Below are 70,539 nucleotides of genomic sequence, written 5' to 3'. Positions count from 1 at the left end.
CGTGTTTGACGCAGGACTTAGTTGCTATGCTCCAGGCACTGTGCACTGGCCTTTGCACGTCTTCTCAGTTAACTCTCCCAACAATCCCTCTGAGACAGGGCCAAACCCCGACGGAAGGAAGCTGCTGATCAGAGAAGGGATCCCTTGGCCAAGGTCACAGAGCAAGAAAGTAGGAGGGCTGGGGGACATGAACCCGTGGCACGCCTGCTCTAGTGCCCAGGTGCTCTCAATAAAGAAAATTATTTCCTTTTTTTTTTTTTTTTTTTCACAAAGAAGGAAACTGACTCAGAAAGTAAGATGACTTGGTCAAAGTCACCAGCTGAGAAGAGGCAGGAGCAGTTTTCCTTCCTCCACTTGGGCTGCTAAACCATGACAGGGGGGTGACAAGCTAACAGAAAACCGAGGACCCCCCAGAAACCAAGCTGCTCAGAAAAGTGCAGCCATTTATTCCCAGGATCACAGTTCAGGACTAGCACAGGTCTGACTCACAAACCCAGTAAGACACTTGCACCAGGCTCCAGGCCTGGAAACCAAAGAAACAAGCAAAACTCCCTGCTGAGCCAACCACACTGGGAAATCCTAAAGATACCACAGCAAAATAATGAGCTGCTTTGCAGGGTGAGCCAAGGAAGCCTCTCCACAGCCCCTCCTGGGCCTCAATTTCCTCATCCCCTAAATGAGAGGTAACTGTATAGCTCATATTTTGCTAGTTTAAGTCCTGAGGACTCAGAGAAAAGGCAGAACCGGAGCCTGCCATCCAGTAGGTGCGTAATAAACAAGATGTTCATGGTCCTTGGTGATGGTAATGGGGCAGGGGGATGTCAGATTGGATGCAGCCGTATTCCCAGCCTTACTGTAAAGGCAGTCTCTGCAAAACAAACTTCTGGGACGTCAGATCAGTTAGTAGGGCACAGCCAAATCGGCGCTTGGCTTCGGGAGCCGCGGCCAGGATTTTTCCCCTCTGCGAGCTTTCACCGCGGCATACCCGGCAGTCCGCCAAGGCCCCGGAGCTCCCGCGCCCCCAGTCCAAATCGGGGGTGCAGGTGGGGGGGAGGGACGGGGTCGACCTTCGTGGGCCAGCCCCAAGTACTCCCATCACCGAGCGGGGGCACTGGAGCCGGTACACATCCTACCTAGAAACGGTTCCTCCAGCCCCAGCCTAGAGGAAGGGATCTGCGGAAGGGGGCGGGGAGGAGGAGTGGTCCGGCCGCTGCGCCGGGATTTGCCTGGACTTGAACACTCCCTAGACGAGGGCCCAAACCCAAGATAACCTCGAGAAGGCTCCCCTCTCTTTGGCCGGGAGTCTGAGGGAGCCGCGGAGGGCTCTACAATCCCTACCCCACCCCCGCCCCCAGCTCCGGGGAGTGGGGAGGAGGCGGAGGCAGAGGGGGCCGAGGCTGCCAGTTGATGCAACCCCACTCCGGGTTACGCGCTCCATTCCCCCTCCTCCAGCCGAGGGGGCGGCTCAGACTCAGCTCGCAACAACCCGAACCTTGGACGCGGCTCTGGGTTCGAGGGAAGAGTGGCGTCGGCCGCTGCTTACCTCTCCGGCCCCGGGCAGGTAGCCCTTCAGCTCCGCGCGGCACTCGGAGTCCGCAACGATCATGGTGTGCGCCAGGACCCAGACGCGGCTCGGCGACCGCCCGTGCACCCGAGGGGCTTTCAGATAGACGCGCGCAGGAAGCCGGGACTGGGGGCCGCTAGGGGAGCTTCTAGAGCCCGCGGGGGTGTCTCTCTGGGTTCCAGAACGCTCCGAAAGCCCAGGATCCGGGAACGGCCGCCGCTGCGCTGGACTATCCGCTTGTCTGGCTTCTGGAGGGGTGAATGACCTCGGGATTGGCCGCGGCGCAGGGATTTTCACGGTCCGGAGCTCCTCGGAAGTCCGCAGTGGCCAGCGCTGCTAGCGAACCCAGCGCTCCTCAGCATCTCCGCCTCGGAACTGCCAGCGCTTGCCGGGCTCTGACACCAGCAGAACCTCTCTGCCCGCTGCGGTCCCTGGGGAAGGGCGGGGACACAAAAGCCCCCGCACCGCAGCCAATCAGATGCCTGTTTCCCGGGGAGGCGGGGGAACACCGCCCTCAGGAGCCTGGGGCTCAGCCAATCGGCACCGGAAAGCGCCCGGGGAATTCTGGGAGCTGTAGTCAGCCTCCGGCGAATGCTGCAAACTTTTGCAAGAGGCTTTAGTTAGAATGTTGGCAATACCAGATGAGAGTGACAGCCCCGCAGAGTCACTAAAGCTGCATGATGAAACGGGACTTCACCGGGCTGGGCCAGAGACACATGGGTGTGAAATCCCTCCCAAGTATGTTCTTCAGCTTTTCGGTTCCTGGAGGGACTGGTTCGGGTTAGGAGAGGTAGTGCTAATTACAGAGCTGACCGCCCGATCTTTGGAGATTGGAGCACACAGCCCTGTTCTTCTGGCCTCCGGGAAGGTTCCACCTTAGAATGTACCAGACACAGCTTATTTGTGGAGTCTCTGGAGAAGCCTTCATTCATTGGAATCTCCTTGGCAACTTCATGTCTAACCTCAAACTCTGTTGCTGCAGTTTCCCCTCTTCTGCTCCCTTGGGGCCTCCCACCTTGCCTTCTATCCCCCCCACCCTTCTAAAAACTTTGTGATAAGGTATTCTACTGTTCCCCCCCCTCCCTTCTCTCTCTGGCCACTCCTTCTCTGACTCTTCTTTCTCCTCCCACCTCCCGGAACATGGGTGTTCCCCTAGTTTCTGTTTTCATCTTTCCTCTCCCTAGGCACACTCTCCCTCCCCATCTCATCCATTTCCTGGCCTTCCACTCTCCATTTGGGAGAAGTCGCTTCTACCAGCACCTCAAAGCTGACTTTATCTTCTTCTATTTACTTCCCACAGCAGCAGCCTCTTGACAGTTTTTCTTCAGAGCTCCACTTTTTGTTTCAAAGTTAATGTTTACTAGGGATAGAGAATCCCAGCAGGAGCTCAAGTGGACTGGATGACCTCCAACAGCCCCTCTGGGGCTTCCCAAGTCTGACTTGGTCTCCAGACTCTTGGGAGAGGTAAATTAACCTCATTCTCAGCCAAGCTCAGACCCTTGGGCTGGGGCTCTGTTATCACACTTATTACAGTCTACCTTGTGTTGTACTTTTCTGTGGACATGAGTTTTGATTATAAGCTCCTTGAGGACAGGGCCTACATCTTGACATCTTTGTCTTCTGTCCTGTGCCACCTAACAAAATATCCTGCCAATAACATGCCCTTGTTGACTAAATCTTCCTTACTGAATTCCCCTCTAAGTCACCCTCCTCAAATATGTCAGGTTCAGCTTTTACTTTTAAAATATACTCTGTAATGTCAAATGTTTAGATCAACTTTACTAGTATTTCATCAGGCACAGAATGAAGGTCAAACCCCTACACTGCCATTCAATATCTGCCAAGATCTGCCTCAATATATCTTTTCTAGCCTAATCACCTACCACCTTCATGTTCCTTGTTTGATCTTCAAGCCTTTCTCTCTGCAAATCTCTGGCCACTGAACTCTAGCCCAGCAATTAATGCCTTTATTAGTAACTGTGGTCTGAATGAAAGCTTAAAAATGCCACTTCCTACAGAAAGTATTGCTTTTTTCAACTGAGCTGTAAATAAGCTCTACCACTGTTTAACTCCTCAACACATTGTTTCTACATTTTTGTACCATTGGTCTTCAAATCTGATGCAGTCTTGTTATCATATTTGCATGTCTTACCCCTTCTCTCCAACTAACAATAGAATGTTACTGACCACGTTTGCAAAGTGAGGAAACCCAAACTCAGAAAAGTAAAGCTTTGTGTCAGGGTCATATAATGTCTTCTTTTGACTGCACCAGACTGTGTCAGAACTCCCTGAAGGCAGGAACTGTGTCTTATTGTCTCTCTGTCTCCCACTAGCATGTAGTGAGTCCTCAGTTCAGTTCAGTTGCTCAGTCGTGTCTGACTCTTTGCAACCCCATGGATTGCACCATGCCAGGCTTCCCTGTCCGTCACCAACTCCTGGAGCCTGCTCAAACTCATGTCCATTGAGTCGGTGATGCCATCCAACCATCTTGTCCTCAGTTGTCCCCTTCTCCTCCTGCCTTCAATGTTTCCCAGCATCAGGGTCTTTTCTCATGAGTCAATTCTTCGCCTCTGGTGGCCAAAGTATTGGAGCTGCAGCATCAGTGAGTCCTTGGGAACTACTTTTATATTAATGAATATGAGTTGCCCTCCTCTGTAGCATAATGACTCTTTAGAACCTTCAAGGAAGCAACTAAATCATTCCCAAGGCTTCACTTACAAAGTCAGTAAATTTGTGAAAAGCAAGAGATACTGATATTCTCAATTGAATGAGATTTTGTGACCCAATCTCCTTTGAAGGAAAGCTTGGAAGGGACACAGATACTACTACTTACTGAGCTCCAAGGATAATCCAGGATTCATCTGTTATCTCATGTAATTCTCACCACAATATCATGAAGTAGGCATTATGCCCCTATCTGACAGATGAGGATACTGAGGCTCGAGAGGTGTGTTGGCAAAAGTCAGACAGCTTAGTAATATATTGAGTAAGAATTCAAATGTAGACAAGAATGACTCCAAAGCAGAAACTCCACTGCATCACTGATGAAAGACCTGAATATGTAAGAAGCAGGCTGGCACAAGGAACTGATGCGTAAAGCAGAATTCCAATATATTAATTGGGAGTGAGAAACGTAATTGTTAAGTGGCCCATGATTGATAGGCCAGAACCTCTTTATACCGTGAAAAGCCAAATTATCATCAGAAAGTACTTAGGGTAGTTGGAATCTGAGCAAAAGGAGCCAGTGAAAAGATGAATCACTAAACCACCTCCACAGCGAATGTGCTGGTTGGGGCTCAGGCTTCTTCCCTCACTCTTTCATTCACTAAACATTTATTGACCATCTAGTGTGTATCAGGCACTGTGCCGGACTGGAAATCCAGCACTGAAGCTTCCAGCCCAGGTGATACTGCCAAATTTGTTCCTCCCCTCCCCCATGCCTCATATTTTTGGTTCAGGAAAGATCCACCTCCTGTTGCCCTTCTCTCTACTCTTGCATCAGCTCTGTTGAGGCCACTGATTGGTCAATGCTTTCTTTTATTCCTCAGTCACATTCCAGTCCTGAAGGTACATCTAGATGCTATTTGAAATGTTTCTGAGGCTCCTTTCGCTTCAGACCCTCTCACAGATTTTAACCCTAATGGAATTCTCATCTGTTCTGAATTCATTCTTCATAAATTAATTTTTTAATCCCAAATGCAATATGATAGAATATTTTTATACCCTGACCAGATCTGGGGCTATGATTTATCAACTCAGATGTAATTTTCTGAGCTCTTATTGTTTGCCACACCCTCCCCTTCCATTTTAGAATATCATTTCTGCCTTGAGGGAATTTCAGGAAAGAAATCCAACTCCAGGTGACTTATTTGATAAAACCAAAGCAGACTCAATCTCTGTGGCTCATTCACACATTCATTCATTTAATTACTCATTCAGCAGGCATTCTGCTAGGTGCTGAGGGAGGGCCTTCTGGCTGACAGGTCCTGAGCTGTCAAGTTATACAATCAAAATTGACATTGTCCCCAGGAATTGTGCATTAGGGGGCAGAACAGCCACAGACTCTTGAAAGCAGAACCAACCCTCTCCAAAGAGCCCTGCCCAGGAATCAGACAACTAGGGTTCTAGTTTTTAGCTATGTGATCCAAAGTGATTTTTTTTTAAATCTCTTAGGATCTGTTTCTGCATCTGGAAAACAAAGGAATTGAAAATAGCTCTAACTCTCCAGAGGAAGTGTGAGAAGAACTGGTGTTCTTCTCACATATATATATGTTCTCATACATATAATTCAGGTAACTTGATTGCATCCTGAGGACAGAAATTTTCAGATTTCAAAAAGTTAACCCCTCTTGGATTTCCCTGGCAGTCCAGTGGTTAACACTCTGCTGCTTCCACTGGAGGGGGTGCGAGATGATCCTTGGCGGGGGAAGTTCAGCGAGATGCGGCCCAAAAACCCCAATAAATTAAAAACAAAATTCACCCCTCTTAAAAAATAAAACACAAAACCTGAGCTCCAGTTTGGTTCAGTAGGCTGTGAGCCCTCAGCGCACCCTGCAGGCAGGACTCTGTTATAGCTCAGAACCGGCTGGGGAAAAAGGTAGATTTTTGAGTTCCCAGAATTGTCAGATCCTTAAAAGAAGCCAGGCAACATCTAAGACTATGAGGATTTCCTTGCTGCCAGCAGGAACCAGACTTCCTGAAGACCACCCCGCTTTCCTCTGCCCCTTGCCCAAATGCACTTCATGTTATCTTGACTTACTCTCTCACCTTATAGGCAGGAATCCTGAAGTCCAGAGAGAAGGCATTTGCCAAAGGTCTCCCAAGAAGCTGATCAGAGAGCAGAATTTAGAAAACTTGGGATCCAGGCCCCCAGTCTAGGGCCACCTGCAGACTGCCCCAAGAGCCTCCCGTTTAGAGAGAGAAGTGTCTTCGCACTGCAGTTTTGCTCACCCTCTCTCCCCCTGTCCTCCAGGCCCCGAGGCTGCATATATTCCATTCACAGACAATTATCCTGAGGCCTATCACTGGAGCAGTGCCCCAGAGCCTTGCCACCATCCCTTTCCACCTCTTCCTACCCTCAGAAGTCTTCCCTGCCCCCAGTTGTACTTGGAAGCAGGATGTCAGAATTGAAGGGTCTAGTTCCAACTCTTTAGAGCTGTGGGAACATGGGCAAGTCACTTCACCTCTCTGAACTTGTTTCCTATTTTGTAAAATGGGCTATAACGTTTACCTTCAGGGGTTATTGCGTGGATGAGAGTTAATGCATATGAGTCTCTTAACCAGGCTTGATGAAGATTAGGTGCTCAATAAACAGTAATGATCATTTAAATGGTATGAACTGTGGTGTTGGAGAAGACGTATGTATGAGAGTCCCTTGGATTGCAAGGAGATCAAACCAGTCAATCCTAAAGGAAGTCAGTCCTGAATATTCACTGGAAGGACTGATGCTGAAGCTGAAGCTTCAATACCTTGGCCACCAGGTGCAAAGAACTGACTCACTGGAAAAGACCTGATGCTGGGAAAGACTGACGGCAGGAAGAGAAGGAGACTACAGAGGATGAGATAGTTAGATGGCATCACCAACTCCATGGACATGAGTTTGAGTAGGCTTCGGGGAGTTGGTGATGGACAGGAAAGCCTGGCGTGCTGCAGTCCATGGGGTCGCAAAGAGTCGGACACGACTGAGCGACTGAACTAAACTGTTCTTGTTTTAAAGTACCTAGCTCAGTGACTGGTAGATAGTTGGGTGTTCAAGAAAGTGGTCATGACAATTAAATTTAAAACTTTGGAGCACGAAGCCTGGCATTTAGCAGGGACTGAATAAAAGAAGGTTAGTCATGTTGCTTTTCTGACCCAAGGGCGCCCAGTACCTTTGCGCTCTAAAAGTCTCTCCCGAGCAAAAGCTGCGGCGCCTACTTCTTTTTGCTCAGCAACAGGCTCTCCTTACGAAAACCGTGGCTGCCAATGAGCAGGAAGATGGGCGGGGCTATCTGGCAGCCAGAAGCAGCTCACAGCGGCACTCCGGATAGGCCCAGGCTGGTTTCCAGGCCGCTTAGGGAAGCATAACCCCGAGGCTGATTGCTGGGCGTGGAGTGTCTACAAATTCTCCTCGCTAATCAACCATCCTCTGATTGGTGCGAACTGCGGCGGCCCGCCCCTCCCTCCGTCGATCCCACCCCCAGGGGAGGGGGCGGGGACTACGCCGTTAGCTTTCCATTTCTTTTTTTCGCACTTGTTTCCTTTTCTTCTGTTAATCAACTTTTGGTTTTAGTTCATGTTTTTCCTCTCCAAATTATGTAACATATATTATTGCAGAATACTGGAAAGTACAGAAAAGGATAAAGCTACAAAAGAAATAACCCGAAATGATATCCCCTCCCCCCTTTAAAAAAAGGTTTTTCATGCTTTCTACTCTAAACCGGTATTACTCCTGTTCATTGTTCTATTGCTGTAAAAGTGTAAACCTAGAAACAACCAAAATGTTCATCAAAGAGGACTGGTTAAAGTAATAAACAGATTGGTCTACACAAGGAAACATAATGCCGCACAGAAGCAGAAGGAGATAGCTATTCGTGCTGTATTGCAGGTGCTCTACGTGAAATGAAAAGATGTGCTGAATTTAATGTTAGGTTAAAACAAAGAAACAAAAAACAAATGCACGGTGATACATTCAGAATGATGTAGATATGTTGGTGATTACACAGACGCAACAAAAGTCTGGAAATATATGCAGTTTGCAACAAACTGTTAGGATCCAGTTACCTCTGAGATAAAGGGATAATAGAGAAATTATAAGACTTTATACACTACATTTATTTAATAATCGCTTAAAAGCCAAGATGTAGTACATTTGTAACTTAAAAAAAAGATACTTTCAAAGAACTGAAGAGGGGAAAGAAGGGGGTAGAGGGAAACCCTTTGAAATTCTAATCCTACTACCAAGAGAGATTCAATGTTAACATATTGGCTTTTATTTTTGCCTATATTTATTATATATAAATATAATGTTACTATTATATACTAATTCTTTAACCTATGCTTATATTTACAGTATATAAATTATGTGGACTTCCCAGGTGGTTCAGTGGTAAAGAATCTGCCTACCAATGCAGGAGACCCAAGAGCCTTGGGTTGGATCCCTGTGTCAGGAGGATCCCCTGGAGAAGGAAATGGCAACCCACTCCAGTATTCTTACCTGAGAAATCCTGTGGACAGAGAAGCCTGGCAGGCTACAGTCCACGGGTTGCAAAGAATCTGACACGATTGAGTGACTAAACAGCATATAAATTGTGTATGGGTGTGGAGCCTGCTTTTTCTACTTACTATAATTCATGATGATTTTCAAAAATTAAATATTCTTTAAACTTAATTTGTTTAAAGTTCATAATAATGTGATTTTACTGATAGGTTTTTTTTTTAAGTAATTCTTCTTCTTTTTTAATGAAGCTCTTGATGTCTTCATGAAGGTTCTTGATGTCTTGTGGCAGAAAGAGTTGAGCTTTAGCCACTGAACCACCAGGGAATTCCCCTACAACAATTTTTAATGGTTGTAGAATGTTCACGTGTCACATTCATTAATATCTATTGCTAGACATTTTTCAATATTTTATGTCAAAGTGAGATGAAACTCTTACATACAAAATATTGCATTATATTCCTGATTAGTCTCCTAGGTTACGTTTCTAGGAGCAAATTCATGAGTCAAAGACTGTGAACAAGTGTATTTCTCTTGATGCTAACTGTAAAGACTTTTCAAAGTTTATTTCTGTGAATATTTTTGATGCCTATCTTAGGTCAGGCTGCCATAAAAAATATCGTAGACTGGGTAAGTTTGAAAAAAACAGAAATTTGTTTTGTCAGAGTCTGGAGTCTGGAAGTCCAAGATAAGGTGCCAGCATGTTGGGTTCTGAGGAGAGCTCTCGTCCTGGCTTGCAAATGGCTGCCTTCTCGTTGTCCACAGATGGCAGAGAGTGAGTAAGCAAGCTGACTGATGTCTCTTCTTAGAAGGGCACTAATCTCATCGTGAGGGTCCCACTGTCATGACCTCATCTAAAATCACAGAGTGGGAGAAAATTTTGCAAATTATATAGCTAATTAAGGTCTGAAAGTGAAAGTGAAGTTGCTCAGTTGTGTCCAACTCTTTGTGACCCCATGGACTGTAGCCTACCAGGCTTCTCCGTCCATGGGATTTTCCAGGCAAGAATACTAGAGTGGGTTACCATTTCCTTCTCCAGGAGATCTTTCCGACCCAGGGATTGCACCCAGGTCTCCCACATTGTAGGCAGACGCTTTACCGTCTGAGCCACCAGTGAAGTCCAGTTAAGGTCTAGTAGCCATCATATATAAAGAATTCTGGGGGCTTCCTTGGTGGTCCGGTGGCTAAGACTCCAAGCTCCCAAAGCAGGGAGCCTGGATTCCATCCTTGGTCAGGGAGCCACATCCCACATTCCACAACTAAGAGTATGCATGCCACAACTAAAGATCCTGTGTGCTGAAGCTAAGACCTGGCGCAGTCAAATGAATTAATTAATTTAAAAAATTCTGGAAACTTAATGACAAGAAGACAAATAATCGCATTCAAAATAGGCACAGGACTCGAAGGGATGTTTACTCAAAGAAGACAGACAAATGGCCAATAAGCACACAAAAAGATGCTCAATATTATTGATCATCAGAGAAATGCAAATCAAAACCATGACGAGCTACCATTTTACCCACATTAGGATAGCTAGAATCAAAAAATCATGTGTAACAAATGTCAGTGAGGGTGTGTGTTGGGGGCCAGAGTGAGGTACTCCGCCCATGGCAAAGGTCATGAGGAAGGAGGCTCCACGTACGCAAAGGCGGGATCGAGCCTCAGGAGTCCCCCTGGAAATCCTCGAGCATCTACCCCCATAACCAGAGCCTGCATACTTTACTACTTTGTGCTCATTTAAATAGTCGCCTAAGCCGTCTCCCCTTCGAATACCCTGGATCAGCCGGGGCTGGACCCCGGCAGGTGTGAAGAAACTGGATCTCTGTACATTGTTGGTGGGAATGCAAAATGCTGCTGTGTAAAAACAGATTGGCAGTTCCTCAATAGGTTAAATATAGAATTTCTCTATGATCCAGCAGTTTCACGCTTAGGTATTTATCCAAAAGAACTGAAAACAGGTGTCCAAATAAATACTTGTAGAGGAATGTTTTTAGCAGCACTATTCACAACAGCCAAAAGGTGGAAGCAAGCTGAATGTCCATCAGTTGATGAATGGATAGTCAAAAGTGTGATATAGCCACACAATGGAATATTATTTTGCTATTAAACAATGGAATGGAGGTGTGGGATGGGGAGGGAGGTGGCAGGGAGGTTCAAGAGGGAGGGGACATATGTAAACCTATGGATGATTCATGTTGATGTTTGGCAGAAACCAACACAATACTATAAAGCAATTATCCTTCAATTAAAAATAAATAATTTTAAAAAATGGAATGGGACTTCCCTGGTGGTCTAGTGGTTAAGAATACACTTGCCAATGTAGGTGACATAGGTTCCATTCCTGGTTTGGGAAGATTCCATGTGCTGCAGGGCAACTAAGCCCATGTACCCTAGAGCCATGAGAAGCCATCGCAATGAGAAACCCAAGCACTGCAACTAGAGAGAAGCCCCTGCTCATCGCAGTTTGAGAAAGCCCACGTGCAGCCACGAAGACCCAGTGCAGTCAAAAATAAATACAAAAAGTTTAAACCATGTTACACAGATGGACCTTGAAAACCTTACTCTAAGTGAAAGAAGCTAGACACAAAATGTTACATACTGTATGATTCCATTTGCATGTTGATTCAGAATAGGCAAGTCTATGGAGACAGAAAGCAGGCTAGCAGTTGCCAGGGGCTGGGTCGAGGGGGAAATGGAGAGTGACAGCTTAATGGGTGCGGAATTTCCTTCTGGGGTGATGAAAATGTCTCGAACTAAATAGAGGCAATGTTTGCACAACATTGTGAATATACTAAATGCCCTGAATTTTACACTTTAAATGGTTAATGATTAATTTTATGTCATGTGAATTTTATCTCAAGTTAATAAAAAGGATGATGAGCAAGGGGGAACCTGTGGCATCTGCTAATTGCAAGATTGTGTTGGGTAGCCCAGCGTGTGAAGCGTTGGCATAAGTCTCCTTGTACTTCTTTGTTCCTTTGCCTGTTCCCAAGCTTTTTGTTCCTTTCTGATGTTTGAAGTTGAAGACTCCTCAAGGGTAAAAGTGGTTTAGGTGTTTTCTGCTCTAGTAAAGGACTGTGCTTAAAAAGAAGAGGGAAAGGAGCAAAGGAGGGGGAGAGGATGGAAAGAAGAAAGGAAGGACTGAGGAGTGGGACACGGTGACTGAGTCAGCTTACAGGCAGCCGCTCAGCCCTGGGCAGAGTCACAGAACTTCCTATACTCCCTCCTCCCCAGCCCTGCAGCGATCCCTCCGTGCAGCAGATAGAAAGGCTGAACTATTGTCGACTCCCCAGGAGCCAAGGACCTCTCCCAGTGCCAGAGGCTGTCACTCGGTCTTGAATGCCAGTCTCTCCTGTTTATCTGGCTGCCGTTTTGTCTCTCCCAGGTCTGCACTGAGTGCCTATCCCACGACCTCCCCCAACATTCTAAATTCACCCCATTAAAACGACATTGTTGTTTAACCACTTGACTTTGCCAATAGGCTGTGGGTTCAATAAGGACAGGAGTGGGAATTATTTTGTAGTTGAATTCCCAGTGTTTACCAAGTGTCCAGCATGTAGTAGATACTAAATAACATTTTTATATTGAAAATTAAATGAATACATTTTAGAAGTATGAAACTGGAATCCATAGAATATGCAGCAGTGCATATTTGAAAATAGTGGGATAACCCTGGGTCATCCCCAATGGTCCTGGCAAGACCCACCACCCCCAACCTGTTCCACGTTGAGGAGGGAGCTAACAGGTAGCTGAACCACCGCAACTCAAGACTGTGGGAACAGGAGTTCTGAAGTAAAGTCCTTGCTCAGCACAAACCTGCTTGTGTGACCTTGAGAAAGTTATTCCCAATTCCCTGCTTTTGTTTACCTTGGTTATAAAATTAAGCTTATGGTGTATGAACCTATTTACCAGAAATATCATGAGATTTAATGAGTAAATAATTATAAAGTGCTCCATAAATATAAATTTTCATGCAATTATTAAATAATTGTTAATCTCGTGTAAAATTCCATACAAATTCTTTTTTTTAAAAAAATGTTTCTGACACAGGTGGTTAGAAAGCTTAGACAGATCTCCTGCACTTTTCAGGGCTTCTCTGGCCCCTGCCTTTCCTGAGTTTTGTTTGTTCAGGTCTTGAGATTCTGTGAGCCAATAGCCTGTTCCTCCAGTAAATTACTGTTTTTCTCCTCCATAAGCCAGCCAGTGCTGGTTTCTGTTACTTGTAAACAAAAAGATTTTTACTAATGCAATAAACCACTGTAGCATTTTCCAAATTGTATTCTGTGGAATGCAATGTTCGAAAATGCTAATATGTTTTGTATAGAATAATTCTTAATAATTTTTTAAAAAGTCCTAAAATAGCATTCATATTAAGAACTATATTAGAGACTTTCCTGGTGCTCCAGTGGCTGAGACTTTGTGCCCCAATGCAGGGGGCCCAGGTTCTATCCCTGGTCAGGGAACTAGACTGCATGCTGCAACTAAGACCTCGCACAACCGAATAGATATAGTATTTAAAAACTATATTATATAGTTATCTTCATTGTACTTAATAATCTGCCTATGTTGACAAATATGTTGCCTATGTCTGACGATTATTAAAAGTGCCCTGTGCTCAAGAATGTCAGCAAATTTCATTAGAATTTAGAATGGGCCTCAAACTTCAGGGCACATCAGAATCACCTGGAGGAGCTTGTTTAATGACATTGCTGGGTTCCACCCTCAGTTTCAGCGGGTCTGGGCTGTGGCCTGGTAATCTGCGTTTCTAACAAGCTCCCAGGTGCTGTTGCTGCCGCTGCCTTGCGGCTTCTTTAAGAATCCCTTGCTGTAGTATTTCCCAAATTCTAAGAACCACCTGAGGGTGCTTCTGGGTCTTTGGTTAATCTCATGACCTGTGCTGTGTCTGTGGTAACTGGTTCCTATCACATAAATTATCTCAGGATTTTAACATATATTTGTTTTAAAAATTTAAAGTATTTTAAAACAGTTATATCTTTCCATTACTATAGCATGATAGGAAAACTAACCACAGGTATGTCCTAACAAAAAGACCATGAGTTACCATTTTCATAAAGCTCAGGTAGTTTTAAATTAGGCAGCTCCAAAAACTTTTTTTAAAGAGTTGAAACTCAGTTTTAACCACTGGACTTCCACTGCAGGGGTTTCAGGTTGATCCCTGATGGGGAAGTTCCACATGTTGCCAGGTGAGGCAAAAAAAATAAAATTTGAACTCATGATTCCTTGTCTTCATTTTAAAGTTTCAACTCTTTGATTCAATCATCATTAGACTGATTTTTATTTAAAACATAGGACAAGACCAGATGATACACTGCTGTTGAGGAATCAACTTAGGAACATCATTCCCAATAAGCAAAGTATTGATTATAAGAAGTCACAAAACACTATAATCTTCAATTTTTTTCTTTGCCTGTTTGGCCTCGGGGCATGTGGGATCTTATTTCCAGGAATCGAACTCCAAGCCCATGGCAGTGAAAGCAGAGTCCTAACCACTGGACCACCAGAGAATTCCCAAGATTTTGTGTGCCTTTTTTTTTTTTTTTTGTCACAAAGTCCAAAATGGAAGATGTTACTTGTTCCTCAACCAGTTTTTAAATGTTTCAAATTTTGCAGTGTTTCAAAATTTTAAAAAGGTATGTGAGTTAGTTTGACGATTTCTTATACCTCATCTTTAAGGTCATTTTGTTGCTGGCCACTAGAATCTCAGCACTCATACCTCAAGAGTATCTAGAAATAAACTTTCCATCAGCAGCACTATGGGTAAGTTTTAGAAACAGCCATCAAGTGTCTGGTCTGCAAGGATAGGGTCAATGACTTGTCCAAGATGTTATCACTCAATGGTCCTAAAACCTTTTGTGTAAACAAAAAGTCATCTGTCTTAAAACAAATGACATCACAATTCTGGGGCAAATGATCTACCACTGAACTGGTGAACTGAAAATATCTTGCCAATGCCCATGTCACTTGAAGTTGTTTTTTGCATTTTTGTCTAAAAGAGTTACACAAATAGTTTGTATAATAATCAAGGCCTTAAAGTCTAAAGCAAGAGGATGCTCGGCAAAGCAAAATGTAACTTCAGTGATAATTCTAATTCTGTGCTGTTAACAGATTAGGAGTCTAATCACCTGGATGCCAAGGTGACACATGATTTCTAATTCCAGCCTTCTCAACCTGCATGAGGATAATTAGAACAAGGGTAATTAGTTCACATGGAGTTGTCTAATCCATTTTATAGATGCAAAATGGTATTATTACTGATGGTGCCTTGAATTAAAACTTTTAAAGTCCATCCTAAAGGGGATCAGTCCTGGGTGTTCATTGGAAGGACTGATGTTGAAGCTGAAACTCCAATACTTTGGCGAAGAGCTGACTCATTTGAAAAGACCCTGATGCTGGGAAAGATTAAGAGCAGGAGGAGAAGGGGACGAAGAAGAGGATGAGATGGCTGGATGGCATCACCGACTCAATCGACATGAGTTTGGGTAAACTCCGGAAGTTGATGGACAGGGAGGCCTGGCGTGCTGCGGTTCATGGGCTCACAAAGAGTCAGACATGACTGAATGACTGAACTGAACTGAAGCAACCACTCCTGTTTTCCAGGCTGCTCTTGACCTTATACACTGACATTTATCCCTTAGGAAGCTCTCTCCGACGCCTCTTGACCAGTGTCTGACGGGGAAAAGGGGCTTTCTGTTCCCTGTGTCATGCCGTTTCCTGCCTCTGTTGCACAGCACTCCTCACACTGTGCTTTGTCTCCAAGTTCCCTACTGCGGGTACCCTGTCTTCTGATTCATTTTAGTGGCCCAGTAGTGCGTCCCCTTACCCCTCTTCAGACAGACGCATTAGACACAGCTCACTAATGACAATTTATTATAATTTGTTGGAAGCACACAGGTTGATTTTGGTTAAACCAGAATTATGTCTACATAGAAGTGGGCGATAATAGGTAGCCATTCTGTGAAGAACTTGTGCACTTAGTCGTCATCCTCACTCTGTTTTAGTTTCTTGATCGACTGCTTATGCCGCTCAATTTCTTTCTGCAGGCGCTCAATCTCCTTTGCATGATGAGAGATCTCATTTTCATGGTGTTTTTTCAAGGCGGCCAGCTGTTCTTTAGCACGAGCTCTACAAGGACAGAGTGGCTCTTGGTTTAATACCAGTTCTTCATCCCAAAGAAATCTCTAAGCACCTGAAATACCTAAGGCAAAGAACAGGCATCCCAACCCCACAGGAGTCTGGCTCGCCATCCTCTTCTACCCTCTTCAAGCCCCTATGAACGACGACTCCATCCTAAGATACAACATTTACAGGAGATGGCCAAAAATGATTCCATTGTCCTGGTGCTGCTGCTGCTGCTGCTGCTAAGTCGCTTCAGTCGTGTCCGACTCTGTGCGACCCCATAGACGGCAGCCCACCAGGCTCCCCCATCCCTAGGATTCTTCAGGCAAGAACACTGGAGTGGGTTGCCATTTCCTTCTCCAATGCATGAATGTGAAAAGTGAAAGAGAAGTCGCTCAGTCGTGTCCGACTCTTTGCGACCCCATGGACTGCAGCCTACCAGGCCGCTCCATCTTGTCCTGGTGCTAGTGCCTGAAATTCCTCCGCTAATGAAGGAGTCCTTTCAGATTCAGTAGAAAACTCCAGAGAGGTTTAACTTAAGTCCCTACCTGAAGGACTTATTAGAGAAACAACCCAGAGAACAGAATCCCTTTCTGGGGGGGAAAGAGCAAAAGGAAGTGGGGAGATATAAAGGTGCATAAAGGACAAATATATGTGTCTTACCACAGTTTATCTAGGGCTGTCTTTGCCTGAGGACTGCAAGGCCCTCTGTAAAGGCCAAAATGAAAGGGAGGAAAAATAAAAAGTGGTCTCTTGAGTCCAATTTAGGTCTCAAGAACGGATGATTCAAATGTTGGTTTAGCCACACATAGGCTTCTGTTTTCCATAAATGTAAAATGTGGGAGGCCAATTAGATGGTCTCTAAGGGCTGCACCTTGTCTCTCTGGTATGACAGGTGCCATGGTGATAATCCTTAATAGTGAGCAAGAGAGGGCAGAAGAGAAAAGATAGGCCAAGGACAGCAGAAAATAGATTAGTTCCACGCTGCTCCCCACGGTGGATACAAGTCAGTATAAGATAACTCGAGGTTGGTAAACAGGGTAGACAGGCCCAGCCCAATCCATGCTCCTAAAGGCTGGGCTGGGCTGGGCGGAGCCGGCCAAGTCTCCAAGAAAAGGGGGGATGGGTGTCCCAACCACGTGCAGCTGCCACATGCTCCTATGACCCCACTCGCTGAGGCGAGTTGCAGAGGCAGAAGCGTCTAGAAATGGCTGAGGGTCTGAAGAATCAGGGAATCCATCCTTGCGGGGCTGGCAATCTACGGCCTGGGATGAAGGCTGAGAGAGTCAGGCTCAGTGAGTCTGCAGATAGTGGAACCGTCGGATCTAGACGCTCTGGGAGGAATCTGGGGGGCGTTCTGCATGATGCGGGTAGAATTCCATGGGTGGAGACGGCAGATGACTCAGGAAGACATGAGTCGAGGTCTGCAGACCCGCAGGTGGAAATGACTTGGATATGGGGGCCGTGGGATTCAGCAGGGCACCGGAAGCCCACAGGTGGCGACAGTCGGGCCCTCAAGCCTTGAGTGTTAACAGGTTCAGGGGCCTGTTGGGTCTGCCTGGCGGGGTGAGGTGGGGTGGGGTCGGGTGTGGATGGGACGCCGCAGGACGCTAGGGAGGGATGCGTGGGGGCAACTGACAATTGAAGAGGGACTGGAAGGCCGTGAGGGATCTAGGGCTGGGGTCCCCAGGGCCTCACCGGAAGTATCGCTCCTCTTCGGCCTGCTCTCTTTTTCCGAAGGCCCCACCGGCGTCCCGGACCGCGCCCGCACTGGACCTAACATTATCTCCCTGCGGAGAGAGAGGGGGGCATTGGTACAGACGCCGACGGGGTGGGGGGAGAGGAGGAATCCGCGCTCAGGGCTGGGGCAGCAGACCCTGCCGCTGGCGTACCGATTCCGAGCCAAAGCCTCGGCCTTGCATTGCCCAGACGCTCCAGACGGCCTGCCGGGTACGCGCCGCCAACGCCGTGGCTGCCATTGATGTCACTGAAGCACCCCTCCAGTGACCTGAAGAGCAGCTTCTCCTTAGGCGCAGCTTCTCCGCAGGCGCTAACGGCCCTGCTGGTCAGGCAGCCAATCGTTTCGCTGGAGAGGCGGGATGAAGCCAGGAGTAGCGAATCATACGAGGGAGAGGCGGGGTTCCTGTAGTTTGTGGCGAATCCTGGCAGAGGGGCGGGCCCATTCTTAGCCAACCCCTAGCAAGGGCTCCAGGGTCAAAGGCCTGGAGAAAAATAATGGAGGAGATTGGGGAAAAGCTGGAACAAAGAGGCAGTAGCCAGGGTTTCGGCTCTTGGATCTATCAGAACTAGGCGTGGCGTCCAGCCCCACCTCACCATTCCTTCTCTCATGTTATTGTTAAACACCCAAAGGAAGCTTTCATTTTTCTGGACTACTAGCATCAATAAGATGGGTAATAAGGGGGCGGGGGGCGGAGTGGGCCGCTCTGTCCATGATGCTGATGGCCAGGGTGCCCTTAGTCATTTAGAGTTGTGGGATTTTTTTTTTTTTTTTTGATGTATGAATCTATGGTTTTTTTGTTGTTGTTGCACTGACATTTCACTCTCAAGTCTAATAATAGTAGACTTGAGCTTAAGTAAAACTTCAGCTCAGAGAAAACTTCTCTGCCCTCCTTCGTCATTCTATCAATAGCTCACTGTTTTGTTCTTTTTGTTTTTGCGCCTTCGAGTTTATGAAGTTGTCAAGTCATTACTGAATTAATATTTGTGAGATGCATTGATGTGTTATCAAATGGACTTGATAACAGGACTTTTGGCAGTGTGGTGCAAAGAAGTTGAAAAGAGCATAGGTAGGCATCTAGGGAAGACATTACCTTGGTCTTCCGTTAGCCATCTAACAAACGTCGTCGAGATAATAGTAGTTCATAGCCTTTGCCTATGTCATTTTCTCCCTCTGGGTCCAGTTTTTTTCTCTTTTAGTTGAGAGAGTTGGGCCAGATTAAGTGTTTTTAGTGATCACCTTTTCGCTGGAAAAATACCAGCCCTGGTTTGTATGACTTATATGGGAGGAAATGGCTGCGGGGCACATTTTCAAATGTTCATTTCACAAAACTTGAAAAAGCATGAAAGCAGAAGGCTAGAAATAATAATCACGATAAGCCCACTACTTAGTGATAATAATTGTGTGTGTCTCTAGATACTTCAGTGCCATTCCTGTTTCAGGGGGCTTCCCTGGTGTCTCAGATGGTAAAGAGTCGGATGAGACTAAGTGACTAAGCACACAGCACAGCATCTGTTTCAGAAACTCTGCTTCTGGTTCTCAGATAATACTGTTTTTTGATTATCTCCTGGGTGGGCATCCAGTGGAAGGTCTTGCTGAGTTTGTGCAAAAGATCCATAGAGGCATTAGGGTGGCTGCAATTTAAAAAAATGGAAAACAACAGGCATTGGTGAGGATGTGGATAAATTTTAACCCTCCTACATTGCTATGGGATTGTAAAATGGTTCAGCCACTTCGAAAAACAGCTTGGCAGTTGCTCCAAAGGTTAAGTATAGAATTACCATATGACTCAGCAATTTCATTTCTAGGCACATACCTCCCCCCAGTAGAAAACTGGTACTCACACCTTCATAGCAGCACCATTTTACAATAGCCAAAAGATAGAAACAACCCAAATGTCCATCAACTGATAAATGAATAAACAAATTGTGGTATACATGTATGATGGAATACTGCTGCTGCTAAGTTGCTTCAGTCGTGTCCGACTCTGTGTGACCCCATAGACCGCAGCCCACCAGGCTCTGCCATCCCTGGGATTCTCCAGGCAAGAACACTGGAGTGGGTTGCCATTTCCTTCTCCATTGCGTGAAAGTGAAAAGTGAAAGTGAAGTCGCTCAGTCGTGTCTGACTCTTAGAGACCCCATGGACTGCAGCCTACCAGGCTCCTCCATCCATGGGATTCTCTAGGCAAGAGTACTGGAGTGGCTTGCCATTGCCTTCTCCGGATGAAATACTATTCAGCCATAAAAAGTGATGAAGTAATGATGTGTGCTATATTTTGAAATAACCAGGAAAACATTATGCTAAGTGAAAGAAGCCAGACACAAAAGGTCCCATGTTGTATGACTGCATTTACGTGAAACATCCAGCATAAGTAAGTCCATAGAGACACTGGCAAGTATGGGAAGAAACTGCTTATTAGGTACTAAGTGTCCTTTTGGGGTGATGCAACTGTTTTGAAACTAGACAGAGGTGGTGATTACACAGTACTGAGAATACACTAAAGACCATTGAATTGTTCACTTTAAAATGGTTAACTGTATGGCATCTGTGCATACGTGCTAAATCACTTCAGTCTCCGACTCTTGGCGACCGTATGGGCTGTAGCCTCAATCGTGTTCTACTCTTTGCAACTGTAGCCCGCCAGGCTCCTCTGTCCATGGGATTCTCCAGGCAAGCATGCTGGAGTGGGTTGCCAGGCCTTCTTCCAGAGGATCTTCCCAACTCAGGGATCGAACCCCTGTCTCATTATGTCTCCTGCATTGCTGGTGGGTTCTTTACCACTATCGCCACCTCAGTTCAGTTCAGTCGCTCAGTTGTGTCCGACTCTTTGCAACCCCATGAATCGCAGCACGCCAGGCCTCCCTGTCCATCACCAACTCCCGGAGTTCACCCAAAGTCATGTCCATCGAGTCGGTGATGCCATCCAGCCACCTGCTGCTGCTGCTGCTGCTAAGTCACTTAAGTCGTGTCCGACTCTGTGTGACCCCATAGACGGCAGCCCACCAGGCTCCCCTATCCCTGGGATTCTCCAGGCAGGAACACTGGAGTGGGTTGCCATTTCCTTCTCCAATGCATGAAAGTGAAAAGTGAAAGTGAAGTCGCTCAGTCGTGTCCGACCCTCAGCGACCCCATGGACTCCAGCCTTCCCGGCTCCTCCATCCATGGGATTTTCCAGGCAAGAGTACTGGAGTCGGGTGCCATTGCCTTCTCCTCCAGCCACCTGGGGAACCCCAATTTAAAAGTTTCTTTAAAGGTATCTGGCTGGGCTGCGACCCCTTTAAGAGACGCAAGGAAGGGGCCGGGGCTGGAGAGGCGGGCCTGTAAGAATCACGTGAGGAGGCGCCTGCGCAGAAGAGTCACGTGGTCGCTGGGCCGGGGAAATGGCGGCTCCAGGAGAGAGCGGGGCTTCGGGTGGAGGAGGCAGCACGGAGGAAGCATTTATGACCTTCTACAGTGAGGTAAACACGGAGTGAGGAATGGCGGCACTGGGGCGACTCCGCCCGGGGCTATCCTCCCAGTGGGAGAAGGCAGTGATCCTCCTGGCCTGGACCGTTGGGCGGCCCCTCCTGTCTGGCCTTTTCGGCGGTGGGGGACTTAGGGTGTGTGTGTGTGTCTCCTCCTGATACTGCAGGGGGGATCCCCTGGAAAACTAAAAAGGGGCGGGGGTCTGACGTTTGTGAGGAGGCGTCGAGTTTGGCCAACGAAGTGCTTGGGCGCGCGCAGAGTTCCCCAAGTTCGCGTAGTCGGGTGCTTTCTGCAGCTGGGAGATTGGGTCTACCTGGGGGCGAGTTAAACGGCTTGGTCCCCGTTTGTATTCAAAACGGAAGCACTCTCTACTCTTAGTCCTCTGTAGTGAGTTTTAGTAGTAGTTATTTCTGCCATTCGAGAATGCTAGGTATTGTGCATCATGCCATGTAGGCACTGTCTCCATTTTACAGATGACATACCTGGAGGTTTAGGGAGGTGAAATAATTTGTTCAGGGTCTTAGAGCAGATAATAGTTTGGTATCATGTTAGGACGGGAGTAAGTTTGGTTTGAGACTTATTTACTGTCGGTATCTCCATCGGGCCCTGCGTAGTAGTTACTCAGTATTTGTTGAGTGAATGAATGAATGAGTGGATGAATGAATAAATGAAAGAAAAGGATGGTTCTTGGAGTCATAGGACCTCGGATTGGATTTTTGGATGGCTGTTAACATGACTGTGACTGAATTCTTTCAAGCCATTGATTTTGCTAATCAATTTTCACGTTTGTAGAACGAGGTTTATTATTGAAACAAGAGTTTTAATGAGGGTTAAAAGAAAGCTTCATAAAATATAAAGAAGAAGCTACTTTGCAAAAGTTAAAAACAAGGCTGAATGTGAACTTCTTTAGCTTGGCGTGGATTTGAGAAATGGAGTTGCTCTCTACCTGGCTGTGATGTATTCAGAGTTAAGCACCGTGTTAAATTCACCTTTTATCTCTGGTATTTGTAACAGTGCTCGCTACATAGTTGGGCTTCCCTAATGGCTCAGACGGTAAAGAGTCTTAACTGCAGTGCGGGAGACCAGGGTTCCATCCCTGAGTCGGGAAGATCCCTTGGAAAAGGAAGTGGCAACCCACTCCAGTATTCTTGATCCGAAAATTCCATGGATGGAGGAGGCTGCCAGGCTACCGTCCGTGGAGTCGAAAAGAGTCGACACGACTGAACGACTTCACTTTTGTTACATAGTAGTTTCTCCGAAATAATACATTGTAAAACAACGTAGTACATCCACTTATAGTCTACTTTCAAAATGCCTAATTCACTTTGAAGTGTTAATTTGCTGGTAGCAGTGTTTTCTGGTGGCTCAGATGGTAAAGAATTTGCCCAGCATCTGCTGGTTATACAGAAGACCCAGGTTTGAACCCTGGGTGGGGAAGGTCCCCTGGCAAAAAAGAATGGCTACTCTCCAATATTCTTGCCTGAAGAATTCCATAGACAGAGGAGCCTGGCGGGCTACAGTCCATGGGATCGCAAAGAGTGGGACACGACTGAGCAACTAACAATAATGAGTACTGAACAATTATAGGGGAACTTGTTTTAATTTCTTAATTTTTTTTTAAAGCAATCCTGGTTTGTTTAAATTTTAATGTCAGTTTCATCTGTGAGCTGTATTGCACAGATGACTGTTTTTTTTTTTTTTTTTTTTTTTTTGTGGGACGGAATATTTTCTCCTGGGGGCAGTGACTTATGAGTGTTTTGCTGTAGTTTGCTCTCATCTTAGCTACCCAGCAATTATGAACAGAAGGGTTTTCATGAAATGAGTTATATGCTCATGGGCTATGGGTTTCATATTAGGTACTGTACAAACATCATGGGTGCCTGATTTTCCCTTTTGTGGCCCCATTGAAATGAGCCGTATCTCTTACGAAACTCCAGCAGTGCTAGAGCTTGCCCTTCAGACACTTTTTTTTTTTTTTTTATCTACACATTCACTGGCATGGTTTGTTTAATGAGAGAAAATGCCTAAAGGAGGACCATTTAATCATCATTCAACTAATGTTTGTTGAGCACCTGGTATGCACTTCTCCCTGTATTGTTTAGCTCCTTGGAGAAATGGTAGTTGACAGCAGAAAGAAGAATCCTGTCTTCATAGGGCTTTCATCTTATAGAGAAGGCTAAATAATGAACAGATGTACAATATAGTGTTAGGTAGTGGTAAGTGCCATGAGGAAAAATGAGACTGGGGAAAAGAGAGTATGGTGGAAGGTGGGGAGTGGCGTGCTGTTTTACAAGAGTTAAGAGGGAAGGTGCTGAGAAGGATTAGCTTTTCCTGTTATTGAAATCCTTTCCAACTCTGTTTTGGCCATAGAAATAAAGATAGTATATATAATATGCCAGAGGTTCATTCCAACTAAAATTTCAGTTCTGACAGTGGCACCAAGGATGTTTTTCTGGGGCTAGCCTGGTGCTTGTTCTCCTTGGTATCATGTTCAGGTCAGGGATTTTCCTATTAGAGTTAGAAAGATAGAGTTATTTGCTCCCTCCCATGTATTTTTTAGGTGTACTTTTTTTAGTGTCTATTTCAGTGTAATTGTATTTTTCCTTTCTTAAAAAGTTGTGAATTAAGTTTGAACATTCACAAGTACATCTTCCATCGTTAGAGTAGAAACTCTTTGAAGGTAATAGCTGTGACATATTTATTTTTGAATCTTCTTGCTCCCTGCTCTGGAGTCGAACTGTTGGGGTTAAAATTCTGGTTTATAACTTGAGTGATTGGGCAAAAATCTGAGTGGTTACAAAAAAGTTGAGTGGTTACAAAAAAGTTGAGTGGTTACAAGTCAGTTGACCAAACTCTTAGATTTGTTATCTGAAAAATGTGGATAATGGTGGTACCTACCATAAGGGATTGTTGAGAAGAATGAACACCTGTAAAGGTTTTGTAATTTCACATTATATTAAAAGTCAGTAATTTGTAGCTGTTGTAATTATTCCTAAAGTGTTTAGCAAAGTACCTTGAACATGTAGACACGCAAATAAATGTTTGCTGACCATGTCAGTGAGTTATTATTGAGATGACAATTTACAGTTCATTACTGAGCTTTACTAATGAGGTTTTTATTCCCTTTATTTTAGGTGAAACAAATAGAGAAGAGAGATTCAGTTCTAACGTCCAAAAATCAGATTGAAAGATTGACTCGTCCTGGTTCCTCCTACTTCAATTTGAACCCGTTTGAGGTGAGCCGTCTGATGTTAATGTGGCCTGTAGTAAGGAATTTTACCTAGCTGTGGGCAGACTTACTTCAAACACACACCTAATTGGTACTGTGCATAGTTGGAATTGAACTTGGGTGGCTTTATTGTGAGCAGAGCTTGCTGTCATCTTTTAGTAACCCAGATATATACAGATTTATTTTCAGGTGTGATGGAATAGCTAGCCTTGGTAAATTTAGGGTCTTTGATTTAATTTATTTGTTAAAACTTTCCTGTTTCACCACGATAAAATAACTCAACAAGCAAAAAATGATCATATGATTATAGACAGGCATGTAAACTTTTGAATTTCCTTAGTTTTATAACTTCAGACATTTCCTGATGATAAAAGTAAATCATGTTGTTATAAAAATTAGAAATATACAAATAGCAAGAATAGTCATGTATAATTCCATCTAAGAAAACAGCTGTTTATTTAAAAAAAATTTTTTTTATTTGAAGTGTAGATTTTTTTTTTAAAGTATTATTTATTTATTTGGTTGCACTGGGTCTTCATTGCTGCGAGGGGTCTTTCTCTAGTTGTGGTGAGTGGGGACTACTCAATGAAGTGTGCAGACTTCTTGTCATAGCGGCTTCTCGTTAGATTCAGTTTATGCAGTGTTGACAAGAAGAGCACAGAAGTGACACTGCATTGTCTCTGTCACCTGTAAAGTGGAACATGATTTTGATTTAGCCTATTACTAGTGATGTTAAGTTGATCTCTTAAAGAAGTGCCTGCTAGGTTTGCTTATGAAATTAGCTTTTTCCCCCTTTCTAGGAACACTTTGAGAATGTGTGAATATACTGTCCTTGTCGAGGTTTCAGTTTATTCATTTGTCAGTGTAGACTTGGGGTTTCCTATTTTATTCAGTGGGTTATGATTCAATATTATTTATTCTGATGCTCAGATATCCCAGATTTGACCAGCAGGTTACTTTTAAGCCCGTGCTTGCCTTTTCTTTTTATTTAATCATTCTTTGATTCATAGGCACTCTTGTACTTCTCTGAACCCAGCCTTGAATTAACCATTTCTTTGAGGATCTCTTGAACTCCTTTTAATGAAGAAGGATATTTAGAAGTCAAGATTTGGGTGCTGAGCATACCCATTGCCATTGTCATTACTCCCAGGCCCTGTTGGTAGATAGGGCTAAGGCGTGTGTGTGTCTGTGTGTACACACACATACATGTATTACATAAAAGTTCAACCCAACACCACAGGGTTTATTCTAGGCCGTTTTTCTTCCAGTGTTCATAGTTCCCTTCTCTGATAGCAGTCTGGCTCCTGTTATCTCAAAGTACTGGTATTTTATTTATGCATTTGGCTGCCTCGGGTCTTTGCTGTGGCACACAGGATCTTCACTGCGTTGTATGGAATCTTTGGTTGCGTTGCATGGGCTCTCTAGCTGTGCCACGCAAGCTTGGTAGTTGTGGCACTCAGGCTTAGTCGCTCCTTGGCCTGTGGGAACTTAGTTCCCTGATCAGGGATCAAACCCTTGCTCCCTGCATTGCAAGGCAAATTCTTAACCAAGGCCCTCCCACTGTCTCTAATATATATGTTTACTTAATTGATCCCCGTGTATGAATCTGATCTCCCATCCCTTCCCTCGTGTGAATGCCCTCCTCTCCCTGCTTCACTCTCATACCAACCCCAGGTTGCCTCACTATGCAGAAACCCTTCTCCCCACCTCTGAACTCTCAACTCCACTGCCAGGTCACCTTCGCTGTGGGTGTGGGTCTCACCTGGCTCTGCCCTCCGTGCCTGCCCTCCAGCTGCTGGGAACTGTCTTCATCCTTCCTGGGTCCGGCATCCTCCCCACCAGGCAGGCATCCTTCCTGTCCTGCTCTGGCTTTGACACCCCGTGTTAGGCTACCTTCCTCTGGGAACACCCTCGTCACCTTTCTTGGGTTCTGACTTCATACTCCAGATCACTCCCTGCGTGGAGGTCCTCTTCACTCTGCTCATGTTCCAGCTCTCTGTGCCAGTAATACCTGGGCTCCTGGTCCCAGTTGGGCTGCTCTGTTACTTTGATGCCCTCTTCCATGGACACCCACCTCACTGTGCCTCGGCTTGCACACCCCATGCTAGGCTTGGGTTTCACAGAGATGTCCTTGTTGGGCTCCTGCACTCTGTGCCCATCTATATTGGCAGTCTCACCCTGCTTAGGTTCTGACACCAGGGGGCAGGCTGCCTGTCCATAGAGATGCCCTCTTCAACCCACTTTGGCACTTCCTGTCGAGTTAGCCTTCTGTGGATGCTCTTCTCACCCAGCTTGGGTTCCAGCACCACGTGACTGGCTGACACTCCTCCTGGGGTTCCTGTCTTCTTTGTCCCAGGTAGACTCTGACGCTCTGCTTTGGCCATCTTGACTTCCTACCCAAAGTAGATGTCTACTTTGCTTGGTCCCACTTAACATATTTGAAAGAGAAGAAGAAAATGAAAAAGCTGAAACTTAATCATAACTAATCATTAATTAAGCATAACTTAACTGATCATTAATCATTTAGTTATGATTTTGGGGAGGACAGAGGGGAAGATGATATATTTGAAACGTGATAAAAGAATCTGACGGTATATCCATTCTGTTGTATTTTAAATTGAGATAGTATATACTGTGAAAAAAGTGAAAGAGGAGAGTGAAAAAGTTGGCTTAAAGCTCAACATTCAGAAAACGAAGATCATGGCATCTGGTCCCACCACTTCATGGGAAATAGATGGGGAAACAGTGAAAACAGTGTCAAACTTTATTTTTGGGGGCTCCAAAATCACCGCAGATGGTGATTGCAGCCATGAAATTAAAAGATGCGTACTGCTTGGAAGGAAAGTTATGATCAACCTAGATAGCATATTGAAAAGCAGAGACATTACTTTGCCAACAAAGGTCCGTCTAGTCAAGGCTATGGTTTTTCCTGTGGTCATGTATGGATGTGAGAGTTGGACTATGAAGAAAGCTGAGTGCCGAAGAATTGATGCTTTTGAACTGTGGTGTTGGAGAAGACTCTTTGAGAGTCCCTTGGACTGCAAGGAGATCCAACCAGTCCATTCTAAAGGAGATCAGTCCTGGGTGTTCTTTGGAAGGAATGATGCTGAAGCTGAAACTCCAGTACTTTGGCCACCTCATGCGAAGAGTTGACTCATTGGAAAAGACTGATGCTGGGAGGGATTGGGGGCAGGAGGAAAAGGGGACGACAGAGGATGAGATGGCTGGATGGCATCACCGACTCCATGGATGTGAGTTTGAGTGAACTCCGGGAGTTTGTGATGGACAGGGAGGCCTGGTGTGCTTCGATTCATAGGGTTGCAAAGAGTCGGACACGACTGAGCGACTGAACTGAACTGATACTGTGAAAGGGAATCACTTGATTGTATAGCTTACCCCTTTATTCATTAAGCTAATTCCTGTTTTCTGTGGAGATCTGATTGCTGAGGAGTAACATTGTTGGGACTAGGGTGAATGCTAGGATTTTGCTCTCCTGCCAGTTAATGTGGTTCTGGAGGTGGAACTTACTGCTCCATAGCTCCTGACCTGGTTGTAGGAAGTGTGTGTGAATGTGTAAAGAATACGGTAAGGTTGACACACTTGAGGAGGTGCAAGGTGGTGTTTAAGTTTGTAGGACTCCATGACTGTCCATTAGAACTTTTGTCTTTTCTATTTTTTTACAAATACGCTGGCCACTTTGTAGTACGATGTCATCGTCGTCTTTTTAAATTGAAGTGTAGGTGATGTTCAGTGTTGTGCTAGTTTCAGGTGTATAGCAAGGTGAGTCACTCGTGCATATATGTGTGTGTGTGTGAATATATATTCTTTTTCAGATTCTTTTCCATTATAGCTTATTACAAGGTACTGAATATAGCTCCCTGTGCTGTATAGTAGTAGGTCCTTGTTGTTTATCTGTTTTATATATAAAAGTGTGTATCTGTTAATCCCAAATTCCTAATTCATCCACCCTCCACCCTCATTGTCTTCTTGTAAAGTTGATTTTTGGCCCTAAGTCAGGATTAGGTATTCCTAGAAATTTAGGAAATCTTTCTGTTGAGGGGAAAAAAAAATCTTGTTTAGAAAAAAATCTTCAATTTAGGGAAATACTTCTGTTTCTTCATGCAACAACTCGAGACATCTAAATGAAGCAGACTTTTCTCCAGAAGTAAGCAGACTGGTCTTTCCTAGTAAGAAGTGATGTCATAATAGCTGTCCTGTTGGCTGTAAATTGAAATGTGAGTAGTCGTCCAATGTACCATTTTACTGAGCAGCAGGTAGAAGAGGGATGCTGAGGGGTCTTATTACAGGAATTCTAATCCACAGGGCATTCCCTGCCCCCGCCTCCTGCCATTAGTGCAGCTCCCTATTTGGACATATTTCTAACCTTCAGCTATTATCCGAGCATCTGTCTCTTATGCATCCTAAGAATGTCTCCTCCCCCACTTCTTTCATAAGCTTAGATGAATCTGTGCTCCTGTTCAGTCCTGCCTTCCTCATGTTCCTTTTTTCTGTTTAACTTTAAATCCCCAGGAGGCAGCACCACAGACTTGTGTTTTCTGTTTATCTTGTTTGGCACTTTGGAAAGAAAGATATTTGTCTCACAGGACTCTGGAACTTGCGCATTATTCACAGGTCAGAGAGTTCAGATATGACCTAAGACTGGATTTCTCTTTCAAGCAGAAGATCCTAAAGGTGACAGTTGCACTTTATTTGAGTTCAGGAACTTATATTGATGTAAATGCCACAGTCAAGCGTTTTCATTTCTGTGTGATGATTTATTCACTCGCTGAGGTCCAAGACTGTGGATTTTTCTTTGCAGCATCTCCAAAGCCTGAGACATAGTAGGAGCTCAGAAAAATCTTCCAAGAGTCTGAACAGACCTGTGTGCTTCCTTAGAGTCATACTGATTGACATAGTATTTATCATTTTGGTAAGAATTACTTGTGACTTGTCTGTTCCTTCCTTTGTGGACCTTAAATTCCAAGAGAACAGTAGTGAGCACAGTATCTAGCAATCCCAGTTGCTTATACATTTGTATTGAATGTATAAACTGGCTTCAAAGAGGTTTGGGCTGGTATAGGCCCGTTGTCTTTACTGTTTCATGGCTACATATGGCACCTGCAATGCTTAAAGATAGGAAAGGAGCTGGATTAGCTAACTTTGAAGGCACTCAGTGAATGTATGTCGCAGTGATCAGTGTATGTATGATCTGAGTCTTGGAAAAATAACTTTGGCATGTGTGTGTCGGTATGTGTCTGTTATACATTTTTGTTGTTGTTTAGTCGCTAAATCATGTCCACCTCTTCTGTGACCCCATGGATTGTAGCCCACCAGGCTCCTCTGTACATGGGATTTCCCAGGCAGGAATACTGGAGCAGGTTGCCATTTCCTTCTCCAGGAATCTTCTCAACCCAGGGATCGAACCTGTGTCTCCTGCATTGGCAGGTGGATTCTTTACCACTGAGTGACTGGGAAGCCCTATATTTATACATACCCCATCATTTTTGCCAGATCATCTGAAAGTGAGCTGTAAACATTGATGCTTCATGCCTAAGTATCTTAGCATGCCTCTTCTCCAAACAAGAACACATTTCCACATAACCACAACACTATTACCACACCTAGGAAAGACCACATTACTGCAATTCAGTAAACATCATCAGGCATAGAATCCACACTCAAATAACTCTAATTGTCCTAAAAAAAAAAAAAAACCCAAAACCCTAAGTTATAACTGTTTTAGTTTTTAACCTGGGAACCAGTCAAGGTTTATGAAATACATTTGGCATGATTGGTTCTAGATTGTAGCTTTATTGAGGCTTTTTTTTTCTTTTTTGTGAGGGCAGGATGATTTCCATCCTTTCACGTTCATCTGAACACCTTTTTGGGTGTGCTGGACTTCCATCTGTTTGCTCCAATGCATTCCTTTTTTTCAGAACCAGGAAAGGTAGGGTTCTCTAAATATTTGTGTGTGTGCAGTTATCTCCCTTTGTCTATAAATCTCATTTAGCTGCATTTTTCCTTTTGAGTGACTCCCCCCACCCCCAATTCCTTTCTCCCTTGGGGTGGTATGGTGGGGCACACTCATTCTTGAAAAGTCTTTGTTTTAAAGATTTTCCTTTTCCCTCATCCACAGTTGTATGCCTGATATGTGAGAATTGGTATTCTAAAGAAGTCTCTTGAATGTAGGGGTGATTCAGCTTCCTTGCCTACCAATAACTCTGCTGCTGTAGGTGGGCTGTTTGAATGTTTGGACAGCTTGCTATAAATCTTGACATTACTTGTTGTCAAGTTTTTCTGAGACCCTGTAAGCATCTGACTAAGTTTGGCAGATTATTTTTCAGTTTTAACTTCTTTGGTATGTATTTTTCATTTCAAGATTTTTTTTTTCTCTTTATCCCCTTTAATGATAGATCATCAGTTCTATTAACCTCAAACACACTTATAGCTGACCTCTGTCATCTTTCCTAACCAGGCATCTCAAGCTGTAATATGATTCAGATCACCTGGGGATCTTGTTGAAATCTTGATTCTGATTCAGTCACACTGACTTTGGGGCCTGCTCTTCTGAATTTCCAACAGACCTTCTCACCCTGTGCCCTTTAGCCCTTCCTTACGCCTTGAATACTAAGTAAATAAATAGATACTATGTTGAATCTATGGAGTAAACTGTGAAATCATCTGGTTTAATTGTATTTCTTATAATGAACCCTTCTTTAAAAAACTGTGTTTATGGTAATTAAAAAAATGTTTTCCCTTATTTATCTTTGCATTTCTAAGTGTATAGCAGCATGTTCAGCAGGTGGTAGCTACTGTGTAAATGTTTGAATGAATCTATGTTGTGGTGGTGGGATCAAAATCCTTGATGAGGAATGTCAACACCAGGATACCCAGGGTTGGAGAAGAATGATAAAATTTGTTTTTAAACCGTATTGAGCCCAAAATAACAGATCTTCCCGCCATTTCACTGTGCACTAGTTCTGCTGAGCTGGAATCGGAGTTTCCTGGAGTGAGCCCCAGGCGTTGCTCTCAGGTTTCCACTCCGGGTTGAGAACCATTGAGCTGTGTAAATTTTAACATGGAGCCAAGTCGCATTTCTGAATTGAGGTGAAAATCAGGATATATTTAAAGTGATGAAAGGGAAGAACTTCCAACCAAGAATATGCTACCTGGCAAGACTCTTGTTCATATTTGACAGAGAAATCAAAAGCTTTCCAAACACTCAAAAGTTAAGAGAATTCAGCACCACTGAACCACCTTTACCACAAATGCTAAAGGAACTTCTCTAGGCAGGAAACACAAGAGAAGGAAAAGACCTACACAAAATAAACCCCAAACGATTCAGAAAATGGTAATATGATCATACATATTGATAATTGCCTTAAATGTAAATGGATTAAATGCACTAACCAAAAGACAGACTGCCTGGATGGATGAACACGTGTGCATGGATCTCCACTTACCACATCACTCTACTTAAGCCTCCAAATTGTATGTAATAATTTTATAAATGTTTCCATTATGGCTTGCACTTGTAATTATCTTTTATTTAGTTTATTGTGAAAACTGATAAACATCTTTTACTGTTGTTATAAAAATCAGATAGTCTTGTGGGGGGGTGCTTTATTTGAAAATCAACAGTTTTCCCTCATTTAAAAAAACAAACAGGTAGCCAGCCTAATTATTTCCTTGTTGAGTTGCTATACTTTTTCCACATTTGCAAAGATAAGTTAGAGGGTGGGTGCTTTTCTTAATGAAAAGGAGTGAATGAAGGAGGAAGGCAGCATTTTTCTCATGGTCTGGAAGCATGTACTGGTTATAGTGTAATTTATTATTTTTCTGATGGAGTGAAAGTAACCACTGAATTAATTGAGAACCCTGAAACACTGTCACTGTTACTCTGTTACAGGTTTACTCATTTCTCTTTCTTGAACATTTTTTAAAACTGTTCTACAACACTGACAACTGTTAGATGCCAATTATAATTATTGGGGATCTCTTAAACCTATAAATTCTTTTAATCTCTTTTACAATTTTGATTTTAATTCTTCCAGGTTCTTCAGATAGATCCTGAAGTGACAGATGAAGAAATAAAAAAGAGGTTTCGGCAGGTATGGTACTGTATTCCTGTAATAGGTGGAGTTTGAGCCTTTTGAAAATGTGTTGAGCACATGATTTTCTTAGGACTTAACTGTTACAACTTTTGGGTGAAATTTTAACTTTTTTTTTCCTTCAATTTTGTAATTCTTAAAAAAAATTACAGTGACTTAATCTTAAATAATTGAATGACCATAGCTTACCTATGATTGGAGAAGGAAATAGCAACCCCCTCCAGTGTTCTTGCCTGGAGAATCCCAGGGACAAGGGAGCCTGGTGGGCTGCCATCTATGGGGTCGCACAGAGTCAGACACGACTGAAGTGACTTAGCAGCAGCAGCAGCAGCTTACCTATGAATAGGATGAATTTAACATCCAAATAGAATCTCTCCAGCCCCTTAATTAAGAGCGGGAAGTACAAGGTAGAGTAGAAAGCTTTCACGAAGTCATACTGTACAGTACTTACCAAATCCCCTGGCTTCTAGGAGAGAACATGTTAAATGATTCATAGTAGTGATTTACTTTTAAGATCCCATTCCTCAATAATTCTATCTTTTGTGAACCTATATGAATACTCAAAAAATACCTGACTTAATATAAAGAGTGCTTTCAGAAAGTTCTCTCAGAAAGGAGATCCAAGACCTCTGATTATTACTCATTCTAATATTTAATAACTCAGACTGTAGAGTTTATAGTAGCCTTTTAAAACACTCTTCCAGTCTGGGGCTTCTCTGTTGGATCAGACGGTAAAGAATCTGCCTGCAATGCAGGAGACCTGGGTTCGATCCCTGGGTTGGAAAGATCCCCTGGAGAAGGGAATGGCTACCCACTCCAGTATTCTTGCCTGGAGAATCCCATGGACAGAAGGGCTGGACGGTCTACAGTCCATAGGGTCACAAAGAGTCAAACACAACTGAGCGACTAACACTTTGACTTTCAGTCCAGTTTTGACAGCTGAGTAACCCCCAGCATTTTCCTGTATGAGCTGAATAATCATACTCCCTCTAATGTCTTTGGAAATTAAAATTTCCTTATATTTCATGCCTTTAAAATTTCTTTTTTCTTCAACTTACATCTTTTATATACTTTATTTTAAAAAGTTGTTTTTTGGCCACACTGTGAAGGATGGGGATCTTAGTTCCTCCACCAAGGATCAAACTTGCACCCCCTGCAGTAAAAGCATAGAGTCTTAACCATTGGACCACCAGGGAGTTCCCTGTGATTGCTTTTTCAATACAGCCATTGCCTTTCCATTGCTGACTCGTAATTATCTTCAGATCTATTATTAAGCCAAGGTGTTTTTAATCTTTGCCTACCCAGTCATTTCCCATGATATAACTTGATAGTTTTTTTTGGTTCCTGAGTTCTACTCTGCACTTATGTTCAGCGTTTGCCTCTTTTTCTAAAATTTCTAGTTTTCTAGTGTAGTACATTAGCAGTTTTCCCCAGTTAAATAAGCATTTATTCAAATTCATAGTCAAAACTTTTAGACTATTTATGTAACAATACAAAGAACTCAGATTTTTTGTTTAGTTGTTAATAGGCCCTAATAGCGGAGAAGGCAGTGGCACCCCACTCCAGTACTCTTGCCTGGAAAATCCCATGGACAGAGGAGCCTGGTAGGCTGCTGTCCATGGGGTCATGAAGAGTCGGATACGACTGAGCGACTTCACTTGCACTTTTCACTTTCATGCATTGGAAAAGGAAATGGCAACCCACTCCAGTGTTCTAGCCTGGAGAATCCCAGGGACGGATGGCCTGGTGAGCTGCCGTCTGTGGGGTCGCACAGAGTCAGACACAACTGAAGCGACTTAGCAGCAGCAGGCCCTAACAGTTAAGAGTCTGTGCTGGAGCTGTATGACTTGAGTTTCAGCCTTGGCTGTACCTCTTACAAGCACTGTGAGCTCTGGCAACTTACTTTCAACTTTTCTGTGCCCTGTTAGCTCATTTGTAGAATTCATGTAACACTAGTGACTACCTTGGGATTGTTAATAAGGATTTGAATGAGGTTACACACAAGCAGTTAGAATAGGTCTTCTTTATGTGCTGTTGTTTATGTGTATTGGTATGCTAAGTTCTTTACTTGCATTATCTCATTTCATCTTTACAACAATCAGTGATCTAAAGGTATATAGTATTGTCCCACTTACAGAGGAGGAAACTGAGGCGGAGATTAAGTGAACTGTTCAAGGTCTCACAGGTAGTTGGTGGTTGCATTTGGAATTGGAACCCAGGGTTCTGGCTCCAGTAGTGCTGGGCTTAGCATTAGATGCCCACTTGCTTTCATCCCAGCGCAATCCCTGTGTTCAAGCTGTTTCTGTCTTTCAGTGACAGGTCAGTGGTTCTGAAAGGGTCACCTGTGGAGGTTTTGTTTTTAATTTTTTAGTCATAAGAAGTTTTAATTATATTTTAAAAAGAAAGAATAAAACAATGAGAGCCCATATATTCACCTTCAGTAGCTGTGTATTTTTGGCTGAATTGTAAATTACAGACACCATGATACTTAATACCTAAATACTGAAGCAGTTATCCCACCAAAGTAAAAGAGGACATTTTCTTTTTTCTTTTTTAATAGGAGTATAATTGCTTTACAGTGTTGTGTTTCTGCTGTACAACAATGTGAATCAGCCATGAGTATACATATATCCCCCCGCAAAAGGACATTTTCTTGTATAACTGCCTGTCGCACCTAACAAATCAACACCAGTTCCTTTGTATAATATCATCTGATACCCAGTCTGTTGCTGTGTTATGCTCAGTCATGCCTGACTCTTTGCCACCCCATAGACTGTAGCCTGCCAGGCTGCCCTGTCCATGGAATTTTCCAGGCAAGAATACTGGAGTGGGTTGCCATTTCCTACTCCAGGGGATCTTCCCGACCCAGGGAAGGAACCCACATCTTTTGTGTCTGCTGCATTGGCAGGCGGATTCTTTATCACAGAGCCACCTGGGAAGTCTGTGATACACAGTCTAGTAGAGATTTAAAAGAGATTTAAAAAGTACAGATGCCTGCGACTCATTCAGAAGGTCTCAGGCTGGAAAGTAGACCTCTGTATTCCTAAAAATCTTTACAAGGTTCAAGCATAGCTGGAACTGAGAGCTACTGCTTCATATTAGAAATTCTTTCAGGAAAGAGGTGATATCTCAGACCTGTTTAATCCTCTTTAGTGCTCCATACGAGAAACATAAAAGGAACTTGGTACTTTTCATTTTTCCCTTCCCTCACCCAAAGTATCAGAGCATCTTCATGATGCCAGGCTGATATTTGTTCTCAACTAGCTGTTTTCCACCTGTGTGCATTTACCTGTTGATATTTGAATTTTATTAAGGACTAATATAATACCTCTGGGCATTTTATGACATTTATTAATTTGTAAAAAAATGCTTCTGGCTAACTGTTTTTGCCCTAGTATCTTAGAGCTTTTGGTTTTAGAGAGGTGCAGTGCCGGTGAAGAGTTGCTAAATGTTCCTCTTACTGAAAAACTAACTTTTCTCTGATTATAGTTATCCATACTGGTGCATCCTGACAAAAATCAAGATGATGCTGACAGAGCACAAAAGGCTTTTGAAGGTATTTGTAAATTTACCTGCTTGTGAGTAACATTCTGTCAATGCTAAGGACTAATTGTTCCTAGTCCTGGATCAAGAAAAGAATGTTGTAGTTTTGTCTTCTGGTCATGAAGAAGCTGTGGTTTTCAGAATAGTTGTCATTCAAAGCAGAATGTTACTGTTTAGAAATAGGCCTTAACTTTGCTTAGTTAAAACTTTTGTGTGCCAACAAAGACTATTTCTGCGTAGGCTCATTTTTTTTTTTCCTTTGAACATAAAAAATAATTGGAAGAATTTGATCACTGAATTAAATCTAGATATGGTGTAATTAGCCTTGAGTGCATATTTAATTTTCTTCCAAGGCTCTCAAAGAAAGTCATTGCCGTAGTTGTATGTTTTTAAATTAGTGTAACAACAGTAAATAATTTAACAAAGTAGGGAATGCTTTTAGATGGCACAAGTCCATTTGCACTGCCTGAGTAGAGTTCAGACTTTGAGAGGGTGTTTGCAGAAACAGTTAATTTCAATGTTTTGCATTAGCTGTGGACAAAGCTTACAAGTTGCTACTGGATCAGGAACAAAAGAAGAGGGCCCTGGATGTAATTCAGGCAGGAAAAGAATACGTGGAACACACCGTAAGTATTTATAGTGCTGCTATGTTTACAGGAAGTATTAGTGCGCCTTGGGCACCCTGCAGGAGGGTGAACGTTACTGTTGACATAGCAACGCCTGCCTGGCCTGACTGCCCCTGCGGTCTCCGCTTCTTTGCGGTGGCTGTGGTCATGCACAGTGCGTGCCTGAAGCTGGCCTTCACTCCTGGCGCTGAGGGTGCGTGGCCAAGACGCTGCACCTACCTCTTCCCCTAGCACTCCTGTATGTGGAAAGCTCTTCTTGTCCTCTCGGCACTGTGCCCCGTTCTGAGAGTGGAACAGTAGAGCAGCCATGCTGCTGCTTGGCCCTGGACTGTTATCCTTGTCTCTGTGGAAGAGCTGAAACAGGGGCTTGAGAAAGTCTGGCAAGGGCATATGAGTACATTTTTACAAAAAAATAGGAGGTACATGTCTGTGTTAATAGCAGGGTTGGGAAGGACTCAGCTGAAATGAATTCAGTTATAGCTGGCTGTATTTTTTTGCAATACCTAAATCTCCTGAGTGGTAGGAAGTGTTAATAAACTATCTTAACTATTTTCTAACTAGCTATCTTAAGAGAGGTCTTCATTTTAATTTTTCGCCTGCTGGGGCAAAACTTTTGAGGCTGTTTTATAAGGGCAATTTCTATTGGGAGTGAATATAGATGTGACCTTTTATTTGAAGAGCTTTGGTATCTGTAACAACTGTATAACCAATCATAGTGATGAGGCCAGTTTAGATGAAGGAAATGAGTAAAAAGAAGAGACAGACTGCCATAATTGTGTCTTGTTGGTCAGACGCTGGAATTCGAGGGCCAGATTCTGGTAGACACCCAGGAAAGGACCTGACGATTTGTCCACTAATTATTGTAATAGTTACCCTTCCTCTGTATTTTGCCTGTAAAGGAGCTACCACTCTCAGGCTGTCTGACCACAGGGTGGCAGTAGGGCCTTTCTGAGCTTGGAAGGCACTTGGCGTTTTGCTGGACTGAATGGTAATTTATTGGAGTAAATGCCATTCTTATGTGAATGGATATATTTATTTTCTGGGGGGATCTCAATGGTGGCCAAAATGATGTGAAAATTGTTGGTTTAAGAAAGTTTCCCCATGACAGTTACCCAGAATGCAGGTGTAGAAATGCCAGAAAACAGTCACATTTGATGCCACAAATTCTGTAGCTTCTTTAAAACTTGAAAGATCTACTTTCTTTGCTGTAAACACATAACCACAAGCCCTGAAAGATACATGCGTAATCTGTTCAATGTGTCAAAGACTCTTTGGATCTGGCCTGGGATGTGAGTTGGGGACAGCGCCCCTGTTTGTCCCCCGGTGTTGGATTTTAGATGAGGTTGGAGAAGGGACCCTGGTTCCTTTTTTTCTTCGATTGCATTGCTGGTTTGGAGGGGAGGCAGGGGCTTATCTTTTTTCAATGCAGACTTTTTGTTACAACTGTAGAAAAGCGCACACATCATATGTGTGCAGCTTAATGGATATTCTCAAAGTATAAGTGCTCATTTTTTGATGGAAAAAAAATTCTTTTTAGGTGAAAGAGCGAAAAAAGCAATTAAAGAAGGAAGGAAAGCCTACAAATGTGGAGGAGGATGACCCTGAGCTGGTAGGTTCAAAACGGGAAAGGCCACATCCTCTCGTGTGAATGCTTCACAGCCGGTGGGTTAAAGAGAGGGAGTTGTGAAGACTGATGCGCGCATGCTGGAAGCAGTTTACCTTAAAATATTAACATGTACATTCATTCTGCCTTTTGAAAAATCCAACTCTTTGGGGGACAGAGGACTACGGCTTTTCCTTTGAGGATGTGTCTGCTTGTTGGAGCTCACGCTTGACTTCATAAAACATGCAAAGCATCGTCCATAGTTCCTGTTTTTAATTACTCCTGAAGAACATTGCAAACTGCAGTACCTATGAAGCAGACCAAGAGCAGAATCCTAGATTGTTGTTTTCAGATACCTCACCTGTACCTTGAATTCAACAGCAGTTATTTTTAGAGTCTTATGTTTGACTCTTTCTAAAGCATTCCACTTGGTTTTAAAAGAACCAACAAGGGCGTCCCTGGTGGCTCAGTGGTAAAGAATCCACCTGCCAGTGCAGGAGACTTGGGTTCGATCCCTGATCTGGGGAAATCCCACAGGCCTCGGAGTAACTAAGCAGGTGTGCCACAGCTACTGAGGCTGGAGTTGTAGAGCCCAGAAGCTGCAATTGCAGAGCCCACGCGCAGCGGCTACTGAAGCCTGCGTGCCCTGGAGCCTGTGCTGTGCAACAAGAGAAGCCACCACAGTGAGCAGCCCGTGCACTGCGGCCTGAGGGTAGTCTCTGCTCACCACAGCTAGAGAAAAGCCCATGCAGTAAGGAGGATCCAGCAAATAAACGCACCAACAAACATTTGTTTTTATAACCACATTCATCAATTTCTGTGATGTTTTAAATCACCTAAGTACGGTGCAGTTGCAGCTGGGATAGTTAGCTTGGGGAGCAACCACAGTGACTCTGGGTGCACAGCTGTCTACCAGCTGTGGGTACCCGTTGTGCTTCAGGTTATAATATGCTTCCGGGGAAATGCCAAGCATCGGTCGATCCTGTGGGCTCTTCAGTGGGGATTGGTTAAGAGAGAGATTCTACTTATATGTTTGTGTCTCATTGCCTCACTAGCCTGGAAAATTTCAGGTCATCTTAATCTTGCCTCAAGTTAGGTCAAGTAACTTGACCCACGTGCTTATCTTAAAAGATTCATAGAGGGGCAGCTGTCTTGCTAGGGCTGCTTCCTATCAGCTTCTTCCATCAGCAGCTCGTCCCTGCTTCTGTGTGGTAGGTAACACTGCTTCTTGAGAACTGTTAGGCCATCTTTTCCGCTGAATTTTGGGTTTACTCCATTTTAGTATTGTAGTTTTTTCTCCTCAGCCCTACTTTCCCTTCTCTTTATCCTTTTTAGTCTTTTCTGAAGACTCTTATATATTCCTTGGTCCTTCTCTGTTGTTAAGAACCTTAACTTTTTTTTAGTTATTCCCCTCCCCCCACCGATTCTAAAGGAGCGTATGCTAATGATAGAAAAAGCAGATAAATACAAAAAAATTAAAACCACCAGAAACGGTCCATCCAGGAACTTTTAAAAATATTGAAATATTCCTGTGGCTTCCATCGCCTCTTTCATTGTCCTTGTTAGGGACTGGAGTTTGCCAGCATTGCTTTCCTTGAGCGCTGCCTGGCAGGTAACAGTGTTCGGAAGTGATAGTAATTGAGGATTCCTTTATTCCCCTTTTTCTCCATATATCACCCTTTACTCTAGTGTTTTTGAATTTAGGATATAAACCCTCTGAAATCTGCATGATGGGTAATTTTTTTATATTTCTTTGTGTATTGAAAATATACAAAGTGTTTATATTATGTTACAAATATAATATGGTGTTATGTTTCTGTCAACGTGTGAGTCAGAATACAAGTTCAACTGCGTGCAACTGAGACCCCAAATGATGGTGGTTTGAACGAGTCGGTGCCCGTTCTCTCCCCAGTGTAGTCGTCTTTGGGAACATGGCTGCTGGACTGTGCGATTCTAGGGCTCAGTGTCCTTTCTGTAGCTCTGCCACCAAGTGTGTCGACTTCATTCTCGCAGTCCAGGAGATGTGGTCACCCCTCACGGCAGGGTAGAAGGAGAGGCCAGGAAGGAAGAGGTGTGCTCCCTCCAAGAACATTCCAGAAAGTAGCTGCATCACTTTTCCTCACAATTCATTCACTGAAACTTCAGTTACATGGCCACAACTAGCTACAGAGAAGCCTGGGAGATGCAGCATTTATGCTGGGTGGCCATGTGCCTTGAGATAAGGGATAGTGCCAGAAGGGGAAGAGATAATGGGGTGAGGATGGGGATAACTAGTAGCTCTGCCTCAGTCGAGAGACTTCCGGGACCAGTCTGCTTTACGGCACCTGCGTATCACTAGTTGTACCTCAAGTGGTGCCTCACTCAGACTAATTATAAAATATATGTACAAAGAAAAATTGGAGATTATTTTTGCAAGTTGGAAAGGGCCCTCTGAAATTTCAGTGGTTCTGATAAGCAGGTCGAGTTACTTTTGTTTTCCTCATTGATGCTTTTTTTACCAGAGCAAGGCTCCTCTGTATCATCCCCATGTGGAAGATTCATAGACGGATGTGTTATTTATCTCCCAGGAGAGAGCCAGCATCAGTTTTTCCTTGTTGGTCTAATTTGCTTTTGTCCTGGGCTCTATAAAAAAATTTAATTCAAATTGCTGATAAAATATTTACTTTACTTTTTTTTTTTTTTGGTAGTTCAAACAAGCAGTATACAAACAGACAATGAAACTCTTTGCTGAGCTGGAAATTAAAAGGAAAGAGAGAGAAGCCAAAGAGATGCATGAAAGGTATATATTGGTATATTTGTTTAATGTTAATGTTAAGTCACTTGCTCAGTCGTGTCCGACTCTTTGCGACCCTGTGGACTGTAGCCACGAGGCTCCTCCATCCATGGAATTCTCCAGGCAAGAATACTGGAGTGGGTTGCCATTTCCTTCTTAAGCCATGTCTAAATACCTAGAGTAACCAAGATGGTCTTTGGGGATTTTTCTGATGAAGCAATTACTCTGCAGTACATCATTTAAGTACTTGAAATAGCAAAACTTTGGAATCACTAGGGTAAGGAATTCTGTCTGACTTCTGGGAAATGTTGAATAGGTTTGTTCTTAGGGCGTTTATAATCAAGAGTGCCGTGTGTTTTCTTCCTGATTTCCTGGAGTGATGATGTTCAAGCTGGTTTTAGAAAAGGCAGAGGAACCAGAGATCAAATTGCCAACATCCGCTGGATCATGGAAAAAGCAAGAGAGTTCCAGAAAAGCATCTATTTCTGCTTTATTGACTATGCCAAAGCCTGACAGTGTGGATCACAATAAACTGTGGAAAATTCTGAAAGAGATGGGAATACCAGACCACCTGACCTGCCTCTTGAGAAATCTGTATGCAGGTCAGGAAGCAACAGCTAGAACTGGACATGGAACAACAGATGGTTCCAAATAGGAAAAAGAGTACGTCAAGGCTGTATATTGTCACCCTGCTTATTTAACTTATATGCAGAGTACATCATGAGAAACGCTGGACTGGAAGAAACACAAGCTGGAATCAAAATTGCCGGGAGAAATATCAATAACCTCAGATATGCAGATGACACCACCCTTATGGCAGAAAGTGAAGAGGAACTCAAAAGCCTCTTGATGAAAGTGAAAGTGGAGAGTGAAAAAGTTGGCTTAAAGCTCAACATTCAGAAAACGAAGATCATGGCATCCAGTCCCATCACTTCATGGGAAATAGATGGGAAAACAGTGGAAACAGTGTCAGACTTTATTTTTCTAGGCTCCAAAATCACTACAGATGGTGATTGCAGCCATGAAATTAAAAGACACTCCTTGGAAGGAAAGTTATGACCAACCTAGATAGCATATTGAAAAGCAGAGACATTACTTTGCCAACAAAGGTCCGTCTAGTCAAGGCTATGGTTTTTCCAGTGGTCATGTATGGATGTGAGAGTTGGACTGTGAAGAAGGCTGAGCGCCAAAGAATTGATGCCTTTGAACTGTGGTGTTGGAGAAGACTCTTGAGAGTCCCTTGGACTGCAAGGAGATCCAACCAGTCCAATCTGAAGATCAGCCCTGGGATTTCTTTGGAAGGAATGATACTAAAGCTGAAACTCCAGTACTTTGGCCACCTCATGCGAAGAGTTGACTCATTGGAAAAGACTCTGATGCTGGGAGGGATTGGGGGCAGGAGGAGAAGGGGACAACAGAGGATGAGATGGCTGGATGGCATCACTGACTCGATGGACGTGAGTCTGAGTGAACTCCGGGAGTTGGTAATGGACAGGGAGGCCTGGTGTGCTGCGATTCATGGGGTCACAGAGTCGGACAGGACTGAGCGACTGATCTGATCCTCAGCCAGAGCCTTCTGTGTGAATAGTGGCTGCAGTTTTGGTGAGTATTTCGTACTGTGCAGTGCACTGTCTTAGAGTGTACTTACTGCCCTAAAGGATGATTTGTCTTCCTCATCAGAAATCTTAAGGCTGGGGCTTCCCTGATGGTTCAATGGTTAGAACGCCATGCTTTTCACTGCTGAGGTAGTCTGGTTCGATCCCTGGTCAGGGAACTAAGTAAGATCCCAGAAGTCAAGCAGTGTGACCAAAAAAAATAAAAATAAAAAAATCTTGAGGTTAATTTAGTTTACATATTTTGTATTGTTGATTGGTGTTCAGCAATAACTAGGTTTTGTTAGTTGGGATTGTGTGAAGTGGCTTGTTTGGGGATAGGGTTTTGTGCAGAAATCCTCTTGAAGGAGAACTTTTGCTGTTGTGATGGTCACTGTCACAGAAGTAAGGTGGCCTGGCTTCTCGGGATGGATTTGTCAGGGTCTGAGCCCAGAACCTCCGGTTAGTGTTGGCTGGGCTTTGATGACCTGATCTGTCCATCTCTGTAACGGCAGTGCCTGTATTTTGCCCCACAGCCCCGCCCACGGTCTCATCTGCGTGTTTTAGAATGAGACGTTCGTGAAGTGCTCTGAGCTCTTTCCAGGAGAACCCTAGGGAGTTGGCTGACTTTGTATGCTGGCTTCTGTGGGGAAGATGCCTAACTTGTATGGTTAACACAGTCTCCAAGTACCATCTAAATCCTGTGGTTTGGTTTTCCCTCTAGGAAGCGACAACGGGAGGAAGAGATTGAAGCTCAAGAAAAAGCCAAACGAGAAAGGGAGTGGCAGAAAAATTTTGAGGTAAATTTCCAAGGTGACGGGGGACTTTTATTCCAGAGGGAGAAGGCTTCCCAGCTGAGAAACTTGATTGCTGGGCAGTCCCAGGACTGCCTGGGGCAGACTGTCAGGGAGACTGTGGGGAAGAGTAGGGGCTTTGGGGACCAAGTCCTGCCTCAGCCGCCTCTCTGCTCCGGAGCTTGTTGGCAGGGGTGTGACAGGCACAGCTGCCAAGTGGGCTCAAGACAGTGGGTCACACATTTAATTTAGGGATAAACGTGGAGCAGTGCCCCACTTAGAGGTCTGTGAGTAGAACCCGAGGTTCTCTTGTAACCCCTGGTGTCCTGCCTGCAGAGAGACTTCGGGCTTGATTCCTCTTTGACATCCTGGTTCATCCTTCAGAGGCTCAGCCCAGTTTCCTGAATTGAGCCACATTTGGTCTTACCTTCTGTTAACATTTAGGATTCAGGGTAGGGATAGGCTAACCAGAGATGCTGGCTTTGTTTCTGTCCCGCCAAATGTGTGCAGAGAAAGAAAATGAGAAGGCCCCTCTGTAAGGGGAAGGATTCCTGTGGCCCTCCCAGCACAGCTGGCCGGGCATTATGCTGATTTCACACCTCCAGCCAAATTTTAAGGGGCAGAAGGAAGGTTTGGGGGAAAGAGTGACTGTACTGTTGGCCAGACAGGTGGCTTTGAGCAAAGGATGCAGCCTCTGAGCCCTGGTGTCTTGGTTTGTGAAGTGGCATGACACACCGCAGCTTTTTGTGAGGGTTAGAAATGTTATTGTTCAGTCACTAAGTCGTGTCTGACTCTGCATCTCCACAGACTGCAGCACACCAGGCTTCCGTCCTCCACTGTCTCCCAGAGCTTGCTCAAGTTCATGTCCATTGAGTCGGGGATGCTATCTAACCATCTCATCCTGTCATCCCCATCTTTTCCTGCCCTTAACTTTTCGTAGCATCAGGGTATTTTCTGGTGAGTCAGCTCTTCACATCAGGTGGCCAAAGTATTGGAGCTTCAGCTTCAGCATTAGTCCTTCCAGTGACTGTTGAGGGTTGATTTCCTTTAGGATTGACTGGTTTGATCTCCTTGCAGTCCAAGGGACTTTCAAGAGTCTTCTCCACAAGAGTGCTTCTCGTCAGCACAATTCGAAAGCATCAATTCTTCAGTGCTCAGCCTTTTTGTTATGGTCCAACTCTCACATCCATACGTGAGGATTAGAAATAGCATGCACTGTTATTAGAAATAGCACTAAATATTTAGGCCAGAGGTCCCCAGCAAAGGATAGCCTCATTGTCATGAGTTTTACTTGTCTCCTCCTCCTTTTCAGCTTGTGGCTTCTCCTGCCTTCTAGGGGGTGGTATGACTCTTTCTTGGGCCCATGGAAGTGGGGGGAAACCTCTGCTTTGTTATACTGTGATTATTCCAGAGGACCAGGCCAGGTCAGCATATAAGGGGGATGGCAGAGCAGGTGTAGCCCTTCCTGTCTCCAGCTGGTTTCCTCACCTCAGACCCCTTTTGTGTTTAGGAAAGTCGAGATGGTCGCGTGGACAGCTGGCGAAACTTCCAAGCCAATACGAAAGGAAAGAAAGAGAAGAAAAACCGGACCTTCCTGAGACCACCAAAAGTAAAAATGGAGCAGCGTGAGTGACCGCCAAGGGTCACGGCCACAGAATCCTCCCCAACTGTCTCCCTCCTGCTTTGAAGGACTCATTCTTTCCTCCCATTTTCACCCCAACATAGAGTAGTATTTGCTTTTTAGTCCATTTTGTTTTCAGTACAATTTAATACCGATCAGAGTAATTCTTTTGTACATTGAAATGAGGGGCTCGGTTTAAAAAGAAACCTCCCCCGATCCTCACCCCCCAGACCAACTGGGACCGGAAGGTGCTGCCTTCTCTTCCCACAGCCTGTAACTTAATGTTTTGTACTTCACTGAAGTGTGATGGTTAGAAGCGTCGTGTGTAGTCTGTGGAAATCATCCAGTTAAACACACTGCTGACACTGGTGTTGCCGTGACTTCAGAGACAAGCCTGGGCCACCTTAGGAAGCCCCCTCGCTTCAGTTCCTTGCTTCTGGGCGTGGCGTCCTTCGAAGCTCCAGATCAGATGGGAAGGCCACCGGCACCCAGAGTGGTCACTGGGCGCCCCGATGTCCCTGGAGTCCGGCATGTGCTTTCCCATCTGACTGGCCAACCCGCGTGGCATGAGGCTCCAAGCCACCCGACCTGTTCACTTTCCAAAGAGCTAGCCGTGCTCCATCCCGTACCGTGGTGTCCTCGCCTGTCTGCATTTGTTAGTGGTAATATTCTGTATGTGTAATAAATTTTTATACCCTAACCACTCACGTACTATTGCTCAGGTGTTATTCCACGGGTGGGTCTCTTGTTGGGCTTGGCCCAGCTGCAGAGTGCTTTGGATTTGGACAGACCTGGTTTCTGACCACTTATGTGCTGAGCCCTAGTTTTTTTCACCTGCAAATGGGAATATAGATCACTGGTTACTTTTAGGGAGGATTAGCTACAGCTTATGTAAGGTAGCTACCATAGTGCTCAGCTGGTGTTGCCAGTGTTATTTCTATGAGATGAAAATACTGATTCTTGTGAGGATTAAATGAAATAGTGTATGGATGCATCCTGTCAATGGTATATATACTCTGGTGTCCTGCTGGCTGAGAGAGACAGGACTAGCCCTTGGGAGGGACAAAGGAGAAAGAAAGCTGACACCTGAAATGTGAAGATAGAAACCGGGCGACTTGAAGCTAGACTTTGACAAAGTTGTGCAGTAAAGAGTCCAGTAATCGCCGAGGTGTGATGTCTGGTAGTGTCAAGAGATCCTCCAACTTGTGACTTGCTTCTCTGTGGGAGGGGACAGAAGCTTGGGCGTCTTACTGTCCTTCTAAGTGCAGCTGAGCCCAAACTGCAGGTGACGAGACCACCAGGGTGGCTGGGTGGGGTGCAGAGAGGAAACTTTAGTCACCCTGCGGAGTGACCCGTCTGAGGCAATGCTGCCCCCCCTGCGCTGGGAACATCCGTATTGCCCCCTAGCTTGAGCGCCCCCACCTCACTCCAGGATGGGTGTGTACTTGCCCACCCCTTCCCTGGAGGTTGTGTGGTGGTCACAGTTCAGCTGGCTTTTGTAAGCTCGTGAGGACCAGGCCCTGTCTTTGTCCCCAAGGAGGCTGTGTCAGTGATCAGCTCCAGGTATGCTTGTGAACCCAACAAATATGCTGGCTTAGGAGTAAAACGTGAACGCCATGGGCCCTTGGCACTGACCTCATCTTCCTGGAGCGTGTGGGTGGTGAACCGGCATGAAAGGTTCGCGTGCATCCACCCTCCGAGGAGGGGCCCTTTGATCCTGTTCTAAGTAGTTGGGAGTGCTTCCTGGAGAAAGTGACCTTTTTGAAGTTGGACACAAATGGGGCCTATCTTCTCACAGAAGTCTGGTGGCGGGCTGTCTCCGGGGTTGTACATGACCTCAGCAGTGCCACCGAGGAACCTGGCTCTTCCTTGGCCTCGCCTCTCTCCTCTCAGAAGAACTTATCACCTTACAGCTGCAGCGCCTCAGGTGGTGGTGGCAGCACACACACCTGCTGCCGAGCAGGAGTCATTCCAGCAAGCAGAACTCCCCGAAGGCGCCATTGGCCCAAAAGCGCAGTGTGGCCACCTCTAACTGTAAATCTGGGAAAACAGCAAAGGAGAATGGGCAGCCCATAGATCAGGGTGTGCCCTTGGGACTGGATACCTACTATTTCCAGTAAAGTCTTGTTGGCAAGAAAGGAAGAAAGGCAGATTGACTGGTTTAGGACGGGACTTGAGGGGAAGATGTTTCCATCAGAGGGAACGGTGTGTGCAAAGCCCTGGAGGGAAGAGTGTAGAAAATTCATGGAACTGAACACCCTTTTGTCATGCCTGGAGCAGAGAAGTGGGGCGAGGTGAGACTAGAGAGATCAGAAAGTCAGAAATTTGGGTTTCAGCCACGACATCCTCTTTTCCCAGATGGACTAACGCCTTTCCATTTCCCTTCTGGCACAGGGTAGCCACAGACCCACTTGGGAGGTCAGCAGTGGTCCCAGCCCATTCCCATAACCCTGCTCAGAGCAATCTTTTCAACGATGACTTTTCCTGAGAGAGAGGTGCGTTAGGCACTAAACCAGCTATGTTACTCAGGCCAGGCATGGCCGTAGCAACTGGTCCAGCCCCTTCATCCGTGAATAGTGGAAGGGGCTCCTTGGGCAGGAAAGGCTGGCTGGAGGCACGCCAGGGTCCAGAAAGAATGGGAGGCTAGATGAACCACTTTTCTTCCTGCAGCTTGCTGTGAATAACAGAGGTGATCCCAGCACTGCCCATCTCCCAGCCTGCAGCTCAGTGCTTGCTGCCTGTGGGCCACCCTACACTGAGCCAGTTAGGGGTCACACCCAGGCATTTAGACCTCAGCTTCATCACATGTCAAGTGAGAACCATCGCTTTAAAACGAGGTGTAGCAATGGAATATTACTCAGCCATCAAAAAGAATACATTTGAATCAGTTCTAATGAGGTGGATGAAACTGGAGCCTATTATACAGAGTGAAGTAAGCCAGAAAGAAAAACACCAATACGGTATACTAACACATATATATGGAATTTAGAAAGATGGTAATGATAACCCTGTATGCGAGACAGCAAAAGAGACACAGATGTATAGAACAGTCTTTTTGGACTCTGTGGGAGAAGGAGAGGGTGGGATGATATGGGAGAATGGCATTGAAACATGTAAATTATCACATGTGAAACGAATCGCCAGTCTAGGTTCGATGCATGAGACAGTGCTCGGGGCTGGTGCACTGGGAGGGAGGAGGGAGGGGGGTTCAGGATGGGGAACACATGTACACCCGTGGCAGATTCATGTCAATGTATGGCAATACCAATACAATATTGTAAAGTAAAAAAAATAATAAATGAGTAAGAGGGATAGCTGGTTAAAATAAATAAAAAATAAATAAATAAATAAAACTAGGTGTCGGACTTCCCTGGTGGTCCAGTTGCAAAGAATCCTGCTGCCAATGCAGAGGACGCAGTTTCCATCCCTGATCCAGGAAGATCCCACCTGTTGCAGGTAACTAAGCCTGTGTGTCCCAACTACTGAGTCCGCGCTCTGGAGCCTGCAAGAGGCAGTTACTGAAGCCCGTGTGCTCTAGAGCCCCTGTCCCGCAGCAAGAGAGGCCACCGTGATGAGAAGCCTGTGTATCGCAACAAAGAGTAGCCCCCAGTTGCCACAACTAAAGAAGGTCCGTGCACAGCAATGAAGACCCGGCAAAGCCGAAAAATACATACAAAGTGAGGAATAACCACTGAAAGCATCAGTCTGGACACTCAAAACCCCCCTCAAAGTCCCCCACCCCAACCCCACGGCTGTGGACTCTTCAAGGCTGTCTGGGGCTGTCACAGATGGGCACCACATTTTGGCCCCTCTCACAGACTCCAGGTTGGAGAGAGAGAGTGTGTGTGTGTGAGAGTGTGTGTGTGTGTGAGAGAGTGTGTTTGTGAGTGTGTGTGTGAGAGAGAGTGTGTGTGTATGTGAGAGTGTGTGTGTGTGAGTGTGGGGGTGTGTGTGTGAGAGTGTGTATGTGTGAGAGTGTGTGTGTATGTGAGAGTGTGAGTGTGTGTGTGGGAGTGTATGTGAGAGTGTGTGTGTGTGTGTGTGTGAGAGTGTGCGTGTGTGTGTGTGTGAGAGAGTGTGTGTGTGTGTGTGTGTGTGGATGGGTCTGGGCCTGCCCTGGCTGGAACCTCAGTGACTCCTCACCCTAGCACATCCACCTCATCTCTCCCCTTGCAGGAGGTCACTGGCGTTTCTCACCAATGGGTTTGGGGATAGTGGGAACATCTAGCCCTGAGTGTGGAGGAAAGAGCTCAGAAGGGGCTCAGGGTCACCTTGCTTTTTCCCTCACTGGCTTTGTAATCCTGGCCAGTCATTTTAGCTTCTCTAGGTTTTAGCTTCCTCTTCTGTAAAATGAGGCTAAAAATACCTTCTGCGTCCCTGTTCCATGAACTCAAATGAGATTCCGTTTATTGAGATTCTGTTTATTGGAGAACAGACGTTGCAAATGGAGGAGACAAACCTTGCAGGCAACAGGCCTGTGTTTGGCGTCAGGCAGACTGGAGCCTTGAAGCTTCTCTGAGCGTCAGCTTCCTCAGCTCTTAAATCTGCTGCCCTGAGGGCGAAGGAGATCAGAGAATCCAGTGCCTGGCGGGGTGCAGGGTATTCTCCCCAAACCCTCCTCCTGGAGGGTGGTTCCTGCTCCAGGAATTGGGTGGAAAAGCAGAGGGTGGAGGTCGCCTGGGAAACTTGTTAAAAAGCATTCTCTGGTTTCCCTGAAGATTCGGATTCAGGACTCAGGGTGGAGGAAACAGACAACTGGATCTTTAACAAGCTTCTGGGTTAATCCAGCCAGCATTGGAAACTCAGGCAGCGACAGAGAGTCCACTGGGAGGTAGGCGGGGTGGAGAGAGCTTGGGGTTCCGCCAGAGATGTAAAAATCTTCGCCTTACACCTCTGGTTTAGAGCAAGTGAACCTAGCTAGAAAAAGCCTTTAGGTAATCAGCCTCTCCTTGCCCTGGCTTCCTCCAGCCTCCCTCCAAGCCTGCTCTGCAACCACCTTCCTACCTTGGAATCACCTGGGTGCTTGTTAAAAATTCATTTCCCTGATTTCCCTAGTGGTCCAGTGGTTAAGAATCTGCCTCCCAATGAAGGGTACACGGTTTTGATCCTGGGTCCAGAAACTAAGATCCCACATGCCGTGGAGCAACTAAGCCCCTGAGCCTAAGCTCTAACCCGTGCTCTGAAATTAGAGAGAAGTCTGCAGGCCACCATGAAGGCCCAGCATAGCCAAGATAAAATAATAATAATAAAGTAGTCCTCGTCCCTCCTCACTCTAATAAAAAAAAAAATGCATTTCTGGGTCCCCTAACCAGCACTGCTGATTCAGAAACACTCTTGAAGTGGAATCTGAGAAACTGCTTTTCTTTTTTTTCAACAGTTAAAAACTGCTTTTCATTTTTAACAATTTCTCCAATTGAGTCTGATACGGAGAATGGATTTGACTTCCAATTAGCAGCACCAGGCAGGAACTTGGGTAAATAAAGTGGTTGTCACTTGTTGTTGTTCAGTCACTAAGTTGTGTCCGACTCTTTTCGAACCCATGGACTGCGGCATTCCAGTCTCCTCTGTGCTCTACTATCTCCTGGAGTTTGCTCAAACTCATGTCCATTGAGTCGGTGATGTTATCTAATCATCTCATCCTCTGCCACCCCCTTCTCCTTTTGCCTTCAATCCTTCCCAGCATCAATCAGGGTCTTTTCCAATGAATCGGCTCTTTGCATCAGGTGGCCAAAATATTGGAGCTTCAGCTTCAGCATCAGTCCTTCTAATGAATATTCAAAGTTGATTTCCTTTAGGATTGACTGGTTTGATCTTCTTCCTGTCCAAGGGACTCTCAAGAGTCTTCTCCAGCACCACAGTTTGAAAGCATCAATTCTTCGGCGTTCAGCCTTCTTTATGATCCAACTCTCACATCTGTACATGACTACTGGAAAAACCATAGCTTTGAATATACGGACCTTTGTCGGCAAAGTGATGTCTTTGCTTTTTAAAATGCTGTCTAGGTTAGTCATAGCTTTTCTTCCAAGGAGCAAGTGTCTTGTAATTTCATGGCTGCAGACAGGGTATGCAGTGATTTGGGAGCCCAAGAAAAGAAAATCTGTCACTGCTCCCACTTTTTCCCCTTCTCTTTGCCATGAAGTGATGGGATAGGATGCCATGATCTTTGTTTTTTTTAATATTGAGTTTTAAGCTAGCTTTTTCACTCTCTTTCACCCACCCTCAGCAAGAGGTTCTTTAGTTCCTCTTCACTTTCTGCGAGAGGAGGGGTATCGTCCACATATCTGAGGTTGTTGATATTTGTCTTGGCAATCTTGATTCCAGCCTGTGATTCATCCAGCCTGGTATTTCCCATGATGCATAGAAGTTAAATAAGCATGGTGACAATATACAGCCTTGATGTAATTCTCTCCTAGTTTTGAACCAGTCGCTGTTCCATGTCCAGTTCTAAGTGCTGCTTCTTGACCCGCATACAGATTTCTCAGGGGACAGGTTCACTTACTGAGTTCCTATTATGTGCCACGCGCTGTGTCAGGATAATGGAGGGAGTATGTGTGACTGTTACTGACCCAGGAAACTGAGGTTCTGAGCAGGCTCCAGCTGAAGGCCAGAGGCAGCAGTCAAACCTTAGTTTCATAGATTCATAGAGTTAGTATTTGAGAATGCCACCGCCCAGTTTTGCTTTCCTCTGTGGCCTGACAGCTTTGCTTCCTGCTAAGTCCCATCAGATATTTCAGAAGGTCAGTTTGGGGGGGCGGGGGGTGAAGGTGGAGATAAAGAGTAACTCTCAGCACAGAATGTGCAAAGTTGGAGCCCAGGCAGAGTCCTAGGCTTTGACAGAACTGTGGTGCTTTGCCATGGTCAGAGTAGACACTCCACAGAGCAAGGATCTCTCTTTTCCCTCAAACTGGGGGCTCATGAGGGCAGACATGTGTCTTCTCTTACAAGCAGCTGGCTTCAGGAAGAAGAATTTCCTCTTTCCTAACAAACGGCATCCCTGAGGGCAGGCTGTCTCCTCCTTGGCTGGGAGCACTTGAGGGCAGGTTGCCACACCCACTGGACGGTGGCTTCCTGTGGGCAAGACTGGCTGTGCATCCCCTCAGATGGGGGTATCTTCAGATAGCAGCTTTGGGCTTTTTCTAGCATCCTGGGGGTCACTGGAGTCGAGACTGCACCCACTGAAGCCTGGGCTCCTGAGACAGGGTTGGGACCTTGGTCAGGGCCCATCTTCCCCTGAGACAGGGGACCCAGTTCCTTCCTCCTCTGCCAGCCCAGGCCTAGCCCTTCCTCCCAGAGCAGTTCTGCACCGGATGGACCAGTCCAGTGCTGTTGGCTGAGCTGATGTGCAGAGGCAGAGAAAGACTCCCTGCAGGATGTGTGTATTTCTGGTAACCTTAGAGTTGGGGCCCCACCCAAGGACCTGGCATCCTGGCCTTGTGCCCACCCGATAGTGCCTGCAGCCAGGCCTTCCCCAATCCTTTATCCACCGCTGCTCACTGGGGATTGGAGCGTAAAGTGAGTCACGCACCTGGGTCTGGGCCTGCCTTCTGCCTCCTCCCAGTTCCCGGCCCCGTTTCCTGAGTCCTCTGAGAAGCCGGCAGGACGGCGGCTCCCACCGCCCCCTCAGCCTCTTTGTCACCTCCTGGACCACTGTCCCTGCAGTTTCTCAGGTAAGAGGCTAGTGGTCTGGGTGAGAGGGTCAGGTTTGGCTGCTTTGTCTGGCTGCTCCTCAGGATCCTTGAGGCTGGTCAGGCTCTGGAGGGGCCTGCGGAGCTGGGTTACGTCGGATTTCCCTCCCCTCAGCACCCCCTCATGGACACCCAACACCCTTATGACTCACAGACAGAGAACACATCCTTTCACTCCTCACAGACATTTATCACACACAGTCACCAACAGACATGGCATTTCCTCACACACTTGATAGAAAACACAGTGTCATCCCACACAGACACCATCCACGCCCCTTCACAAATACACATCATACAACAGACCCTTAGCATCTGCTGACTCAACCGGTGACTCCTCACGACACACAACACACACGATTTCACAGTTGACACAACAGTCCCTCATGGGATGTATATCCCACAGAACGAAATACATCCTTACAGACACACAACGTGTACAATAGCACCGACTCATAACATGAGGGCTTCCCTGGTGGCTCAGATGGGAAAGAATCTGCCTACAATGCAGAAGACCTGGGTTTGATCCCTGGGTCGGGAAGATCCCCTGGAGGAGGGCATGGCAACTCACTCCAGTATTCTTGCCTGGAGAATCCACATGGACAGAGGAGCCTGGCGGGCTGCAGTCCATGGGGTCGCAAAGAGTCAGACACGACTGAGCCACTAACACTTTTACTTTCACACAACACATGAACCCTTGCAGGACATAAGAAGCCCAGACATGAAAGACCCTCCACTCCTCACTCACAGCAAACTAACCTACTCCACATAGACACATGCACACATATATAGAGATCAGTGCAATCACACGCACATATCCTAGAAGCTCCTCACACCCCCAAACAGGGCCCCGAGATCCTTGGTGGCACTGCTCAGCTAAGGCGGGAGCTGGGGCCCAGTCAGTAATGCTATCCCTACTTCTCGCCTCCAACCTTGGGCTCTGCTTGTGCACAGGGGCAGGGAGGGGGCAGCCAGGAACAGAGCTGGGGGTCCTGGCCACATCATGGAGCATGATGGGCTGGGGGGATGCCTCTCCTGGCTGTCTGAGTGCTGCTTCCTGATGATCCTGGGACTCTGCACAAGCTGATATTAAAAATCTAGCTAACATTTATCACATGCCTACCGGGGGTCAGACACCAAGCTCACTGCTTTCCTGAGTACTATCTTATTTAATTATGTGATACTTTTATGAAGTAATACAATGTTTCCCTCATAGCTCCATCGGTAAAGAATCTGCCTGCAATGCAGGAGACCTGGGTTCGATTTCTGGGTCGGGCAGATCCCCTGGAGAAGGAAATGGCAACCCCCTCCAGTATTCTTGCCTGGAAAATCCCATGGAGAGAGGAGCCTGGCAGGCTATAGTCCGTGGGGTCACAAGAGTCGGACAAGACTTAGCAACTAAACTACCACCACCTTTATGAAGTAGATAGATACTGTATTATAACCCTCAATTTTTTTTTTTTACCACAAATAAGATCTTTTATTTGTCACCATTAAGAGTCTGCATTTTAAACCGATTCTTGGACTGGTGGCTCGTATCCATCAGCTCGTTCAACTTTAGCACCTGTCTCATCCCCGGTAGCTCTTCCAGAACTACTACCTTCACCATGTAGCTCCATGAGTTTTCCCAATTCAAATTTGGGTTTCTTCAGCATTTTTACTTTTCTAACGAAGACATCATGGAGTGGATAAATAGATTGGCAAGCCTTTTCTATGTATTTTCCAATGCTATCTGGAGTCAATTTATTGACCACCTCTTTCAAGTCATTTGTCTGCACCTCTCAGGTCATGATTTCCATCATCTTCTTGCGGATCTGGCGCACCTGCTGGTGCTGGGCGTAAGAGGTCTTCCGAATCTGATTGTTGCGCTTTTTAGTAAAACCCACACAGAATAGACGAAGCAAGTAACCATCGGTAGTCTTGACATTAACGTGAGCTTCAATCATGGTCTGCCATATTTTGACCATGGAGCACATTTTGTCACGGGTAAGATCCATACCATGAAAATTAGTCAGGCAGTTTTTGCCCTGAACATCCTCCGTAATTAGCTTGAATTTTCTAAATGCTACTTCATCATTCTGCAGATCAGCAAGACTCACTTCAAAAACACGACCTTTGAGGCCATCAGATGTGATTTTGGTTCCTTGAGTTCTGGTGACCAATGTTTTCCCAATATTCCTTATGTTGAACATAGCTGGTGCTTTCACATCATACCAATCTTTTTTAGAAAATGGGTCAACCACTTTCTTCTTGGCTCCCTTTTTGCCTCCTTTCGTAAGGCGCTTGTTCTTGCCGACCACCATGGTGCCACTCAGAGAGTCAAAAGGGCTATAACCCTCATTTTGTAGCTATGTTTCCATAGATGTTCAGAGAGGTTAAGAAACTTGCCTGATATGCCACAGCTAGCAGGCAGCAATGGAATTTAGATCTAGTTAAGTCTTCGGAGAAGGCAATGTCACCCCACTCCAGTACTCTTGCCTGGAAAATCCCATGGATGGAGGAGCCTGGTAGGCTGTAGTCCATGGGGTCGCTAAGAGTCGGACACGACTGAGCAACTTCCCTTTCACTTTTCACTTTCATGCATTGGAGAAGGAAATGGCAACCCACTCCAGTATTCTTGCCTGGAGAATCCCAAGGACCGGGGAGCCTGGTGGGCTGCCATCTATGGGGTCGCACAGACTCAGACACGACTGAAGCAACTTTGCAGCAAGTCTGAGTGACTAACAGTTTCACTTTTGGAGAAAGGAATGGCTACCCACTCCAGTATTCTTGCCTGGAGAATTCCATGGACAGAGGAGTCTGGCGGGCTACAGTTCATGGGGTTGTGAAAAGGCAGAGATGACTGAGCCACTAACACTTCAACTCTGACATCAGACTCCATCTCTTTTTTATTTATTAAATTTTTAAAAAAAGTTTTTATAAAGAGGTCACAAAGGAGCCAGTTAAAAGTTCAGTAGATATGAAAGAAAGAACGCACAGTGAAATGATTCCCTCTTATCCTTGTTCTCAGAACACCCGATTTCATTCTCTTCCCCAAACAGGGATTGAAACTGGGTCCTCAGCAGTGAAAGTGCCTAACCACGGGATCGCCAGGAAATTCCCAGCCTCTCTTTTAATGGGGCAGTCTAGCAGGGTGAGCAGTGGGGGCTGGAAAACAGAGGGCTCCTTCCAGCCTAAGTCCTCTCTTGCCCTAAATTGTCAGGGAGACCCGCTCCCTTGAGTCCCCTGGGCCTGAATCTTCTCCCCGTATCTCACCCCTGGGGGCCCTGCCCCACCCCTGAGGCTTCCTTTCAGGATCCAGTGCAGGATGAGGTGACCCCTCTTACAAGCGAGGGGAAGGGGAGCAGTTCTCACTGCTGTCCAAGTTGTGCCCAGGCTGGAGATGGGGAGCCCGTGGGACTCAGCCCTGACCAAAGGAGGGAGAGAGAGAGAGAGAGAGGAGACGAGGAAGAGGAGTGAGGAGAGTCGGGACCCGAGGCCAGGCACGGTCCAGGAATTAGGTCCAGACTTAATTCCACGATGAGGTTGGAGGTGTCATTCCCGCTTCATAAATGAAGAGGCTCAGGGGACCATGTTAAGAGGCAGAGATGGGATTCAACCTCCCAAAGTTTGAGGGAAGGTGAGTAAGTGAGAGAGTCAGAGAGAGAAACTGAGGCTGTGATGAGGAGTCATGGAGGTTTCAGGATGGCTGAGCATCAGGGCTGCCATCCCCGGGAGGGCGAATGAGTCTGCCGCCCCAGTGACTTACAGGCTCTGAGGTCTCTGGTTTTGTAGTCATCCCCCTCCTCCAGTGATTCTTTCTCTATTCTGCCCATTTGCACTATTTGTCTAACCTTGTCCTTTTTTTTTTTTTGGCAGTACCGCTTGCGGGGCTAACTTGACAGATCTTAATTCCCTGAAAGTGAAAGTCGCTCAGTTGTGACTGACTCTTTGCGACCCCATGGACTATACAGTCCATGGAATTTTCAGGGCAGAATACTGGAGTAGGCAGCCTTTCCCTTCTCCAGGGGATCTTCCCAACCCAGAGATAGAACCTAGGTCTCCTGCATTGCAGGGGGATTCTTTACCAGCCACAGGGAAGCCCAAGAATACTGGAGTAGGTAGCCTATCCCTTCTCCAGGGGATCTTCCCGACATAGGAATCGAACTGGGGTCTCCAGCCTTGCAGGCGGATTCTTTACCAACTGAGCTATGAGGGAGTATTAAATCCAGGCTCATGGCAATGAAATCTCCAAGTCCTAACCACTGGATCACCAGGGAATTCCCCATCCTATTTTAATTACTATAACTTTATTGTAAATCTTGATATACAATGTGGCACTTTCTTTTTTTCTTTTAATTAATTATTTTGGCTGCGCTGGGTCTTCGTTGCTGAGTGGACCCTCTTTAGTGGTGGGAACTGGGACCATCTCATTTTGGTGGCTTCTATTGCTGAAGATGTTGGCCTCTGGAGCACAGGCTCAGTAGTTATGGCCTATGGGCTTGGTTGCTTCTTGACGTATGAGGTCTTCCAGGACCAGGGATCGAACTTATGTCCCCTGCATTGGCAAGTGGATTCTTAACCACTGAACCACCACCAACCACTTTCTTGACTTCTCTTTCTCCAAATTATCTCTGCAAATCCCAGGCTTGGGTATATTTATAAATACATATTACAAAATCCTGTGCACCTACTGCTGAGTTAACTAGAATATTGAAGATATAATAGAAGCCTTCTGTGTATCCTTACTAACCCTGCTCCCTCCCTCTCTCCCCAGGCATAATCATAACCTGAATCTGTCTTTATCTATTGATGCATCTGTATTGTGCCCACCAATAATAATAATGTTTAAAGTCTTAGGAAACAGTATCATGTTATATACATCCTTCTGCAGCTCGCTGTTTTAGTTTAGTATTATGTTTATTATCCAGGTTATTACATGTAGCTCTGTTCATTTTAACATATGTATAGGATTACACTGATGTACAGGATTACATTGAGAAACATACAAATATTAATATCTCCAGTGTGAACCTAAGAAGAACGTGCACATTAAACTTTAGTATGAAATTAATTTCCAAAATGGTGGCACCATTTGTCATTTCTTTTTATCAGTGTAATGAGGGTTTCCACTGTTCTACATCCTCCTCGGTACTTGGAATTGGCAGACTTTCATTTTTTCCAACATAGTAGGTTTGTTTAAACTTGAACTCCTGATTTTTCTGAAACCATATTTTTGACCATATTTTGACCATATCTTTTGACCATATTTTTATGTTTGTTAGCCTTCAGGCTTTTTCTTTTGTAAACTGCCTACTTCTTTCTTTACCCATTTTAAGGGCTTTTCTTTAAGTTACTGGTTTTTAGGAATTACTATCATATTATGCCTGAAAATCCTTTGATACATATGATATAAATATCTTCTCCTGGTCTGTGACTTATTTCTTTACTACTTTTTTTTTTTCTTTACTACTTTTATAGTATCCTTTGAAGTATGCAGTTTTTAACTTTAGATGATCACATTTATCCAATTTTTCTTTGTTATAATATTAATAATTTCAATGTCTTTTTTCTTTTTTAAAGACTTTTTTGATGTGGGTAGTTTTTAAAGTCTTTATTGAATTTATTACAATATTGTTTCTGTTTATGCTCTGGCTTTTTGGCTGTGAGGCATGTGGGATCTTAACTCCTTGACTAATGATCGAATCTGTAAAATTTCCCTGACCCTTAGCTCATAAAGATATTTTCCTCTATACAAAGTTTTTTTTATCATCATAGCTAGTTCTTTATGTCAATAGAAGTTTAATTCTGGATATGGTGTGAAGTAGGAATCTAATTTTGTTGTGTTTTCCCCCTAATGGATAGCCAATGATTTTCACAAGTATCTACTCTGCTGCTGCTGCTGCTAAGTCGCTTCAGTCGTGTCGGACTCTGTGCGACCCCATAGATGGCAGCCCACCAGGCTCCCCCGTCCCTGGGATTCTCCAGGCAAGAACACTGGAGTGGGTTGCCATTTCCTTCTCCAATGCATGAAAGTGAAAAGTGAAAGTGAAGTCACTCAGTTGTGTCCGACTCTTCACGACCACATGGACTATACAGCCCACCAGGCTCCTCCGTCCATGGGATTTTCCAGGCAAGAGTACTGGAGTGGGGTGCCATTGCCTTCTCCGAGTATCTACTCTACTGATCTGTAATGGCAACTCTGTCATATATATCAAATTTCCATGTTTATGATCTCTTTTTGTGATCTCTCTTTCCAGTATGTCTATTTTATTCCTTTTGTCTATCTGCTTGTCCCATTGTTAATACTACCCTGTCTTACTACTATAACATTATACTAAGACTTGTTAAGAGATTCTTGCTCCTCGGAAGAATAGCTATGTCAAACCTAGACAGTGTTTTAAAAGGCAAAGACGTCACTATGCCGACAAAGGTCCATATAGTCAAAGCTATGGTTTTTCAGTAGTCATGTATGGATGTGAGAGTCGGACCATAAAGAAGGCTGAGTGCTGAAGAATTGATGCTTTTGAACTCTGGTGGTAGAGAAGACTCTTGAGAGTTCCTTGGACTGCAAGAAGATCAAACCAGTTCATCCTAAAGGAAATCAGTCCTGAATATTCATTGGAAGGACCGATGCTGAAGCTGAAGCTCCAGTATTTCAGCCACCTGATGTGAAGAACTGACTCATTGGAAAAGACCGTGATGCTGAGAAAAATTGAGGGCAAGGGGAGAAGATGGCAACAAAGGATGAGATGGTTGGATGGCATCACTGACTCAGTGGACATCAGTTTGAGTAAACTCAGAGAGATAGTGATGGACAGAGAAGCCTGGCATGCCGCAGTCCATGGGGTTGCAAAGAGTCAGACGTGACTTAGCAACTGAAAACAACAACAACATAAGATAGCAGAAATTCTATCATGTGTCTATGTTCTTGTGTGCATCAAACTTTTGTTGGCTAGTCTTGGCTCTTTGCTTTTTCATCTGGAATTTTAGGAATTTTAGGATCAGCTTGTAAAGTTCCTTGCACAACTCTATTGGGATTTTTTTTTTTTTTTGGAGTGCTTTACATGTTATTTTTACCCCAGCTTTATTGAGGTATGATTGACAAATGTAATTGTAAGATATTTAAGATGTACATCATAGTGATTTTATATATATACATTGTGAAAGTACTCCTAGCATATAGTTAATTAATATCTATTTGGATTTTGATTGAACTGGCACTGAGCTTATTGACTTAATTGGGAAGAACTTACATCTTTATGATATTGATGATTCCATGAATGAATATTTTGCATTTACCCATTCATCTAATTCTTCTTGATTTCTTTTTCATTTATTTTTGCTCTGATTTTTATGATTTATTTCCTTCTATTGACTTTGTGGGGTTTTTTGTTCTTCTTTTTCTAGTTGCTTTAGGTGTAAGGTTATGCCATTTATTTGATGTTTCTCTTGTTTCTTGAGGTAGGCTTGTATCAACTTTCCTCTTAGTACTGCTTTTATTGAATCCCATAGGTTTTGAGTTGTGTTTTCATTGTCATTTGTTTCTAGGTATATTTTGATTTCCTTTTTGATTTTTTCAGCATCTAGTTCTCATTTAGCTATTTTTCAATAATTTTATAATTTCCTCCATTAAGACTCAATACATCTTAGGCCAACATAGTTTTCTTGGTATCATAAATTGGGTCTTAAAAAATGACATTTTCTGTTTATTGCTTGTTTATAGGAACATGATTGATTTTTTTTTCTTTTTATTTTTGGCCACACTTCATGGGTTGCAGAATCCACATTTTCTGACCAGGAACTGAACCCTGGCCACTGCAGTGAAAGCACTGAGTCCTAACCACTGGATCATCAGAGAAACTCTGGAACATAAATGATTTTTATTATTGATTTTATATCCAGAAATCTTACTGAGGTCTTTTATTGATTCTAATAATTTTCCCATGGAATAGCTTTAATTTTTCTATAAATCATATTGCATGTGAAAATGATTTGCTTTTCTTTTTCAATCTTCATAACTTTTTTTTTGTCACGTATTCGTCACAACAGAGTGAAGTACTTATGCTATTCCCAGTTTGCAGATTCTGAAACAAGTTTGAAGAGGTAAGTTGGCTTTTCCAAATTCAAACAGAGACTTGGTGGCAGTCAAGGTTTTGAACTCAAGTGTCTTTGATTCGAGAACCCATGCTCTTTTCTCTGATGCTCTTCCTCACACATCCTCCACCGATGGGTGAGAAAAGGATTGTTCCCAGAAAGAAAGTGTCCACGTCACTCTGAGTGAAGGATAGCTTGAGAGAGCAGAATGAAGTCACCAGAGCCTTTGTAACAGGTGTGCAGGGCTTCCCTCGTGACTCAGTGGTAAAGAATCTGCCTGCCAATGAGGGAGACACGCATTTGATCCCTGGTGCAGGAAGATGCCGTGGACCAACTAAGCCTGTATGCCACAACTACTGAGCCTGTGCTCTAGATCCCACGTGCCACGACTACTGAAGCCCGCACGCCTAGAGTCTGTGCTGCATAACAAGAGAAGCCACTGCAGTGAGAAACCCACGCACCTCAACTAGAGAGCAGTCCCCGCTTGCCACAACTAGAGAAACACCCGAGCAGTGGTGAAGGCTCGGCACAGTCAACAACGAATAAATCAATCAATAAAATTATTTTAAAAAGGAGCCGTGCAGGACTGAACTAGGGTTTAGGGTATATAGAGTTTAATGTATCTGGACTCTAATTCCTGTTCCATCTACCAGCTATGTTGCTTTGGATAAGTCACATTGTCTTTTTAACCTTATTCATCCATTCAATAAACTTAATCAAGGAGCACCTGCAATGTGCCAGGCAGTGTTCCAGGTAATTGGATACAGTACTGTAATCAACAAACAAATCCCTGCTCTCAAGGAACTTACAACCTAGTTGGGGACATAGATAAGTAAACAAGTAAAATATACGAAGTAAACAAGTGAAATATACAATGTGTTAAATGTGATAAGTGCTGTGGAGAAAAATAAAGCAAGGTAGGAGGGCCTAGGCATGTCAGTGAATGGCTGCAATTTGTTTAAGTAACTGGGGAAGCCTTACTGAGGAGGTGGCATTTGAGTAAAGACCTGAACTCTGGGTGCCTGGGGAGGAGAATTCTAGGCCGAGAGAACAGCAGGTGAAAAAGCTGAGGCAGGTGCATGCCTGGTGTGCTGCTGGAGATCAGCAAAGTGGTCTGACTTGGGGGTGGGGGGGTGAGAAGTTGGAGATGAGCTCAGGTCTTGTATGCCCCTGGGGGCATTGTAAAGGACTTGGGCTTTTAAAAAGATAATTTTATTTATTTATTTTTTGGCTGCACTGGGTCTTTGTTGCTGTGAGTGTGTTCTCTGGTTGCAGTGCACAGGCTTCTCATTGAATTCTTTCTCTTGTTAGAGCGTGCAGGCCCTAGAACACAGGCTCAGTAGTTTCAGCACACGCGCTTAATTGCCCTGAGGCATGTGGGATCTTCCTGGACCAGGGAACAAACCCATGTGCCCTGCGTTGGCAGGTGGATTCTTAACCACTGGACCACCAGGGAAGTCCAGGACTTCAACTTTTACTCTAGCGAGGTGGAAGTCACTGGTGGGTTTTGAGCAGAGGAATGATGTGGTCTGACTGATGACATTTAATAAGCTCAACTGCACTACTGTGTTGAGAACAGACTGAAAGAGGTGTGACCGTGGAAGCAGGGAGAACAGTGAGGGGCCACATCCGGATGAGACATGATGGTGGCTTGGACCTGAGCCGTGAAAGTGCAGATGGTGACAGGTGGTCAGATTTTGGATTGATTGATCAATCTACAATCAACTATCATCATTTAAAGTTTAAGGTAAATTTATTCATTGAAAATATTTGTTTGATGAAGGAAACTTTAAAATCTCTTATAAACCCAAACATAAGGCCACTCTTCGAATAAGCAATCCCTTATTTTCCTGATGACAAGATTCCCCAAAGATATTTTTTTATTTTTGGGCTTCACGGTTTGTGGGAGTTTTAGTTTCCTGACCAGAAACTGAACCCAGGCCAGAGCAGTGAGATGGAGGAGTCCACAGGGTCCACTGGTCCACAGGGAATTCCCTCAAAAGCTTTTTAAGGCCAGCTTGAATATATAAACTCTTTGGAATGAAGATGACATAAGCCTGAGTTTCTCAACCTCAGCACTGTTAACATGTTGGGCCAAATACACTTTTGTTGCAGGGACTGCTCTGTGCCTTGTAGGTTGGTTGGCAGCCTTGCCGGCTTCTGCCCACTAGATGCGAGCAGTACCCCAGTGCCCCCCTTCCTGCCACCTGTGACAACCAAAGATGTGTCCAGACGTTGACACATGTCTTTGGAAGGGAAAGTAGCCCCTGGTGAGAATGGCTGCTAGAGTCAAATGCCTATTTACAATATTTATTTTTTATTTTGGCTGCACTGGATCTTTGTTGCGGCTCCTGGGTTTTCTACTGTTGCTGATCTAGAGCTCCGTCTCAGTAGTTGGGACATAGGCTTAATTACCCCCAGGCATGTGGGATATTCCCAGATCAGGAATTGAATTTGTGTCTTTTGCTTTGGCAGGTGGATTCTTAACCACTGGACCACCAGGGAAGCCCTAACTTATTCTTTTTAAAAATTATTTAATTTTTTATTGAAGTATAATTGATTTACAATGTTGTGTTAGTTTCAAGGGTACAACAGAGTGATTCAGGTTAATTTATTCTTTTAGTTACTGACATAATCATTCTGGGCAATAATTTACTATTTTATATATAATGCTCTTTTACATGCTCAAATTTCATGAAACTAGTTTAGTCACATCCATTATATATGTTATTGATGTCAGCATCTTTACTGTTATTGTTCTTTTCTTTCATTTAACATAATATTCCCAGTTACATCATTTTTACCTCAGGTATGCAGATGACACCACCCTTATGGCAGAAAGTGAAGAGGAACTCAAAAGCCTCTTGATGAAAGTGAAAGAGGAGAGTGAAAAAGTTGGCTTAAAGCTCAACGTTCAGAAAACTAAGATCATGGCATCTGGTCCCATCACTTCCTCGGAAATAGATGGGGAAACAGTGGAAACAGTGTCAGAATTTATTTTTTGGGGCTCCAAAATCACTGCAGATGGTGATTGCAGCCATGAAATTAAAAGGCGCTTACTCCTTGGAAGGAAAGTTAAGACCAACCTAGATAGCATATTCAAAAGCAGAGACATTACTTTGCCAACAAAGGTCCATCTAGTCAAGGCTTTGGTTTTTCCAGTAGTCATGTATGGACGTGAGAGTTGGACTGTGAAGAAAGCTGAGTGCTGAAGAATCGATGCTTTTGAACTGTGATGTTGAGAAGACGCTTGAGAGTCCCTTGGACTGCAAGGAGATCCAACCAGTCCATTCTAAAGGAGATCAGTCCTGGGTGTTCATTGGAAGGACTGATGCTAAAGCTGAAACTCCAGTACTTTGGCCACCTCATGTGAAGAGTTGACTCATTGGAAAAGACTCTGATGCTGGGAGGGATTGGGAGCAGGAGGAGAAGGGGACGACAGAGGATGAGATGGCTGGATGGCATCACCGACTCGATGGACATGAGTTTGGGTGACCTCCTGGAGTTGGTGATGGACAGGGAGGCCTGGCATGCTGCAATTCATGGGGTCGCAAAGAGTCAGACACGACTGAGCGACTGAACTGAACTGAACTGACCTTGTATGAGATACAGCACTTAATGTGCTAAGAAGATGCTATCATAGGAAAAGTCCATCCCAAGACACAATTATGCTTTTAATGGCTTCAGGACAATTCTTTTTTTCACTGTTGTTCTCATCTCTAAAATTCAAACAAATATTGAATTACATTAAAAAAACAAACAGCAAAAAGCCCTTTCTTATAAAACATTAAAAATTCATGCAAAAGTACACCTAAGTTATAATGGATCCCCAGTATTCTTGACAGGAGAGTCCCATGGACGTAGGAGTCTGGTGGGCTACAGTCCATGGGGTCAAAAAGTTAGACACAACTTAGTGACTGAGCACACTACATTCAAGGTATCAACACACTCTAAGAGTAAGGAATTATCTAAACTTTGATATATGCATTGCTGCTGCTGCTGCTGCTAAGTCACTTCAGTCGTGTCCGACTCTGTGCAACCCCATAGATGGTAGCCCACCAGGCTCCCCCGTCCCTGGGATTCTCCAGGCAAGAACACTGGAGTGGGTTGCCATTTCCTTCTCCAGTGCATGAAAGTGAGAAGTGAAAGTGAAGTCGCTCAGTCGTGTCGGACTCTAGCAACCCCATGGACTGCAGCCCACCAGGCTCCTCCATCCATGGGATTTTCCAGGCAAGAGTACTGGAGAGGGGTGCCATTGCCTTCTCCGGATATATGCATTAGCCACTCGTTAAATTATCAGCTTACAAAGCCACATCCTCCTTAACAACATAAACTTTAAAAGTAGCACTAAAACAGTGTTTTTTTAAATTGCATGTCATTTTGCTATACGTAGACTCAAGCTTTGGCTCTTTTAAAATTACATAAGCCTGACTAAGGGAACAGGACCAAACTTTTGAACCATACATTGAACTAATTTGAGACTATTAGCTTATTAGCAAAATCAGTATGAACTTGGGTGTTATACTTAAAGAAAAAGTAAGTTAGGACATGTGGTCTCTACACTGGGTATCTGGAAACTTCCAGGGTGTCTCAGCACTGTAGCTGTGTATCATTGCTATAAGAGTTGAACAGTGAAAAGTATTTCAGTTCAGTTCAGTTCAGTCACTCCATCGTGCCCCACTCTTTGCAACCATGGACTGCAGCAAGCCAGGCCTCCCTGTCCATCACCAACTCCCGAAGTTTACTCAAACTCATGTCCATTGAGTCAGTGATGTCATCCAACCATCTCATCCTCTCTTGTCCCCTTCTCCTCTTGCCTTCAATCTTTCCCAGCATCAGGGTCTTTTCAAATGAGTCAGCTCGTCGCATCAGGTGGCCAAAGTATTGGAGTTTCAGCTTCAGCATCAGTCCTTTCAATGAATATTCAGGACTGATTGCCTTTAGGATGGACTGGGTGGATCTCCTTGCTGTCCAAGGGACTCTCAAGAGACTTCTCCAACACCACAGTTCAAAAGCATCAATTCTTCTGTGCTCAGCTTTCTTTATAGTCCAACTCTCACATCCATATATGACTACTGGAAAAACCATAACTTTGACTAGATGGATCTTTGTTGGCAAAGTAATGTCTCTGCTTTTTAATATGCTGCTAGGTTGGTCATAACTTTTCTTCCAAGGAGCAAGTGCCTTTTAATTTCATGGCTGCAGTCGTCACTATCCGCAGTGATTTTGGAGCCCCCGAAAATAAACTCTGCCAGTGTTTCCATTGTTTCTCCATCTATTTGCCAGGAAGTGATGGGACTGGATGTCATGATCTTAGTTTTCTGAATGTTGAGCTTTAAGCCAACTTTTTCACTCTCCTCTTTCACTTTCATCAAGAGGCTTTTTAGTTCTTCACTTTCTGCCATAAGGATGGTGTCATCTGCATATCTGAGGTTATTGATATTTCTCCTGGCAATCTTGATTCCAGCTTATGCTTCATCCAGTCCAGAATTTCTCATAATGTATTCTACATATAAGTTAAATAAGCAGGGTGACAGTATACAGCCTTGACGTACTCCTTTCCCAATTTGGAACCAGTCTGTTGTTCCATGTCCAGTTCTAACTGTTGCTTCCTGACCTGCATACAGGTTTCCCAAGAGGCAGATCAGGTGGTCTGGTATTCCTATCTCTTTCAGAATTTTCCACAGTTTATTGTGATCCACACAGTCAAAGGCTTTGGCATAGTCAACAAAGCAGAAGTAGAGGTTTGTTTGGAACTCTCTTGCTTTTTCAATGATCCAGCAGATGTTGGCACTTTGATCTCTGGTTCCTCTGCCTTTTCTAAATCCAGCTTGAATATCTGGAAGTTCATGGTTCACATATTGCTGAAGCCTGGCTTGGAGAATTTTGAGCATTACTTTGCTACTGTGTGAGATGAGTGCAATTGTGTGGTAGTTTGAGCATTCTTTGGCATTGCCTTTCTTTGGGACTGGAATGAAAACTGACCATTTCCAGTCCTGGGGCCACTGCTGAGTTTTCCAAATTTGTGGCATATTGAGTGCAGCACTTTCACAGCATCATCTTTTAGGATTTGAAATAGCTCAACTGGAATTCTATCACCTCCACTAGCTTTGTTCATAGAAATGCTTCCTAAGGCCCACTTGACTTCGCATTCCAGGATGTCTGGCTCTAGGTGAGTGATCACGCTATCGTCATTATCTGGGTCATGAAGATCTTTTTTGTATAACTGTGTGTATTCTTGCCAGCTCTTAATATCTTCAGCTTCTGTTAGGTCCATACCATTTCTGTCCTTTATTGAGTCCGTCTTTGCATGAAATGTTCCCTTGATATCTTTAATTTTCTTGAAGAGATCTCTAGTCTTTACCATTTGATTGTTTTCCTCTATTTCTTTGCACTGATCACTGAGGAAGGCTTTCTTATCTCTCCTTGCTATTCTTTGGAACTCTGCATTCAGATGGGTATATCTTTCCTTTTCTCCTTTGCCTTTAGCTCCTCTTCTTTTCTCAGCTATTTGTAAGGCCTCATCAGACAACCCTTTTGCCTTTTTGCATTTCTTTTTCTTGGGGATGGTCTTGATCACTGCCTTCTGTACAATGTCATGAACCTCTGTCCATAGTTTGAAAATGCATTGGCAGGTAGATTCTTTACTGCTGAGCCACCAGGGACCACCAGGGAAGCCCTATATCTTTTGTATGTGTCTCTAAAAGATAAGAACTCTTTTAACATACTTGTGAAATCATAGTATGAAAAGTATTTACATATGTAAAAAATGTAGACCTCGTCAGGAATATATGACAAACATTCTTGTCATTTAACTCATGGCGGTGATTTAACTTTCTACTCAAAAGTTCTGAGGGCTTCGCTGGTGGCTCAGACAGTAAAGAATTTGCCTGCAATGAGGGAGACGAGTTCAATCCCTGGGTTGGAAAGATGCCCTGGAGAAGGGAACGGCAACTCACTCCAGTATGCTGGCCTGGAGAATTCCATGGACAGAGGAGCCTGGCAGGCTACAGTTCATGGGATTGCAAAGAGTCAGACACAACTGAGCGACCTTCACTTCACTTCACTTCAGGTACCATCAACCAACACTAACAATTATCAACCCATTTTTTTTTCAGTTGAAGTACGTCCCATTTTATTCTGAAGCGAACCCCAAATACATAATTTCATCTGTAAATATTTCATGTTGTTGTTGTTATTTAATTGCTAAGTCGTGTTCAATTCTTTGCAATCCTATGGACTGTAGTTTGCCAGCCTCCTCTGTCCATGGGATTTCCCAGGCATAAATACTGGAGTGGGTTGCCATTTCCTTCTCCAGGGGATCTGCCTGACCCAAGGATTGAACCTGCATCTCCTGCATCGGCAGGTGGATTCTGTACCGCTGAGCCACCAGGGAAGCCTTCTATATTTCATATGTATCTCTAAAAGATAAGAATTCTTTTAACACAATCGTGAAATCATTAACCTAACAATCCACATTAATTCCTTAATATAGTTGAATATCCAGTGTGTTCAAATTTCTGATTGTTTTGTAATTCCTCTTTTTCTTTTTTTGCTCCTCTCTCTCTCATTTGTTTGAATTGAGATCCAAAACAGGCTCACACACAGCAATTTGGTTGCTATGTCTCTTAATTCTCATTTAATCTGTAGGTTCTTCCATCATCATTTTCTCCTGTATAATTTGTTGGAGAAGCCAGATGGTTTGTTCTGTGCATTCACTGCAGTCTGAATTTGCTGTGGATATCCCTATGATCTGTTCCTTTTATGTATATTCTGTAAACTGGTAATTGAACTTGCTAATTCTGTTTCTATTTCCTTGGCAAGACTGTTGCATAGGTAGTGTGAATTGAGCACGCACAAGCACAACTTTATTAGGAAAGTTTCCAAACACACAAGAAGAGAGGGAAGTGTAATAAATCTCTGTATACCTGGATTAGTTTCATACAGCTGCTGTAACAAATGACCACAAACTTGGTGGGTTAAAATAGCACACATTTATTCTCGTACAGTTCTGGAGACCAGAATTCCAAAATCAGTTTCTTTTCTTCTTTTTTTGGACTGAACGACACAGCACTCCTCAACAAGGGATCGAACCTGGGCCCTGAGCAGTGAAACCTCAGAGTCTTAACCACTCGACAGCCAGGGAATCCCCCTAAAATCAGTTTCGATGGACAAAGAGTCAGTGCTGTGCTCCCTCCAGAGGCTCCAGGGAGGAGTCCCTTCCTTGCCTCTTCCAGTTTCTGGTGGTTGCAGCATTCCTGGGTTGTGGCTGTCACTCTGCCTCTATGGCCACATTGCCTTTTCCTCTTCTGTCTGTATCCAGTTTTCCTCTCTTACTCAGATATTGGTGACTACATTAAGGCTCACATGGATAATCCAGGATAATCTCCCCATCTTAAGAGTATTAATTTAATGATACTTGCAAAATCTTTGTCATGTAAGATAAAGTATACAGCTTCCAGGGATTCAGTTCAGTTCAGTTCAGTCACTCAGTCATGTCCGACTCTTTTCGACCCCATGAATCGCAGCATGCCAGGCCTCCCTGTCCATCACCAACTCCCGGAGTTCACTCAGACTCACGTCCATTGAGTTGGTGATGCCATCCAGCCATCTCATCCTCTGTCATCCCCTTCTCCTCCTGCCCCCAATCCCTCCCAGCATCAGAGTCTTTTCCAATGAGTCAGCTCTTCGCATGAGGTGGCCAAAGTACTGGAGTTTCAGCCTCAGCATCAGTCCTTCCAATGAACACCCAGGACTGATCTCCTTTAGAATAGACTTTTTGGATCTCCTTGCAGTCCAAGGGACTCTCAAGCGTCTTCTCCAACACCACGGAACCTATTTTTGTGGGCCATTATTCAGCCTACACAATCCCCATCCCCTAGATTCAATATTCTGCCTCTCTCTCTTTTTATTTTCTTTTTTCCTTTCATCCTTCTCTTCCCTTCCCTCCTTTCCCCTCCACTCCTTTCTCTCTCTCTCCTTATTTTACTGTAATATTTTAAAGCAATTCCCTGTAATTCCATCCTTAAATATTTCCATATATATGAACATTTTCTCATGTAACCACACCCTCTGCAGTGGAATCACCAAGTCTTAACCACTGACTGCCAGGGAAGTCCCTGAATTTGATTTCTATGTCTCTTAAGTCTCTTTTAACTTAGAGATTCCTGGATTAAAAGTCCTGTCTCCATTCCCCATACCCCGCTCCCTCTGCATGTAGTTGATCCGTTGAAGGAACTGCATCAGTTCTCCTGTAGAATCTCCTGATCCCACATTATGGATTTGACTGATTGATTTCCTGAAATGCCTATTAATTTGTTCCTTTGTCACCCATATTTCCTACAAATTGAAGGTTGGAGCTAAAGGCTTGATTAGGTTCAGATTTGGAAATATGTTAAAGCAGAACAGATAGAATTGGTAACAGCATGGATGTAGGTGTGAGAGAGAGGAGTCAACCTCAGTTTCCTCATCTGTAAAATGTGGATAATAACCTCTGCCTACCTGCCCTGATTACTGATCATCTCAGAGAGGTGCTGAACTGTGACTGCTCCGTGCACTTACACGAGGGACCTCTGAAAGCCAATCGTGAGCCTGGGGTCGAGCCAGCTGTCCTGTAGTCTGAGGTCAAGGTTGATACCAGAGGCCCCTCTGTCCCTCCTGGCATGGCGGTTCCTGGAGTGGTGGCTGGGGGGCGGCTGAGAAGGTGAAGCCAGGCTGGAGGAAGAGGGTCTGAATTGGGGAGCAGAGCTAGGACCCGACTCAGGTAGGCAGTTTGTGTGACAGT

General features: G+C 44.5%; 4 protein-coding genes across 5 annotated transcripts in view; 1 reads left to right on the top strand and 3 right to left on the bottom strand.

Moving 5' to 3' along the window:
• SESN2 (sestrin 2) overlaps positions 1-2,042 on the bottom strand; it is a 17,592-nt gene extending 15,550 nt beyond the window's left edge. Inside the window, exon 1 of one of the 2 annotated variants that reach the window (XM_070383906.1) lies at positions 1,544-2,042. In XM_070383906.1, coding sequence (XP_070240007.1) covers positions 1,544-1,606 — 63 coding nt within the window. In that variant the 5' untranslated portion in view covers positions 1,607-2,042. The remainder of the gene's footprint in view (positions 1-1,543) is intronic. The other variant, XM_005895921.3, reaches the window with a different exon arrangement.
• A 13,588-nt stretch (positions 2,043-15,630) lies between these two features.
• ATP5IF1 (ATP synthase inhibitory factor subunit 1) lies at positions 15,631-17,953 on the bottom strand. Its single transcript, XM_005895919.3, has 3 exons — positions 17,789-17,953; positions 17,595-17,686; positions 15,631-15,902 (listed from the first exon to the last, which is right to left on the bottom strand). Exons 1-3 carry the CDS (start codon positions 17,873-17,875, stop codon positions 15,752-15,754), a joined length of 330 nt encoding a protein of 109 aa, XP_005895981.2. The 5' UTR covers positions 17,876-17,953; the 3' UTR covers positions 15,631-15,751.
• Positions 17,954-20,942: 2,989 nt separating this feature from the next.
• Positions 20,943-45,694, top strand: DNAJC8 (DnaJ heat shock protein family (Hsp40) member C8). Its single transcript, XM_005895918.3, has 9 exons — positions 20,943-21,095; positions 24,237-24,338; positions 32,386-32,442; positions 35,932-35,998; positions 36,517-36,611; positions 38,149-38,220; positions 40,902-40,993; positions 43,304-43,379; positions 44,884-45,694. The coding sequence occupies exons 1-9, from the start codon at positions 21,018-21,020 to the stop codon at positions 45,004-45,006; spliced, it is 762 nt and encodes a 253-aa protein (XP_005895980.2). The 5' UTR covers positions 20,943-21,017; the 3' UTR covers positions 45,007-45,694.
• Positions 45,695-54,136: 8,442 nt separating this feature from the next.
• Positions 54,137-54,992, bottom strand: LOC102281706 (small ribosomal subunit protein eS1). Its single transcript, XM_070379473.1, has one exon. The coding sequence runs from the start codon at positions 54,980-54,982 to the stop codon at positions 54,461-54,463; it is 522 nt and encodes a 173-aa protein (XP_070235574.1). The 5' UTR covers positions 54,983-54,992; the 3' UTR covers positions 54,137-54,460.
• Between the last annotated feature and the right edge of the window lie 15,547 nt (positions 54,993-70,539).

The sequence above is a fragment of the Bos mutus genome, chromosome 2, assembly GCF_027580195.1.
Source record: "Bos mutus isolate GX-2022 chromosome 2, NWIPB_WYAK_1.1, whole genome shotgun sequence".
NCBI classification, from domain to species: Eukaryota; Metazoa; Chordata; class Mammalia; order Artiodactyla; family Bovidae; genus Bos; species Bos mutus.
The sequence above is the reverse complement of the archived record's forward strand: the minus strand, read 5'-3'. Positions and strand labels throughout refer to the sequence as shown.

Excerpts from the sequence above, each read along its gene's own strand:
- LOC102281706 (XM_070379473.1), bottom strand. The coding sequence starts at position 54,982 with ATGGTGGTCGGCAAGAACAAGCGCCTTACGAAAGGAGGCAAAAAGGGA.
- DNAJC8 (XM_005895918.3), top strand. The coding sequence starts at position 21,018 with ATGGCGGCTCCAGGAGAGAGCGGGGCTTCGGGTGGAGGAGGCAGCACG. Across the intron at positions 21,096-24,236 it reads TTATGACCTTCTACAGTGAG|GTGAAACAAATAGAGAAGAG; the intron begins GTAAACACGGAG and ends CCTTTATTTTAG. Across the intron at positions 24,339-32,385 it reads TCAATTTGAACCCGTTTGAG|GTTCTTCAGATAGATCCTGA; the intron begins GTGAGCCGTCTG and ends TAATTCTTCCAG.
- ATP5IF1 (XM_005895919.3), bottom strand. The coding sequence starts at position 17,875 with ATGGCAGCCACGGCGTTGGCGGCGCGTACCCGGCAGGCCGTCTGGAGC. Across the intron at positions 17,687-17,788 it reads GAGGCTTTGGCTCGGAATCG|GGAGATAATGTTAGGTCCAG; the intron begins GTACGCCAGCGG and ends CTCTCTCCGCAG. Across the intron at positions 15,903-17,594 it reads GAAGAGGAGCGATACTTCCG|AGCTCGTGCTAAAGAACAGC; the intron begins GTGAGGCCCTGG and ends CTGTCCTTGTAG.